General features: G+C 38.8%; 3 protein-coding genes and 1 non-coding gene across 5 annotated transcripts in view; 3 read left to right on the forward strand and 1 right to left on the reverse strand.

Annotated features, from left to right (window-relative positions):
- Positions 1-17,045: 17,045 nt before the first annotated feature.
- LOC135469127 (DNA-directed RNA polymerase II subunit RPB2) lies at positions 17,046-35,718 on the forward strand. Of its 2 annotated transcripts, XR_010444290.1 has the most exons (25): positions 17,046-17,151; positions 18,563-18,789; positions 19,141-19,253; positions 19,622-19,878; positions 20,201-20,322; positions 20,719-20,883; positions 22,828-23,024; positions 23,668-23,787; positions 24,005-24,191; positions 25,194-25,337; positions 27,454-27,593; positions 28,102-28,213; positions 28,461-28,615; positions 29,131-29,329; positions 29,880-30,048; positions 30,423-30,519; positions 31,014-31,108; positions 31,370-31,491; positions 31,799-31,879; positions 32,381-32,518; positions 32,818-33,039; positions 33,542-33,702; positions 33,927-34,122; positions 34,473-35,499; positions 35,535-35,718. XR_010444290.1 is itself a non-coding variant. In XM_064747658.1 (24 exons), the coding sequence occupies exons 1-24, from the start codon at positions 17,133-17,135 to the stop codon at positions 34,560-34,562; spliced, it is 3,528 nt and encodes a 1,175-aa protein (XP_064603728.1). In that variant the 5' UTR covers positions 17,046-17,132; the 3' UTR covers positions 34,563-35,718. The 2 variants fall into 2 exon arrangements, 1 of the variants encoding a protein (XP_064603728.1); XM_064747658.1 differs by having other exon boundaries at positions 34,473-35,718.
- An 11,204-nt stretch (positions 35,719-46,922) lies between these two features.
- On the forward strand, positions 46,923-58,634 carry LOC135467963 (ras-related and estrogen-regulated growth inhibitor-like). The gene is made up of 5 exons (XM_064745916.1): positions 46,923-47,829; positions 48,479-48,570; positions 55,758-55,814; positions 56,433-56,506; positions 57,199-58,634. The coding sequence occupies exons 2-5, from the start codon at positions 48,498-48,500 to the stop codon at positions 57,607-57,609; spliced, it is 615 nt and encodes a 204-aa protein (XP_064601986.1). The 5' UTR covers positions 46,923-47,829; positions 48,479-48,497; the 3' UTR covers positions 57,610-58,634.
- A 2,998-nt stretch (positions 58,635-61,632) lies between these two features.
- Trnaq-uug (transfer RNA glutamine (anticodon UUG)) lies at positions 61,633-61,704 on the reverse strand. The gene has a single exon. It is a non-coding gene; the product is annotated as a tRNA-Gln (tRNA).
- Positions 61,705-61,793: 89 nt separating this feature from the next.
- The window catches only part of LOC135467389 (uncharacterized), a 44,981-nt gene continuing 34,685 nt past the window's right edge, over positions 61,794-72,089 (forward strand). The window contains exons 1-2 of the mRNA XM_064745163.1: positions 61,794-61,927; positions 67,552-67,892. Of these exons, the coding sequence (XP_064601233.1) occupies positions 67,700-67,892 (193 nt within the window). The 5' untranslated portion in view covers positions 61,794-61,927; positions 67,552-67,699. The remainder of the gene's footprint in view (positions 61,928-67,551; positions 67,893-72,089) is intronic.

Raw genomic sequence — 72,089 nt, forward strand, 5'->3', positions numbered from 1 at the left:
GCTTAATGCCACTTCAGCAATATTCCAGTCATATCCTGGTGGCAATGTCTTGGGAGGTTCCACTGGTAAGCCAGGTAATCATATCGCCCTTCATTCAATGCGCCAAATGAAATGTTGCGTCAAATCGTATTATGCGATGTTTATACAGTCATACACCTTCTGCATGTTACTCTGGCTCAAACTGACGTTTCGCTAATCTAAACAGGGCAGATTTCTATTTACAGCAAATGATTTGCCTTCTTGGTGGGGACTCGTTGTCACCAAAGAGTAGACGGTGGTTAAATTCGGAAACTTTTGGTGTTTAAAGTGAAGTTTTACGATGGTAAGCCATATTGCAAGTATATGCGAAAATTCTCTTTGTGATCTGCAAGCTGACTAATTGACTTCTCAAATATTAAGCGTAAAAATCTTTAGTTTCTCAAAATGTTCGATAGGTAGCTCTAGGTAAGTCTGAAATAGTTCCGCTGATGATCTATCAAGTATTCTGGGTAATCCGTCAGTTGCAGGCCGTGGACAAATATGTATATTAAATAACCCTTCAAACCACATCGCGTGTGTCAAGCAACATACCGGCTGCTACGTTAGCCTCTTCGAATAATATACCATCTTGCTGTTTATTTCTGCAAGTAAAAGGATTTGAACTTGTTAACGTGTTAGACTTATTCTTATGATTTATATATGGGTGGAATACCAGGATTCCCTTCATTGAGAAAAGAGCTATCTCAATAGTTCATAGATATTAGTTTTGTTATTACAAATTGTTTGCCTTCCTACAGGTGAGACAATGAGACACGACTTTATTCATAGGCCGGGTTGAAATATCTGGGTGATCTGCTCTGCTGGCCGTTGATTGGTGTAAAATTCATGAAGTCTGCGGAATGGGTGAAAGAGAACGGCAGTATGAAATAAGCCATTTCCCCCCCACTTTTTCTTCATTTCTGGGGTTGGGGTTGGAGCTAGAATAGACAACAGCTTCGTCTGGATGCTTGTCGTGTAATCCGATACCGCTGAATCTTGTTTTCGTCCCGAGAATGCTGCTGCACATTCTCGGAAATTGACACAAGGTTCAGATTACACAACAAACACCACTGCGGCGGTGTTAAACCCTTAATCGAAATTGGGAGGGGGGCGGTGGGGGGAATGGTGACGCTGGATCGTGAATCTTACCACCGCTTTTGTACGTAACATATCACCACGTGTTAACATCGATTCTGTTATCGCTCGACGATGTTTAATTTCTTTTGTTTTTACGAATATTACACACACATAAAAGCCGCTTCTTTTCTTGTGTCTAAGACACACCTCTTAACTTACCGCATCTTTAACATCGCAAGTGGGTGAAGGGTATCAAGTGGCTAATAAAACGGAAGTGCCTCTAGGATGTCACAGATATGCAACAACGTGCATACCACAGTAAGATTTATATTCGCAAGACATACAACTGTGCAATACCAAGACGCCTCCTAAGCTGGCTCTCTTGAAAAAATGAAAATGTCGACGAAATCCTCAAGACTCAAAACTGACATAAAGCTAATCATGATATCTGTGGAACGAAGGCAAAACGACAGTCTGGAATTGTGGGTAACACTACAAAACTGCCCGAGCAGTTTGGTGCTGAACAGAATCGTTGCATGAATGAGAATCCACCTGCGTTACAGCCTGTAGCCAGTTGAAAAAGGCCGTTACCACAATATAATTAGTCAATTGTAGAAGGCCATGTTATCACAATATAATTAGTCAATTGTAGAAGGCCATGTTACCACAATATAATTAGTCAATTGTAGAAGGCCGTGTTACCACAATATAATTAGTCAGTTGTAGAAGGCCATGTTACCACAATATAATTAGTCAATTGTAGAAGGCCATGTTAACAATATATAATTAGTCAATTGTTGAAAGCCATGTTACCACAATATAATTAGCCAATTGTAGAACGCCATGTTACCACAATGTACTTAGTCAATAAAAAACTGAATTAAACTAAACTGGCGACGAAATATGCATTCCCGGAAGCATGGGGATGTGGAGGAATTTATTTGGTCACTAATCTGCCGGAAGACAAACTGTTAATTACATGAACATTGCGCCTTCATGTGTCAAATAAGAAAGAGGCCCTCATGCAGTGGCTCAAAAAACTTTGAGCCATGTATTCACACTGCTATCATATATATATCATATATGCTATCATATATATATATATATATATATATATATATATATATATATATATATATATATATATATATATATATATATATATATATATATGGCCCTTGACTAATGAATCGCAGATTTTGATCCAGTTTGTATCGACTGGGCAGTGGCTGCAAGTCATTAGGTTAGTCCAAACCTTTGGGGTTGCATTAGTACACAAATCAGAGGCCTCCGTGGCCGAGGTGATTAGCGTGCAAGCGAGGCGCAATGGCCAACGAGCCTCTCACCAATGGGTTTCCACTGCCCTTCCCTCTTTCCTCCCACCATAATGTTGCCCGCCACCAATCAAATACATAAATCGAATAAATAGCACACAAATCTAACCAATGTCGTATAAATATGCGCTAATAAATAATTTAAACAAAGCTTATTATTGAGAAGAAGAAATTGGTTGGCTGTTCACGTCAGGGTGACAGACTACCGTCGCTGTTCGTTGACTCGTCCAAGACATACTGACCTACTGGCCAGTGCTTCAGCCGTTTTGAAGTGGTATCACTCCACTCTCCTAGGTCCGATTCCAGACTACTAATGACCATCAGTCGAAGACACATGTTGTTTCAGTCGCGACCTTTGGGTTGTCTCCAGGTCTTCCGCCAATAATGCTATATCGTTGTTATTACCCGCGCAGTCATTTGATAAAGTTCTATGTGTGAGATGCAGCCCATGCAGTTCACTGTGGAAAATGGTCTCGGTGGATAATTTCGCTGACACACGGAGAGAGCACTAGGTTTGACAAAAATGTCAGAATGTGGAATTTTACACCCTATCGTGATAGCTACCAGCAGTGTGAATACATTAAATACGTAAAATAAAATTAATTTGCAAATTCCTCCATTCCTTTCAAGAAGATCCAAAAATTATGAAAAAAATGCATATAATCCTGTTAAAAAGACTGCGTTTCCTTAATGTAAAACTCTTTATCGTCTAGCATTAGGGTAATTATAATGTGGCAACATGATCTTCTATACAGGCCACATGACAAAGAATTAGTTGACAAAGAATTTAGTTTTCCTTTCAACATATCCGACTAAAGGTGCAATGACGTTAGGCTACTGGCGTACTTTGGACCATGAATGGGAAGACATCCACAAGTTTGACTGTGTGCAGAGGAGAGCTCGGAGAAAAGGCGCTGACATTTCTCTCACGGACTAAAAACTTCATTCCAAACAAAACCAATTTCCTTTCGTCTGTAAGCAGATTAAGCCGACTCACTTGCTCAAGTCTGTTTGTACGTCAGAATAACTGGGTTGCATTGCATACCAAATAGCTGGCATGGTTCCCTATAGTTCACATCCCTGTCCTGATCAATGGGGGGGCGGCTCCCACGTTGCTGAGGAGCATGTTACAGGATCCAGTCTCATCTCTGACAATGGGTTGTACTATTCACGATCAACTCGCCGAAACATTCGACCAGTCTTGTTTAATTCCACTTCATTTCCGTGATACAGTTTCTCCAAAGCTGCTCTTTTGTTAAACGCACCAGTCAATTCAAACTGGCTTTGTATGCCGTTTATGTTCAGGAGACTCGGATTCAATTCTGCGGACAGAATAATCGAGTATTACCCTACTTCAACATCTTTTCGGAATGCATAGCGTTCTAGGTTAGTTAACGGATAAATGACCAAGATTTCGAAGATTACCAAGATGACAAAGAAAATTAATCAGGTGTTCGTCAGAACTACCAACAATAGTTATTGGTGGAAATGAGCACGTAAACTGTGAATTCTCTCCGACTGCCTTTGTGCCATTTACGACGTTGCAAACTAACCAGTCGATCAATGTATTACGAGGGAAATTCCTGTGGAAACTGCGTTTTTGATCTGGAGAAAACTATGATGGAACAATAACTTAACAGTTCGTAAGTCCAGGTGTGTTTCTTAGAAACTCCAAGTAAGACATTGGTTTAATAACCCATAAATATGAAAACGGTTGAAAACTCTGAACTTTAATATAAGATATTTTGTGTGGGCGGATTTGACACTTATATTAAGACTGAAATTCGCCTGATACGAAACGTCAGATTTTATTAAAAGGTTAGAATGATATCTGTAGAACGAAGGCAAAACATTCTAAAGTACATATATTGCAATCACCTTAATGGGTTTACATGTGAGGTTACATTAGCTTTAAGGACATATAATACGTTGTGCACAAATCCTTGGGAGATACAAGGATTCCCTTAAACAAGTCAGCGTGTACTGAGTAAACGTAAGTTGTTATGTCTTGTTTAAAAAGTGGGCAGATTATGGGATTATGGATATGTACTCATATATAGCTTTTACGTTCGGTGGAAGCACTATATGGAATCAACAAGCTCGGACCTTGCCCTGCATATTGTTAACCAGGAGAGATTTTGTCTTTCTGGGCCAGCAAACATGTCACATGCATATTTCTCACTAACAAATTTCATACCGCATACCTTTAACGCACTCAGAACTTGTCTTTGTTTCATCATGCCCCGGGATTCCCTGACGCAAGTTTCCGTTCCTGTCGACATTAACGGGAAGAGTATCGCGTGTGCTGTTTGCTCTCTAGCAAAGATCCCCCTACACTTCAGAGGAAAGGCCCATGGTTTTGTCAACACCAAAAATGTTGAGAAAAAAAGGGTTATCTAAATTGATTTCTGACATGTTTGCCCTAGAAAGATTGATAGGTTACTTATTGCACAATTAAGAACGAACAGATGGATTTATTAAACTGTAGCGCGAATTCCGAGAAAAAACTTCAGATTTAAAACAAACAAAAGCTGTTTTTCGATATAGTTTGCTTAACCTACATCAAACATTCTAGTGTAAATATCGAAAAATAAATCTGAGTTCTTAACCATCTGCATTTGTTTACAAAACGCAGATTGAGGTGAATGAAGTGTATATATTACGTCGTCTGTATCCGGTAAAGTATGATGTATACGCCTGATTGTGCTTCACCCGCTACGTTCTTGGATTGAGCCAAAAGATTACAGCCTCAAACATTCAAATAAACCGAGACCATTGTCCTAGTTTTGTCTTCTTTTTGTCGTTCAAACTTCGCTCTTGTTGAAACAGAAAGTAGGTTGAATTAAGGCGATTTGCTGGCAGTAATCTCTACGATTGTCTGAGAAAGAATGATAAGAACTAATCAATGTGTTTACAAGATCCTTGGATCTGGAAGGACCCGATGAAGCTGTCTCGGTGACCCTGATTGCTGCCCACACGACCGACCTATTTCGTTAATTTTTGGATAATAGACTTCAATTATTGAGAAAAGATATCAAAAGTATAGTGTTGTCCAGGAAACTGGGACAGATGTCGCCTGAAATCTCCACATGAAAATCAATAGCATAATGCTGGCAGAATGAACCAGCTGACGAGCCCCAGATCGGCCTCGAGGCTATGACTGTCATAATCACAGAACTTGTTCATTTGTCCATATGAATTAACTCACGCATTTTTCTACTTCAAACAGTACGAACATGAACACTGAAGTTGATATGTAACAACCTTGAAGAGCGCACAATCCGCTGTGAGCATGTAATTTGTACATGTGCTAGAATAGCTGCCTGAGGACATAGATAAAGTGAGACTTAAACGTGTGCGATACACTGATCACGTATTACTTAATTAGGGCAGTGCAGCAGAACGGTTTCGAGATATAGGATGTTCAGCCCGAGACTTGTACAATGTACATATACATGGTGTATAATCAAATAGAATTGTCAGCTGTATCGACAAAGGAGATTAAAATAAAAGATTTAAGACAAAGTAACATTTTTTTACAAGAAACTGAAAGAGTGCAGTATATTTTGTGAACCAAAATCTGGATGCATGTGACCATGACAAGATAATACCTGAAATGCCGCACATAGTCTGTTTTGCGCAGCGTGAGTAGTATAACGCAAGCACAATTGTCATTGTAGCTTAGTGGATGGCTACAGTACTGGGGTGTGTTTTGCGAAGCGCGCTTTGCGTCACGCACGCGTAACTCCCATGCCACCGTACATGTCTTGAGTGGTGGGGCCTTTTTTGGCCAAACATACATAGTGTCACTGACACTGCACTAACTTCGCTTCTGGGACAATTTTACAAAGCGTGCGTACAAAGTATAATCATCTTCCATGACAGAGAGAGATGTCTACAATACTGTCGCCTATACGCCTGCCTATAGCAAAATAGACGTAACGCTACCCATTAGGCTCGTACAACGCGACCTTAGCTTCTGTGGTAGTCACGAGCAAGCGCTTTTGTTAAATTGAACCTTGCATTCTATCCTAATTACTTACATGTAACGCAATAAGGCCCTTTCTAAAAAAAGAAGCCATGAGGTTTCATTTTAGTTGTACGCATGTAAGTTCGCTTTGGCTGTGTTTCGTAAACTGAAACCTACCATTATTTGTAGTAACATCGCATAAACTGTTCGCCAAAATATTTGTCTAATTGTGTACCTAGAGGGATGTAGAATCTTCCAGGTATGTAGAATCAGAAGCTAGGGGCGAAGTTATAGCACAAGGAATGAATATTTTTTGGTATGATACAACAGTTATTTAATGTTAGGTTTCTAAGACAAGATTAAAAAGTAATTTATTTGGTGAAACACTCATGCTTTTTGAGTTTGATGAAATCTGAACTTTGCTCACAAAAACGTAAAACTGGTACTGGATATGTTTCTTTGCAAATATGTAATGATGTAATTTTGATGAGACCAGGGATTATGCATAATTAGGAAAAAGTTATTCGTCCATATTTTGTCATCTGAGACAAAAACTCTATACTTTATGCGAAGCATAGAGCACCACAAACTAGCACGCGTATCCTCACCAGACCTCCTTCCTACCTCCTTACTTTCTATATTTTCTTATAGTTCTTGAGCGGTTTGTGTTAAAATTTTTGTGGGAAATGTCCTTGTGATTATTGACGTGGAACGTCTATTATGGTTATTATATACGAATGTTTCTATGCCAAAGCCTAAATATAAAACTGGTGACGGAAAGATTTGGATTGCCTGTGCATGTGCTTTCTTATATAATCTATAGCAGTTGTAAGCCAATCAATGAACTTTTTGCTACGACACAAAACGCGAAGAAACAGTATGACGATAAATAAAGCAAACGGATGAACACTAACTGAGGTAAATCGACAAGCTTTACAAAATTTCAAGGATTACGTCTGACCATTTGCCAGCTATCACACTGCCGTCATTGCGGTTTTACTTTCTATGCTGTATTTTTTTTATATCTGTATCTACCTTACCTTGATTAGTAGGGTCTACTTCGTTGCTAACACGAAACATTTACAGCATAATACAAAATACTCACACATGGAGCTAAAGGGAATTTCTACGACAAGCAATGACAAGTCAGGGTACACGAAACACAACACCAATGTGGACCGTGTATTTACACTGTGATCCAAGCAGACATTTGTGATGGTTGTGAAGTTAGAAAAAAACATTCATTCCAGGAATTCAGATTCTAAATGCAATTTAAATGGATGTGAAATTGTTTGGCGACTGAAAGGCTGTCTGCTATGGAATCTATATCTAGTTTCAAATGTGTGTGGAAATACAATTGTGAAGATTTCAAAAGGGTAATCGAATGTTGGATGAAATGTTCAAAGGGTTTTGTGTGTTCCTCTACACATCGCAAAAAACTTAAAATGGTAGGGATGGCTTCTTCAAAGATTAATGGCCAAGTTCAGGCATAATGGACGAGAAGGAAAGCCCTAGAAGAGTTGCAGGGAATCTGTCCGTCAGGACAATGTTACACCTTAACATTGGTAAGGAATCATTTCATTCCACAAACGTACCAATGACGTCAATACAACCAATGATTCATTAATGTGGTGTCTTTCTGTACTGGCTGGAAGCGTCATTCGTGCTAGATCAGGTCGATAAAACCCTCAGTCCAGAGGTAAATCTTTCGGGTACATACAGCCACATACTTTGTAAAGTTTTTGTCGAAAAAGTTCCTACAGTATTTAATTCAAATAGACTCAGAAAGTAATTAAATATGAACTACAATGAATCTCTTCATTCCACTAATAGTTAGCAATAAACATTCATTTTGGGGGGTGGGGGAGGAGTGGATGGGGGGTGTTAGTGTATAGACGTTCTGCCAATGTGGTACGCGATGTTGAGGACAACGGACTTAAATGCCGATGTATTCCAACACCCTGAGTGCCATTTTGGCAGATGCTAAATGCTCTCAGAGTCGGCCATACCGGTTTCGTCTAAGTAGTGCCTCTAAACTTTGTGTGGGCATCTTGTTTTCGCAAATAAATTGTTCCGTGCGTTGTCAAGATGTAAAGACAACTTATCTAATATGATGGATTTAACAATGACCCTTTATTACTCATGTTCCATAGCATGATAGGATTTATTTATTTATTTCTTTGATTGGTGTTTTACGCCGTACAGCCCTACAGCCGGAGGGGAAACCAGTATGAGTTGGACTTGAACCCACAGCGACCGCAATGGTGATAGACTGCTGGGTCAGCACGCTGCGCTAGCGCGCTATCCATCTGAGCCACGGAGGCCCCGCATGATAGGACAAAGTTGTTTTATTCCTTTGTGGCATACGAATGACAAGACATCTTACACGATAGGTTTAAGGATTTCATTTCCAGCCTTTAAAAACTTGTTTGAACAATGTCATGTAGATGACTACCAAAAGAACAGAATTCCACACAGCCATGTACATTGATTTGGCACCGGAAGATAAGACATTTTGTGTTTTTGTTGGCGGTTTGTCCTTTTGACCCTAACGCTTTACACAGTTTAATGTTATTTATTTTTGCATATACGTACGTCCCGTTTGAACACTTCAGTGTTTGTTGATTGCATCTTTGATATTATATAGATTACCAGTATTGCGTGAGATTTTCTTGCTTATCTAAGTAATATGAGAAGTTCAGTTTAATTTCTCGTTAAAAGTAAATCCGAGAAATTTAAACTTAGTCACCTATTCGATCACGTTCAATTTGCTAAGGACGGGTAACATAGAAGGTGTGCCTTTAGAAGAGAGTAGAAACAACATGTACTTAGTTTTAAGAAAGTCTATTGAAACAAACCATTCGTGCACTTTTTCTAACTCAGTAGTTACAGTGTTCAGCGCGTCAGTCGGGCTATTGAACGAAAAGGTAGTACTAGTAAAATCAATAAAATGAAATGTAGCAAATCAGAAACTTTGGTCATATCATTGATATATAGAAGAAAGAAAATTGGTCCCAATATGGAGCCCTGAGGCACAGGACAGTTCACAGAAATCGAATTTGAAAGTGTATTATTGAAGACGTTACACTGCGTTCGGTTAGAGAGATAACTGCGTAGCCAGTCGTTCGCCAAACCACGAATACCATAATATTTCAATTTTTTGTAACAGTATGTGAAACGCTTTTGACGGAGCAAGGAACGTTACCACGCTGTGCTCTTTGTTTTCCTTTACATTAATCAGTGTTTGGTAGAGTTAACAAAGCTGCAAATATTGCGGAGTGATTAGATCTAAAACCATACTGATTGAGGTCTAACATATTATTTGTTTTTAGGTAGTCAGCGATTGAGTTTGTAGATATTTGTTCAATTATTTTGCTGAAGCATGGCAATACGTATATTGGTCGATAGTTTCCGAAAACGCCAGCTTTGCCAATTTTGTAAATTAGAGAAACTTTAGCTGCTTTAAGGTAAACTGGGGACAGATCCAGATCTAAAAAAGATTAATTATGTGTGCTATTGGTAAAGATATGAGAGGAGAAACTAGATTTAATATTAATGTACAGATGGCATCTAATCCAGCAGCGGAGGAAGACTTAAGATTAGATATAGTCGTCTCCACAATATTATTAGTGATAAAAGGAAATTTAAAGATGGTCCCATAGGGAGTAATGAAATAGTCTGCAAACATTTTGTTAACATGAGGTATTCTTGATTCCAGTTTGGATGCAACAGTACTTAAATAGTCGTTGAACCTATTTGCAATTACATTTTTATCTTCAGTAATAATACCATCAATGTTGAAACTAGGCGGTACTTCTTGTTTTTTGTTCCGTTTTTCCACGTTTTGTGTATGTCTGCATAGTATTTGTTGAGTTTGTTGCCAAAATAGGTCTTGCGAGCATTGCATAAAAGTGAGTTGAGTTTGTTACCATATATCCTGTATTGTTTCCTTGTTTCTAGGTCTTTATTTTATAGTTCTAATCGATAAAGCCTGTTCTTTTCGTGGATAGATATAAGCATACGGGTCAGAACCCATGGTTTAATATTGCGAGTTTTAATATGAGTGGCAGTGGTGACTCGGAGGCATCTGTTATGAATGTCTAAAAACTTATCACAGAAAGTATCAATAGCGACATTGACATCTGAAGTATCTGCTAGGATCGTATCCCAATTAGTTTCTTGTATGTGTTGTTTGAATAATTCCTGTTCGGTTTTAGTAAACTTTCTGATATTTACAGGTTTTTTTGGTGGTTTGAGTAGGAATGAGGTTTTAAGAATATTAAATATTGGAAAGTGGTCAGTGATATCAGTTAACAGAATTCCAGAGAGAAGATTATGAAAGTTTCTAAAGATATTATAAATTAAGATGGCAGAGCGAGACTGGGCTCTTGTTGGTTTAATGATCTGGGGGAAGAAATAATATGAGGCCATGGTTTGAATGAAAGTCTTTGTTGGCTGATGGTGATCTGTTTTAAGCAGGTCGATATTAAAATCTCCCGTGATCACACACTTTTTCACGCTGACACTTTCGTAAATTAAATGATAGGTGCTCATTAAACACAATAACGTCTTTGTCAGGTGGCCGATGTAAAATTCCAACAAGATAAACTTCACTACAGGATTCAGCCTCAACGAAAAGACTTCCACAGCAACTATTATCTTCGTATTAAGAAATGTCTTCTCTCTTTTACAATTCTTAATTGTGTCATTAATATACACGGCTAAACCCCTACTTCGTCGTTCAGACCGTAACAGCGAATAACATTTGTATCCCGGTATGTCATAAAGTCCTTAAGTAGATGGGTAAAGCCAGCACAATCCTATCACCGAAAATGGATAACACAGGCCGTTGATAAATCCAAGACTCTTAGCGTGAAGATGAAAAAAAGAAAGATGCGTGCCTGAACTATTAATGTGTTGTTCAACTGTAAACGATGACTGGGGGGGGGGGATAATTAGACTGGTGAGAGTTTATGTTGTTCCAGTGTGATATTTCATATTCGTTATCATCAATACTTGTTGAACATTTGTCTATGTCATTGAGTTCAACTGGATTGAAGCACATGTTATCAAGGATCTCAAGATGGAAATGCAGTGTTGACGGACTTTGGTGATTTGCTGTAATATCATCATTATAAAACGGTAATTCTGATTCTAGCCTAGAGATTGGAATACTAGAATTGTAGTGGGTCATTTGGTAAATTGAAAAAAAGTTCGCACAGTAGCTGAACATAATATGGATGTGGGAGATGCACAGATAACGATGTATAAACTAAGGAAACAGCATGTTTACTAACATAAATAGAATAACTGAGTGAGTGCTTGGGGTTTAACGTCGTACTTAACAATTTTTCAGTCATGTGACGACGAAGGAATCCTTACAGAGCATGTAATGTGCCTCCTTGTTGCAGGACGGATTTCCATCGCTCCTTTATCTAGTGCTGCTTCGCTAAGACGCCTTACCGAAGGCAAGTAAGCCACACCGCCCGAGCCATTATACTGATACGGGTCAACCAGTCGTTGCACGTAATATCCTCTTCATGCTGAACGCCAAGCGAGAAAGTTACAACTTCCTCTTTTAAAGTCTTAGATGTGACTCGACTTAGGGGTGAGTCGTGTATCTACTGCTTCCGAAGTAGACGCTCTACCATGTGCACCTGTGCTATCGGGGCCGATAACACAAATTGAAAGACAGCATATGTTTACAACATTCTGACAGACCATAAAGAAGTTAACAGTTAAAGGTTAATACAAACTCATGTTCACAGTTACATACATTACGACAGATGTGTGTGCGTGGGGCCTTTTAGGCCGCTGTATGAACTGTGATTGTAATGGGTGCAAATATATGGGAAATTAAATTTGACTGGTAGAGTTTTTTTTTTTTAAAGATATTCTTAAAGGAGGAAGTCGAGAAGTAAACCTGACTACATCCGTAGATTACCAGCAGACCTTCCCACGTGCATATTTTAAAGTAAGCAGAAATATCTTCCAGGGATACACAATAGATACTGGATAAATAACAATGTTTTAGAACACAGGTTGACATAACAGTTTATCTACACATCAGTCTGGTGTAGTTAAGTCTTCCAAGTGCACATAGCTGTGGGTAATCATAGGTGAAGTATAGTCCGTACAAAAGCATTGCAATTTCATATTTCTAGATTTTTATCCACTTCTGTTCGCTGTTCTCCTGGATGTTCCAGAATGTCAACATAAACTGTTCCATACTAGCATTTGATCTCACACACAGATATAGCCTTTTAACGAAACCAATGAGTTTTATGGTACTTCATTTCTCATATGTGTTACATGAAGTTCTGTGTTTGCCAAATGTTGTCAGTTAACTGCATATTGATATTGAGATCGTTAATATTATTCCCCATCCTAGCGGCCAATATAAGGATCGCCAGCAGGGGGTCACGGATATTGTGTCCACTTACTTAGACTTGAGGATCACGAAAGGGGGGTCCCGAATGTACTGTACTTTGGTGTTGGATTGTTCGTCCTTAGACATTGCATTTATTCTTCTGGACAAGTTCGTAACGTCTCTGGGTCAGGGAGTAGAGGTCTGAAACTGCACTAAACCCAGAGGCACGAGAAAGTCCGCAGGCAGCCGCGAGCAGCTGTGGTGCAGCTGAACAAAGCGAACTATTATATTGTTCTTAACCTGTGGGCCCCCGGGCAAACAATGGATAGCTTGGAATAGCATTGCTGTTACGGTGTTCTCTGATAGTTCGAGTTTTTCAATGAATGCTGCACGAACTAGCTCTTCTGATTTGCGAGTATTCTCATATTGTTTACCTGGAATTCTTTGACAATTAAATTCCATTTTCGTCCCATATGTCCAATCTCAACCGCTCGTTTCTTCCCTTCATTAAGGCCTTTTTTAATTCTAGTATGTCGTGTTCCTGAATTTCTACAATGTCTTGATTTGGTGCCTTGACAGAGATCTCAACATTGTTTACACGACGTGGGACTTCATGAACAGTGTGGGTGAGTGACTTCATCTCGGAGCTAAATGACGAGTGCAGTTTGGCAAAACACTTACTTAGGTCAGACTTTTCCAATACTTGGTACAATTCCTCCAGGAAATTATAGCTCGATGGTGTGTTGTCCGTGCCACGACTCGTGAATGCTGCCATGTTGGTGTTGGAGGTGGAAATTTCTTCGGATAATGGATCCATGCATGCTTTTCGTTTGTAGTTGGTCAGATTGTACTATGGCCATTCACGTGGAACTGGATGTCCAAAGTAGGCGTGGATTTGCACCAGATTACCCAGACACACACATACCTATCTAGGCGCCATTATCGGAGTTATAGCTATGTAGCAACTGAAGCTTGTATTCAGCTAAACTATATAGAAACAATGACGTTAGCGAAGAACTGTAAATTTATTGTCTGTCCAATGAAGTGTGATCAAGGTTGTGCCTTAACCCAGAATCTCCCATTTCCACTGTAAGTCAATCAGGGCAGAGTTGACCTGGTGGTCGACCATGGGGCTGGGGTGTGTGTAAGCTTCAAAGAAGTGTGACCAAGGTTGTGCCTTAACCCAGAATCTCCCATTTACACTGAAAGCCAATCGGGGAAGACCATGGGGTTGGATGTGTGTATTTGCTACTATTACGTAAACAATTACTCGAAGATTTAGAATAAAACCCTAGCTGCGTGAGGTAAACTGACAAGAGGCCTGATCTTACCGGTTACTTTTGACCATTTGCCCACTATCACATTGTGTCGCTGCTCTGGCTTTACTCTCTGTGCTGTTGTCTTTTGTATTCTTTCACATGTGTTATATAATATAAATGCTTAAGGATAAAGCTCGTATGTAGGTGTACATCTACGTGTATATGTACGTGTATATGTTTGTGTATATGTACGTGTTTATGTATATGACTTCCTGAAGCATACGTTCAGATCTCAATGGAAGCCGAGAGTGACCAGGTTGTTCATGAGTTATGGCCGCCGCCTCTGGCCAGGATCTAACTCTCTAACACATTGTATCACTTCCAGTCTCCACGTCATCGGTCACTGCTCTTATGATATATTTACCTCGTGGATGTTACTTTATCAACTTACTCTAGCTCATTGACGTCATCAGGCTAAATAATTAAATTGGAAGGAAATTGTCCTGCGAGGGTGGTTTCTTCCTTTTAGCTCGATCAACGTACAGCATAAGACTTTTACCATAGATAGAATGTCTCCCGGATTAGAGCGTGTAGAGCATTTTCCGCTTGTCACATGTAATAACTATGTAATTATGATTTGTCATATGTCATTATTTTGCTTTTCAGTCGGTAATTACATTACTATATATATATAACTTACAACAGGCAACTGACAGCTTAACTTGTTATTCATGTGTAGAATGAATTAAGTTGCAAGCCCTATACTAAAAGGAACAACCATAAAATATAATTATCGGTATCTACATGTAGATGTATTGCAATCTTGATATTTATTTATTTATTTATTTGATTGGAATTTTACGCCGTACTCAGGAAATTTCATTTATACGACGGCGGCCAGCATTATGGTGGGAGGAAACCTTCATATAAAACATATGTGTTCGTGCTTCGAGTTGTAAGTATGATGGTTGGAATTCTGAGCATTTACACTTTCATTTTCGGTCATATTGGGCGTTTAAAGAGGCATGGTGTTTCTCTAAGGCGTCATGATACATTTTTATGGAGCCCATGCAGCTACTATCCATTCATACAGAAGGGGCCACAAGGGGCCACTTTGATTGATAAAACATGGTAAAGCAATTATTTTTTCCCTAAAATCTCGTTCCCGTTTGGTATTATGATTAGTGCTGTGAACATCATTTTCTGGACGAAAAAGAACGGATTTTTGATGCAGCGTTTGCATCTATATATATTGTGAGCATGCAATTAAGGTAGAGCTTTCCAAAAACAGTGTTTTACGTTCATGTCGAAAACATGTTAAGGCCATGAATACACGTAGGTCTATGTTGCGGCATGGTATATTCACATAGTTAATTTCAATTTACTCCATGACGTACACGTATATGTAGCTTAATTCGTGGCAGTATGTTCTGTGGGATATGTGTACTTTTGACGATGGCTTGAAACGTCGACACTATGTTAGCTGAAATTTTGACAACAAAATATCACAGAAAACTACGTCCCTAAAGCTGAATGCATAGTACAGGTACCTCACTATCATACAACGTACGATGTGATCTTAGATGCATCTAGGCTACAGGATAAAACGTCTATAACATTATTCCATCAAATTAAATTCTCCTTGGTGAATTAAATGCCCCCCCCCCCCCCAAAAAAAAAAAAAAACTCAGTGTCCACTAATAAATAAACAGCATATTGGTAAATAGGTGGATGAAAAGAGTGTTGGTTGCATATGACTAGGTGCATATAACTGGGTGCATATGACTGGGTGCATATGACTAGGTATATACGACTAGGTGCATCTGACTGGGTGCATATGACTAGGTGCATATGACTGGGTGCATATGAATTAAGGGATTTTCTAAGATAGGGGCAGATCGAGGACAGGCATATATAGGTACATGAGGCAATGTCTGTTGGAAAACTTAATTTCTACTGCGATCATCTTCCACCTTTATTTGAAACATGTATCATCCATATATCAACAATGAGATTTTTTTATAAAATAGATATAAGGGGCGTAGGAAGCAAATGAAAAGTTGAGAGATCGGGGTGCAATGTCCCAGTCATGGTCTCGGAAGCTCGTGGACTCTATATAGCCGTACGCGCCGTTTGAGTGTGCTTCAAGAGAAGAAAAATACCCATCATAGGTTGAGATGAAGAAGGCTTATACTGCACATTTTGGCACACATTTAGTTTTGGGATCGCTTTCATACTTTACATGTATATACTTACTATCCGTTGAAATACCGATACGCGCTATGTGAGGTATGAAATATTTACTCTAACAGCACATACGGATAAAGTGAACAATATTTATTATACATTGACAAGAGTAATCAGGCCTGCAGCGGTGTAGCGGTGATAGAAAACATCCAGACATGGCTTCATAAAACATTAGCATCGTTTGTAAGTATTATCGCTTTGTTGAAAATATGCTATAAAATAGGGCAAATACTGCAATGAGTTTTGCTGGGTGGTGGAAGATAAGAGGCCTTTTGGAGGAATTAAAAGACGGGAGTTTTCAGTCCGTTTTGAATGCTGCGTTACATTGTCAAATTACATAATTTCAGGATCGAAAAGTAGGAGGGTTTATATGCTGCCCCTCCCCCACACACTCACTCCACAGGCCACCTTGCGTTCTACGTCCCTGGATATGCTGGGATATTTAGCTCCTAGAATGTTCGTATATATGCGTGCATTGGTCTTACTGTCGAGTAGACATCACAGCAGAGCCTAACACTTCATGGGAGATAACATCATGCCGGATACCATTTGGTGGATGTTGTTGAGTTATTCCCCTTGATAAAATTATCTACATGCGTGAATACAATTTTTCCTCATTTTCAACTGAATTGTGAGTTTTAAACTTCATATAACGCGCACCCTTGTTATTAATGTTTCATATCAAAAAAGCCGATACTAAAAAAAAAGCTAGTGCAAACCAAAATCCTCCCCCTCCAACCGATGAGCAGCCAAAGACGCACTTCCGGTGACTTGAAAGTTGTCGCCGCACACTGGCGCCTCTTACTCCCGGTTATTTACTCTTTACTGGGTGGAGTGAAGATTGGTAGGCCGCCGCAATGTACGGGGAAGAAGAAGGTACGGTTTATTTAGTCAGTGAAAGAGATGGCTACGGTGTGTTTGGTTCAAGGCGGAATAAATTTTAAATTGTTTTGCAAGGATGTCGAAAACTGGACATCGTGTGATACATGTGGAAAGGATGGCATTGTTTACATCACATCATCCACAGTGCCACTCATCCTCTAGTAACTTCTTTTAACACATTCTGTGAGACATATAGTGTGTGTTGAGAGACCTTTTTGGAGTTCGAGTATATGAGAGCTTCTGAGGTTATATCGAGGTGAAATCATAAGTAATAAGTGTCTCTCTCTACAGTTTGACCAAAGTCACAAAAATAGTTACTTGTTGCTGCCTTACATTTTGCTCAGCACGGAGATCTTAAAGCAGGAAAACAGTAATGATTGTCCTGGTGTCCCTATAATGTAACTGGATCAGGTGTCATGTCGAATGTTTTTGGCATGCTGCTTCAGTGGTGGCTGCAATTTGGTGGCTTGGACACGTTACATGTACAAATACATAATCACTCCTTTGTATCATATGTCTGAAAAATTGTCAACTGTGACATAAAAGCTTGCGCATACATGCACAGTTTGCCTTAAACATTGCAACTGAAAAAATTTAAAATGTTTCGAGAAGGAACAATATCTACATAAGCTGCAATTCCTTTTCAAAGCATCTCAGCATTCATTGTTACAGAAATTAGATAAGAATGCCTAAAGGTGAAAGAATACTAGGTAAATAATTTATATCCTTATGTGTTTGAGTTGCTCATCAAACATACCAGCATGACTAAACTTCAGTATTTGAAAGTTGTTTATGCAGATACAGCAAACATACTAGCTGAAATAGTCCTGTAAATGCAAATTCCATTTTAGAGATTATAGAGACACAGTACAAGTGCAAGTGTGTCGCTGTTTTAATTTCTTCTAGTAAAAGGGAAGACTATCCACAGCTGTCATAGTTAGTTCTCAACATCTCATCGGAGTACTTACTAAGAAATACCTCGCCAAAGATCTCACTTTGGGAAACATGTAATACAAATGACCTCCCACGTGTTTCCAGACATGTCCTCTATGTGTTCGGCTTTCAGTTCTTCAAATTTTGTGTTATTACTTGCATTTCTTCAAAAAAAAAAACAAAGATAGATGGCCTTCCTCAATTTGAAATTGTATTAAACTTATTCATCCTTTGCCTAACTCGCAAGAAATGTGGGTCAGCATTTTCAACATTTGTGTTAACATGGTATAAATTGATTTATGCATCATTGTTTTTGTGGTATTGATACATTTTTTCTCAATTGTATTGTTAATTGGTGGTTTTGTGAGAAAAAAAAGTCACCTATCACTCATGAACATGAAATTAAACCTGCCCTGGTATTGATTGAAGTTTTGAAAAGTTTTTGTAATTTTGCTTATTGCTGTTATGACAGAGATGATGTATGGGGATGAGGAGGGGGATGAGATAACCCCTGATCTGTGGCAGGAGGCGTGCTGGATTGTCATTAGCTCATACTTTGACGAAAAGGGCTTGGTGAGACAACAGCTTGATTCATTTGACGAATTCATTCAGATGTCTGTACAGAGGATTGTGGAGGATTCACCTCAGATTGACCTTCAGGCTGAGGCTCAACATACTTCTGGCATTGTGGAAACACCAGTGAGTAGCCATTCATGATGGGTATTGAAGTTTATGTAAAGAGTTTGTGCCTGCCAAGAAGAAATCTGTTTCCCCAGTCTGTTGTGACCAATGACTTTCCACCAGTATGGTTTCCATGTGCTGATATCATGGGAAAGTTCATCAGTGACATTCCAACAGTGGGTGGTTTACCACAGGCACACCAGTTTCCTGCACCCATGATACTGACCACCATTGTAAAAGAGAAAAATTCTAGAACATACAGTTAAACAGGTCAGATAAATAAATTATGTTTGCTAATTACCAACAGTGAATTAAAAAAAAAGAAGGTATTGACTTAAATACATGCATATACATTCTTTTTCTTTAAAGCCGAGATATCTACTGAAGTTTGAGCAGATTTATCTGTCAAAACCTACACATTGGGAGAAGGATGGTGCTCCTAGTCCTATGATGCCAAATGAAGCCAGGCTAAGAAATTTGACGTAAGACTTGTGTGAAATTTTGTGTTGATCTTCTGTATTATTTTCCTCCCTACATAAGAATGCTTTCGAATAGATTACTATGGAAACAAAAACAAAACATGTGTTTTAATTAATTTAAGTTATTTTTGATAGTATACAGTGAAATACATATTCATGCACATCATAATAATTTATTAACATGAATTCTAATCAGCGATTAGTAACTACATTTGTGTGTGACAAATCATCTATTGAAATTAATCTGACTAGTCTGAGTAAATATTTGTTGGCAGTTATTTTACTACAGTTCTAGGAGTCCTTTTGCATTGCTGCATTCACACAAATTAATTTTGGTACATAATAAACTTTTGTGATCCTGTTTCCTTCAGATACTCTGCCCCACTGTATGTGGATATTACAAAGACTGTAGTCAAAGAGGGGGAGGACCCAGTAGAGACGCAGCATCATAAAACATTCATCGGGAAGATTCCCATCATGCTTCGCTCCACATATTGTCTGCTGAATGGCCTGACAGATCGTGATTTGACAGAGTTGAACGAGTGTCCCCTAGACCCAGGGGGATACTTCATCATTAATGGGTCAGAGAAGGTTCTTATTGCTCAGGAAAAAATGGCCACAAATACAGGTATGACTATGTGCTCCAGATCCAGATCTATTGACTATCAGCGTTAAGATTGGAGTAGTGAAATTACTATAGATACTAGCATCAAGAATAGTTTACAATCTTAACTTGAGATTCATGCGGATTTGTCTTCATACTGTATAATGAGAAAGCCTGTTTCTGTTAAACACAGTGTATAAGTAAATATTCTTACAATTACTTTACTCTCGTTTGATATTAGTAATCCCTAAATCTGTGTAGTACTGAACATTTCCCCCCTTTGTCAAACACCTCATGACTTTTGATGCTTTGACTGATTTATGTCCGTGTTCTGTGTATTCTCCAGTGTATGTGTTCCAGCAGAAAGACTCTAAGTATGCATATAAGACAGAGATCCGATCATGCCTGGAACACTCCTCTCGCCCCACCAGTACACTATGGGTGAATATGATGGCCAGAGGAGGTTCGGTAAGTAACTCTGTGTGATACAAGAACTTATCTTAACTGCCAGTGAATGAGTTATTATATAAATAATTCTGCTGTAGTAACATTATATGATTTTCTGTTTTAAATGAGAGTTTTTGCATTGCTTGGAACTTGGAACTCATTTGTAATTATTATTATAGATGTGGCATGTTTTTTTTTTTTTTAATGAGAAAAGAATGTTCTAAAAAGATCTTTTTTTTTTTTGGTTATTTCATTGGATATCATTTTTTTGCCAGTTAATATTTCTCACTTGTGAAGATGTATTGGGTGTCGTGCAGGGTTCCAGATTAAGGGTGCGTAGATATCTCCACAAAATGTTTCTCTAATTTTCCCCCTGCTATGTCAGGATTGTACCACATTACCTTTGACCACATGCAGGGTGCCAAGAAGAGTGCTATTGGTCAGAGAATCATCGCCATTCTACCATACATTCGACAAGAGATTCCCATCATCATTGTGTTCAGAGCCTTGGGTTTTGTGTCTGACAGAGATATCCTCGAGCACATCATCTATGATTTTGATGACCCTGAGATGATGGAAATGGTGTGTATCATTTGTCAGATGTCTATCATATTTACCTACAAAAATGGTGTCTGCATTTGTCAGATGTCTATCATATTTACCTACAAAAATGGTGTGTCATTTGTCAGATGTCTATCGTATTTACCTACAAAAATGGTGTGTCATTTGTCAGATGTCTATCGTATTTACCTACAAAAATGGTGTGTGTCATTTGTCAGATGTCTATTGTATTTACCTACAGGGGGCCTCCGTGGCTCAGTCGGTTAGCGCGCTAGCGCAGCGTAGTGACCCAGAAGCCTCTCACCAATGCGGTCGCTGTGAGTTCAAGACCAGCTCATGCTGGCTTCCTCTCCGGCCGTACGTGGGAAGGTCTGACAGCAACCTGCGGATGGTCGTGGGTTTCCGCCGGGCTCTGCCCGGTTTCCACCCAGCATAATGCTGGCCGCCGTCGTATAAGTGAAATATTCTTGTAATCTCCTACAAAAATGGTGCAGCGTATGATGGCAGTGAAATAAGTTGTTATTTATTGAAAAGACTGACTTTTTACCCTTTCCTGTGTCATGTTCCACATAGAGGAGTACATTTTTATAGGAAGAAGTCATACACACACATGCATACAGCAGCAAAATGGGGCTGATAGATTTGCTTTGATTTGAGTGTAACTCTACTGGTACAGTGTTGTTCCTTTTACTCAGATTCTCTGTGTCATGCTTTGTATTTATACATGTACTTAGATCTTTCAACCTTTTCGCATCTTTCATTCTTTTCGCATCTATCAACCTTATCGCAACTAGCAAGGTGTTTATTCAAGCATATTATGACGGTATTACTCTGTTGATCACTATTACTCTACTTTTTGTAAAGCCCTGAAACTGGCCAATCCAAAAAATGTAGTGTTGTCTCCAAAATCAAATTAATTTATAAATTCATTGAATCAAATTTTCAGGTAGCACTGAAAGTTGCTCTTTCATTAGATCTGAAATCTGTTTCATTTTTCCCAACTTAAATTTCAGAAATACAGATCATTTACTAACCTGGAACTTGGTCCTTCTGCATATGCTGTCCTCACCATGTCAAAGCTATACGCAACAAAGACATGTTTCTGTAATCCTCCAGTAATTCTTATGTCATATCGCTTAGTTATTCATGAATAATAAAGACCATAACGTCACAATTAACATAAATGTACATCAGCAGCAAGCCAAAATTCACTAACTGCCATTTTCAATATGAGTCGGGCGTACATGGCATCATCTGGAAAAAGATTAACTCGTGGACTGATTTGATTGACACCAATGAGATGTACACCATCTAAAGAGCGATTGTTTGAGAGTCATAACTTTGATTTGTGTGTTAGTAATGAACAGAAGTGTCCTGTAATCAGTTATATTGTGAAAAAAGATGATCTGAGGAAGAATTTCGGGAAGAGCAGCCGACTCACCGGATTTGAAAATCGCGGCTTGCGAAGTTCTGATGTTGTCCAAGTGGTTGCATCGGTTACATTTGTGTTATTTGCAATGTTATGATAATGGTCTTTGTTATTCTTGCATAATGAGGTGATATGAATGCTAAATTACTTTAAGATCACGGGATACCTCTTTGTGTCGCACAGCATTGATACTTTAAAAACAGTGCAGGTGACAGAACTGAGTTCCAGGTTAGTGAATGTAATGGTTCTTAGTGGTTAATGTGGAAACTATAAGTTGGAAACCTGGCCAACAGATCTCAGACCTACTCTTTCATGTGTGAAAGGGGGTAGGGTTTTGAGTCTGGGTAAGCGTATGACCCTTCATCTACATGTTTATGTACATTCATTTTATTGGTGTTAAATAACATGATGGTGATGTTAAATAACATGATGGTGATATACAGAAGGATATCACTTCATTTTACAATTTGTGAAGAAATTTAATTAATATATGGAAGACTGGTAATTATAAGGTAATTGTACATTTTGATTCCCAGGTAAAACCCTCATTGGACGAGGCTTTTGTCATCCAGGAGCAGAATGTTGCTCTTAACTTCATCGGTGCTCGGGGTGCTAAGCCAGGTGTCACTAAAGAAAAACGTATCAAATACGCCAGAGAAATCCTACAGAAGGAAATGTTGCCCCATGTGGGCGTCAGTGATTTCTGCGAGACCAAGAAAGCTTACTTTTTGGGGTGAGGCTTGTTTTAATTGGTTTACTTATGTGATATGTGTGTCGACTCGAGAACCAAGCACAAGTACTGTGTAAAATAATTGGCTGCCATTATTTTCTTTGTTGTACGTACACATATACACAAGTACATACAGACTTTCAGCCAGTTACAATAGTTTTCTAATTTGCTGCACTGCAAGGCCTCTGTGGACTTGTTTATGTTGTTTGAAGACTTTCAACAGTTTGGTTGCCCTGGCCAAGCACAGAATTTACCTACTGTATGTTCATTGATTACACAACTTGAAATTTTTAATTTAAAGGAGGTTAAGCAATGATTTGACCTGAAACAGTTCACTTTTGTAATTTCAATGTTGTCCCATGCAAGCATACCAAAGTAGACCACTTTTTTCCATCCAAATTAGTTGTGTTTAACATACTGTAATTGATTTAGATTTGGTTTTGTTCATATTTGACAAAATTCTGACAGTTTTGGTTTTGTTTTTTATCATCTCAAACAATACTTGCATAGTGCTTATTTATAGTATATGTGCCATCACTAGATGACGATGAATAATGTATCATACAGTGTTATACCTGACATTTAGTGTTATACCCAACTTTCATATCTCAGCGGATTATTACAGTGAGATTATCTTTGTTCTCAGGTACATGGTTCACCGTCTGCTTCTGGCAGCCCTGGGGAGACGGGAAGTAGACGACAGGGATCACTATGGCAACAAGAGGCTGGACTTGGCTGGACCTTTGCTGGCCTTCCTCTTCAGAGGGTAAAGTTTTGCTAACATTTGTATACTTTTGATTTTAGTTAATAAAAGATATTAGGTTGAAAGTTAGTTGGAATATAAGGACATATATGTGAATTATTCAAAAATATATTGTTGGAATTATAGGATCATGTATGAATTATTTGAAGATAACCTGCTGAAACTTTGTTGGAATATGAGGATATATGTGTTGACGTCTTCACACATCAATGTTTGTCAGGCTGTTCCGTAACCTGATGAAGGAGGTCAGGATTTACGCTCAGAAGTTTATTGACCGTGGGAAAGACTTTAATCTGGAGCTGGCTATCAAGACAAGGATAATTACAGATGGGTTAAAGTATTCACTGGCTACTGGGAACTGGGGCGATCAGAAGAAGGCTCACCAGGCTAGAGCAGGAGTATCACAGGTGAGGAGAATGTTAAAGTGACAGTTCTCAGTCAAGAAGAAGAATAGAGCTGCACTGAGTTAACTCTTATGGTGACTTTCCCGTTAAAAGGTTCATAAAAGGAGTATTGGTTAATGGCAAGTTTCGGAATTAAAGCGGCATAAGGTAGTTGAGGACCTAGCTGTAAGACAGATTTTAATTTTGTAAGTTATTTGTGTTTTTTTAATCCATTCGGGGTGATTTTAAAAATCCTGGCCCTAATTAAATATAATAAACACCTTCAGCGAACTTGTTCAGAAACATTTACTTCATTTAAAATCTCGAGATATTTCTGCGATGTGCAAAAGCTGATATTATGCTTTTTCACATTCTGTTATCCAGAAATATTTGTCATTGTCCTGATATAATCTACGTACTGCATGCTTTAATAATCGAGGCCCTACTTCTCGTAGTTTCACACCTCAAAAACTGATCTCACCTTTTATACCTAGGACATTTCAATATATAAAAGTGATCACCTTCATAAACATGTAAGAGAAAATTGTTGAGTTAAACAACATCCAGTCAAATAAATAGGACGTGTTAGAATGAGAAGATAGTCACTGAACATGTAACCTGTTATATTTACACTTACATTTACCAAATATTCTGTCCTTATCGGACTACATTAAAGTGATGTGATGTAACATCATTTCTTCATAAGAATTTCCATTATTTTCATATGGAACGTTTTGAAAATAGTTACTTCCTGTAAAATTGCCTCTGATGAGCTATCTTAATATCATTCCAGTAAGTCTTAATTCATCTGTGGTTGCTCACAGTAATGTGAAAAAGCTTTGGAGATTATGGTCTCACACACCTACCGTAGGTAAGTAATTGATTTTCTGTGGAATGTCTTGGTAAGAAAATATGTAAAAAAAAAAAATAAATTGAAGTATTTATGGACGCAGATGACTGTAACCTTGCACACTTTAATCAGAAACTTAAGGGAGAATTTCTTTGTTACTTTATATGCTTGATTAGGTGTTGAACAGACTGACTTTTGCCTCAACACTTTCCCATCTGAGGCGGTTAAATTCTCCTATTGGACGCGATGGTAAACTTGCCCGTCCTCGACAACTTCACAACTCTCATTGGGGAATGATCTGTCCTGCCGAGACACCAGAGGTGAGATGTTTGACTACACTGACAGTAATTTTCTGGTCAATTCAATAATTAAAAGTGTTTGATCTTGCAGTTCATCTCCATTGTGTTACATGAATGGTAAATGGAAAAATGGAATGTAGGTGTAAAGCATTGTAGTTTACTACACAATTTTGGGAAAAATAATTCACAGGATCTTTTAAAATCGTGGTCCATGTCCTTGGAGAAGCTATGGACAGGGTTGTCAGTGTGGATAGCTGGCCCCGTCTACAAGGCAATCGAAACACGTCCTGTACCTCATCATCACATACTGCAAGCAACATTAGAACATGGTTAAAAATGTGTCCTATCAAAGTTTTCAGCAAGTTGTTCTGGCGCACATCTGTGCATACTCTTATATTTTTAATGAGGCAAACCGTCAGATTTTTAGCTTGCCTGTACGAAGTAAGGTGAGTTATTGTGAGAGGGGGGGAAAGTGGCTGTGTTGGTCTCAGTGTCAGTGTCTGCTAAAGCTTTTTTTTTGGCCGCTGTATAGTGGGCTCATTTGTGGATTGAAGTTGTTTTTTTTTTAGCCCCTGTACATGTATAATGGGCTATTATATGTGGATTGACGATTAGACATTTTTTTTTTTTGCTATCTATTCTATAAATGCACATTCTAGATTGGCAAGTTAAGCTTGTTTTTTTTTTAGCTCTTGTATATTGGGCTATCACACATGAATTGAAGGTTAGGTTGTCTTTTTTGCTCCCTAGTTTAAGGTATGGTGTTTAAATGCACATTCCCCGATTTCAGGCTAAACATTTTTTCAGCTCCTGTTTAATGGCAGTGATACGTGAATCTCCAACACACAGCGATAGAAAGTTGTTTTCTTTGTGTTTTTTATATTTCTTCTGACCAGTGTTTGTGTACAAAGAGCCTACTGATGGAAGGTTGAACTGTTTTATTGGTTTTAGTTTTATAGTCTTTCTGAATGTTTTCTAATGATTTTAATTGATAGACTTTCAATTCAAAAATTTACCAGTTATATAAACTTCAGTTTGTTTTCTGTAGTAAACACGTTCTCTAGACATTAAACCTCCATGCAGGGCAACAATTTCTTGTACCAGGGTTTCTGTGACTATTGCTTATGTGATTTATGAACTTTGCCAGATTTACCATTTTTTTAATCAAGAAAAGTTTCATGTAGGGCTACAATTTTTATGCGCTTGCCTACCTACGTGTAGGAGAACAAGAAAGGGATTGGGTTCCTCTGGGGATTTTACCATTTTCCTGTTTGGTGGACATCATGCACACATTCAGATTAACTTCATTGTGTTCTCCTGATTTCTACAAGCTTTTCTTGTATGTCTACAGTTTCTTATGCATTGACTAATGTTGATAAGCTTTTTGTCTCTCTAGCTACTTTATTAGATTTGTAGAGTGTAAGAATTTACCTTGGTGTATACCAATTTATCTGGTATACAGAATCTGTAGAAAGATTTTCACATCTGTATTAGTACTAAGAGCCTATGACACTGGCCGATGCATGTGCCTTCCTGTACAGTGACGAAATGTTTAAACCATCCACGCAGACAGTGACCGTTGTCAGCTGAATATTTGCTCAGCCAATCAGAAGGCTGCAGTGGCCACCCATAGTACACGTATAGCTAATCATGGCAAGCGATTTGCATATCAAAGAGCACTCAAGTAATTTGGTACTCGAACACCCCACCATGAAGTTTCTTTACTACCATAGCTCAACATTTGCTCAGCTATTCACAGCGTTGGAATGTTGGTGGGATTCTCTGAATGCCATGCTTAATTTTCTTTCCACCTGGTTATCATGTAAATTTGAAAGTCATGACATTAAGCTTACTAGACTTACAATTAACATTTCATTCTGTCTTTTCCTGTATTACTTACTGTACTTGTATTTCATTGGTTATCTGTGGCTTGAGAACATTATGCATCATGCATTACTTGTAATACCGTAGGCACATTTGTACCCCATCAACGATGTTGTTGTAATTTAGAGGCGTATCGTTGTCCCGAGATACCTTTGTGTCAGCTGTCAACTCCTCTCACGTGTTCTGACCACCCTGCTCTGTGTTGTGGCTGTCTGTGGTACATGTTCTAACTGTTCAACTGTACACATTCCAGGGTGCTGCTGTGGGCCTAGTAAAGAACCTAGCTCTGATGGCGTACATCTCTGTGGGCTCACAACCCTCCCCCATCCTGGAGTTCTTGGAGGAATGGAGTATGGAGAACCTTGAGGAGGTCGCTCCGTCATCCATCATGGAGTGAGAATTTATCTTGTATAAAATGCTAATTTGCCAAATATAGTCTTACATTCCCAGCTTATTTGAATTTGCGATTGTACATAGGAAAGTCTCCCAGCAACTTGCAGATGATGATGGGTTTCAAATCAAATAAATAAATGTTACTTGAAGAACTGCTGAAAGTTGCATAAGGGCTTTTGTGAATGAGTACTTTAGATTGCTTCAGAACAGTCAACCGGCCTTTCACTAATGTGAGATGAATTCAGCTCTCATAGGCTTCTTTGCAGCCATGCTATAGAAAGTCTGCCAGTTGCAATGTCTTTGAATACTTAAACAACAGTAAAATAAAAATTAATGTATATAATGAGTTTTGATATGTTTTTCAATGTAGCCCATAGGAGAGATAATTTATGGGGGTTTTTTTTGTGTTGTTTTTTGTGCACGTTTGAATTTAATAGAAATTTGTACTGTTATCACACTTAATATTTTGTATGAATTAGAATAATTTTCCCTCTGGTGTGTTTGACAGTGCGACAAAGATCTTTGTGAATGGCTGCTGGGTGGGGATCCATCGTGACCCAGAGCAGCTGATGAACACTCTGAGGAAACTGCGACGTGAAATGGACGTCATTGTGTCTGAAGTAAGTCTCCGTTATAGTGAAAGAATATGGATATTTTCAACATATAGATATACATACCTTTTTCTGAAACATCTTATCCGAAACATTTTGGATTTAGGTGGGTAATGTCTTTTGGCATGATTATAGTCAAGTTTTGGTGATGATCTTGTCTGGGCTATTTCTGTACATGTTTAAGTGTGTGAAAATATTCTAATTGAAAAACATTGACATTTTCTCATTATCTAATGTTATGTGGTTTTGTCATCAGGTTTCCATGGTGAGAGATATCCAGGACAGGGAGATTCGTATCTATACAGATGCAGGCCGAATCTGTCGACCTCTGCTCATTGTAGAGAACCAGAAACTACTGCTGAAGAAAAGTCACGTGGATAAACTGAAACAACGAGAGTACAACAATTACAGGTATGACAACACATGCATCTGGCTTTATCTTTGTGAAATTATGTTAATCACTTTCCAAGTCTTAAAGTGAGTAGTGTTACCAAAGTCATATATGTGAAATATTTTAGTGGTTTGGAGTAAAACACCAATCAAATAAATTAATCACTTGCATTATAATTACATGTCCGGTACTTCTGCAGGTCAGGGCTTGAGTAGAAACTTTTCACATCCTACATATGGACTCTTTATAGCTATCCCCTGACTGGTTTAACAGGACTTTCCCTGTGCAGGGTTTGTACAAGGCAACCCAAGCTACTGTGCAACTTCAAAATTGCTTAATGCGCTGCAGTGTATGTATGAAAGGCTGAAAGTTCAACTAATTCAGGTTATTTTACATTGCTTTGGGCCTGTATAAGTATAGAATGTTTTTTCCACGTAACTTGGAAAATGTGAATTTTATGCCTGGAAAGCAGTGATAAAATGTTGAAATTTGAAATCTTCAAATTACTGTATATGAATCCTGCTGTGGTTTTCAGTTGGCAGGAGCTGGTAGCCAGTGGGGTTGTGGAGTACATTGACCCCCTGGAGGAGGAGACCATCATGTTGGCCATGACCCCAGATGACCTTCAGGATAAGGAGGTGGCCTACTGTTCTACCTATACACATTGTGAGATTCACCCCGCCATGATCCTGGGTGTCTGTGCCTCTATTATACCATTCCCAGATCACAACCAGGTAAATCTGTTAATGGTGACAACAGGGCATGTAGGTCCTAATGAAATTAGTACAGTGTAGACTATTACACCATTCCGACAACTTAAAATCCCAGGCACATACAATTATACCATTCCCATGACATAAAACCCCAAGCACATACAATGATATCATTCCCATGACATGGAACCCCAAGCACATACTCTTATACCATTCCCATGAACTGAAACTCCAAGCACATGCTATTATGCCATTCCTACGATGTAGAACGTCAAGCACATACTATACCATTCCCACGACATGAAACCCCAGGCACATACTATTATACCATTCCCACAATGTTAAACCCCTGGCACATTTTATTATACTGTTCCCATGATGTAAAACTCCAAGCATATACTATTCCACCATTCCCAGATCGTGACCCAATAATTCTGATAATCATGCCACATGCATTTGAAGTAAAAGCAAACAGTAGTTCTGCATACAACTATGCATGTGAAGAAATTTTTTTTTTTCTACAATTTATGCAGAGAAAGTGAAATTCTGTCTGTTACATCTCTGTTGACAGTCTCCCCGTAACACATACCAATCTGCTATGGGGAAACAGGCCATGGGCATCTACATCACGAACTACCATGTGAGGATGGACACCCTGGCTCATGGCCTGTACTACCCCCAGAAGCCCCTAGTCACCACTCGCTCTATGGAGTACCTCCGCTTCAGGGAATTACCCGCAGGTCAGTGTGTTGATTGTGTTTAAATGTGGTCATTTGTTCATTTCTCAGGTATTTCATTCGAAATGGCAAAAGGATGTGTATTCTTGTTCCTGAAAATAAGGTTTGCTAAATTCTGGTGGAATCCAATGAAATTTTACCTCCTGACATTAAGTTTTGATTGTTTGAATCCAGAGATCGATTTCCTCTTAAAGAACCCATTTGTATGTAAATTTCACATTTTTTGTTCTTTATGAATCCATTGAACTGAGCACAGTCACCTACTGTTAAAACTACTATTCATTTCTTGATTGTTATTTTCTATATTTAGAATGTTTTGTAATAGACAAGGCTAAAACGATTCAGAGTTGTAAGAAGTGATCATTTTTGTGTTTTAGGTATCAACTCCATAGTAGCGATCATGTCCTACACTGGATACAATCAGGAAGATTCTGTCATCCTGAATGCTTCTGCCATTGAGAGGGGCTATTTCAGGTAGCATCTGATTAATTATTCTGTTTTATCATCTCAGTCCTAGTGTTTCTTACAAATCAGATTCATGCCAAAAATCCATCCTGGTTTAGTTTCATGCACTGTAGTGTTACTACATACTTCGTCTAACATTACCATGCCATAGGGGATGATGGGGTACAATTTTATTTGAATAAACAAACAACGCGGGAAGGTCTGCCAGCAACCTGCAGATGTTCGTGGGTTTCCTCAGGGGTCTACCCGGTTTCCTCCCACCATAATGCTGGCTGTCATGGTATAAGTGAAATATTCTTGAGTACATCGTAAAACACCAGTTAAATAAATCATATATTCGAATAAATAGAATTACTTCGTGTACAGTGCATGTTGTGTTTGTGCAGCAGAAACACAGGCATATGTTTTAGAGCTCTATGTAAGTTTGATGTAAACCTATTTGAACAATTTCAGCTTAACAATTTTTCCAGACACTCACTTTACAAGAATCCTTTTTGTTTCAGGTCATTTTTCTACCGATCTTACAAAGACTCTGAGTCTAAGAAAGGTTTAGATCAAGAGGAGATCTTTGAAAAGCCAACAAGAGAAACTGTTCAAGGTTAGTGTTTCAAAGACTCAAAAAACAGGATAGAATCAGTAAGTAATGCTGTTCAGAACAACAAATGTCTCTTAAATATTAAAATGACAAAATATTAGTAAAGTTTATATTCATAATTCATGTATGATAACATGGTTTATGTGAATTGTAGAACGGCTATATGAGAATATTTCTGAAGGAGTTTTGGAGACAGATTATGTGATGTATCTTCTTTCCAATAGACATCATTGTGGTAAAAGATGCCATGATTTGTTGTTAAAGGTATGAGACATGCCATCTATGACAAGTTGGATGATGATGGTATAATCGCCCCAGGGACCCGAGTGTCCGGTGATGATGTGCTGATTGGGAAAACCATCACTCTGCCAGCCTCTGAGGATGAGGTAGGACACATTTGATACATTTAACAAACACTTAACAGCATTTAGCATGTCGTGAAGAACAGTTATACATTGGTCTTCGTTTTACACATTTTACACAAGCTGAATAACCAGACCAAATATGATGAACAGTCTTGTGATATTTTAAGGTGTTATAAAGTATCATATATTTTTGACGAGTTCAACAAAATTAATTACTTAATAAACAGTTTTTTTGTAGTACGAGGAAATATGGTAGAGGTAAGCAGATGTAAGGACAGTGCCTATTGAAATATTATGCACATGTTTTAATGAATGTGTTATATTGCAGTTGGAAGGTGAGACTAAGCGGTTCACAAAGAGAGACTCCAGTGTGTTCATGAGGAGAAGTGAGACTGGTATTGTAGACCAGGTTTGTACATTGAAATTTATGGGTAGAAAAAAGATTTAAAAGATCATGTTTATGTTAAACCTGTTAAATTTATCACATTATGAATCAGTTTACCTTTCTTTACCACGAAAATTATTGAAATAATGCAGTACCTCACATGCTAATAGCTGCAGTGGACAAAACCATCAAGAAGGCATGGGTTATCCCCCCTGAGGAACATTTTCAAATTAGTGTCTATAAGTTGTCACATATCCCTGGTTGATTTACAAGAAGGTAAAGGACTATGTTTTATTAATGTATGTGAATTTCACATGTATCACAAAGGATTTGTTGTTAGTTAGTAATTTGTTGAAGTTATTTAATTTTTTTGAAGGTTTTAGAAATGTTCGTCAGTAAAATATATTAAGTTGGAAAATATCTGAAGCATTTGTTAAAATATTTTGTACTCGTCCATAGCTCTTTCAATTAGCTGTTGGTTCCTGTCCTAAAATACATTACTAATGGCTTTGATTTGATTCTTAGGTTATGGTGACGATAAACCAGGAAGGGTACAAGTTCTGTAAGATCCGTGTTAGGACGGTGAAGAGTCCTCAGATTGGGGACAAGTTTGCCAGTCGTCATGGACAGAAGGGTACCTGTGGGATCACTTACAGGCAGGAGGTGAGACAGGGTGGCACGATGCCTGCATATAGAACATACATACACCAAAGATAAATACCCTGAATTAATGGCAGGTGGTTTTTAGAGGACATAACATGGGCTGCTTGAGCAAAAATGGGACAGAAGTTGGTGTGGTGCAGTTTGTGTGATCCTTGTAAGTGTCTGTTAATGTGTTTGTGTGCTAATGTGTTATTTATGCGAAGAAAAACTTGATCAAAAGAGAATATGCAATAAAAAAGTTAAAATAAACAGAACACTAGCATTTAGCACGTACCATATGTGTTTTTTTCTTCTCACAGGACATGCCGTTTACATGTGAAGGTATCAGCCCAGACATTATCATCAACCCCCACGCCGTACCCAGTCGAATGACAATTGGCCATTTAATCGAGTGTCTCCAGGGTAAGGTGTCGGCTAATAAGGGGGAAATCGGTGATGCCACGCCCTTCAACGATGCTGTCAACGTGCAGAAAGTCTCCCAGCTGTTACATCTCTACGGCTATCATCTCCGAGGGAATGAGGTCAGTCATACCAGAGTAAACACTGATTGATGTCTCAATATATAGTTGATTTAGATCATAGCATTTATAATATTTATTATGGAACTATGTGTGTTCATGATAAATGTATTTTTTTTTTTACATTTTATAATCACATTGAAATACAATCATTTACTTCAGGCCACATAATAAAATTACTTGTTTACCATCATGAACCTCCTTTTTGTTTTTATAATATTTACTTTTTATTTTGACAAATTTACCATTTACATCATTTTTATTATCATATATACTTATTAGTATTATATATTTTAAAAATCTAGAAAGCTGATAAAAGCTGAAATGGGCAGTGGTGAGAAAAACATGTGTAATGTGGCCTGTTAACAGGTTTGACTTGTAAGCCTGTGACAAATAGGTGTACGTCGCATAATTATTCCTGAATGACCGCACTATTGATTTGTTGAAAATTATGAATAATTTATATGTACACATACATGTATGTAAGTTGTGTTTTTTGGGCTAGGTTCTCTTCAATGGCTTCACTGGCAGGAAGGTGAATGCTCAGATATTCTTGGGGCCCACATATTACCAGCGTCTGAAGCATATGGTGGATGATAAGATCCATTCTAGGGCGAGAGGCCCCCTCCAGATCCTCAACAGGCAACCTATGGAAGGTCGATCAAGGTCAGTAAAAACAAAATTGCTAGTAAAGAATTCATCCTGATTGCTGTTAGCTGAAATAAATTTTTCTCCAGTATTCATCAACCTTTATCTAGCCATTGACACATGTAAAACTTGCTTTAATTACCTTTTAACTAAGTTCCGATTATTTTCTATGATAAAAAGACGTATATTGTTCTACATCCAATCTAAGGACTTACAATGTTGAGTTGTATTTGTGCCACCAGGGATGGAGGTTTGCGTTTTGGTGAGATGGAGCGTGATTGTCAGATCGCTCACGGAGCTGCCCAGTTCCTCAGAGAGAGGCTGTTTGAAGCATCCGACCCTTACAGAGTGCACGTCTGTAATATCTGTGGACTCATTGCTATTGCTAACTTGAGGAACCAGACGTTTGAATGTCGTGGATGTAAAAACAAAACTCAGGTAGGTCAGAAAGTTGTGTCCACTTTGAATGTGCAAACATCTGACAGAGGAACTCACTGCTAGAGTTGTATATGGAGAATACATTTAATGGGTAGTCATTGCAGTAGGAGTGCTTGTTGATGATTCTGGTCAGACAATGATGTGTTTAAGGCTTGTCTTGAATGTCGACTTAAATTACTGTTAGTCTCACAGGAGTTTGAAAGCTGATACTCATGTAGCACTATGAATTTTGTCTTGGCCTAAAATGGGAAAGGTATTACATTGTTATGGGTTATTATCGAATTTCAACACAAAATCTCAGAGCTGTCCTACCGGTTCACATTCTTCAATTTGTAAACTCTTGTTTGCAGATCTCCCAGGTGCGTATGCCATATGCCTGTAAGCTGCTCTTCCAAGAGTTGATGTCAATGAGCATTGCCCCCAGGATGATGGTCAGCTGAAAGGCGTTTATGTACCTGGAGCAGAGAAGACTGTTCATTGTCAATGCTGGTTGCTATCTGAAGTCTTAAAGCATGGATATGACTCATTCAAGGTTTACAGGTGGCTTTGGTATGTGTGGGTACCAAACTACATGTATATGTGATGCTGCCTGGAATGTATAAGGAAGATATCAGTGTCAGGAAGGTGGACAAGGCGTTGTTTCGGAGGACCGCTGAATCTTTGACCTTTTGACCCTCGTTTGGCAATGTGGGGATTATCATACTTGGATTCTGCGTAAACGAAGGGAGCATGAATACTGCTGTACAAAACACTTTGTGTACAGGGTATTGCTTGTGTATCATGAATAGATGTTGGCCACACCTTGTTCGTTCTAGTTTACATCAGTTAAGTTTACATGAAACACACTGTAAAAAGAGATTCCACCGAAGTTGGATAAAATGAGAAGTAATTTCAGTTTGGTTAGGTGCATTTTGATCAAGGCCATATCTGGAAACATGCTGAAGTAATGATGATCATCATGATCAACACCTATAAAAGCTTAAAGTCTTGCTTTTGAGAACAGTCATGGAAAATTAATTTGCTTAATACTTCTTGGAAATTGAAGTAACACATATGTATACATGTGTTATGTTTTTGGAATAACATGCCTTTGAACAGAGTAGAAGCTTTTAGGTTGTTAACTTTGTTCTATAGGGCTTTGAGACAGAGAGAGAGAGTGAGAACGAGAGAGCGTCATTGAGTTGAAAAAGAAAATGTGAAAAATATGAACATCATAAATGATCCTGTGCATCATTATGGACTTGTTCCTGTATATTTTTGTCCAAAAGGTTCCAAAATTTATTTCTTGAACCATTGTGTAAATAGTGCTGAGTTCATTTTCATTATATTCCTTGTAAAAATTGCAGGAAGCAGTGTAATTCCCTGTATTTCACTAAGGTGAAATGCAGTGTATTTCCCTGTATTTCACTAAGGTGAAATCATTGTGCTTGGATAGTATCACTTGCCATGCATCATTTTCCATTGCCATTGGAAATAAAAATCATGATCATCCCAGTTGAACTTTGTTGTTTGCTGTTATTACACATCCATGTGCAAAGACCATAGAGGGGCTTCTGTGGCTCAGTTGGTTAGCGCGCTAGCGCAGCGCAATGACCCAGGAGTCTCTCACCAATGCGGTCGCTGTGAGTTCAAGTCCAGCTCATGCTGGCTTCCTCTATGGCCGTACGTGGGAAGGTCTGTCATCAACCTGCGGATGGCCGTGGGTTTTCCCCTGGGCTCTGCCCGGTTTCCTCGTATAAGTGAAATATTCTTGAGTACGGCGTAAAACACCAATAAGTAAATAAATAAATAAAGACCATAGATGTCGCCAGCATTATGTACATCTACCCAACTATTCATGATTAAAAGAGATTTGACGCTTGCCAAAATGTGTCGTTGACTGATTATGGCTGGGTACAGTCTAAGAGATACAATTCGAGTAAAATGAGCCAATCATCATATTTCGAGATTTTTGCTCATGGGCGTACACAGAAAGCAAGGCATACTACATACGAAGCCTAGAGACATCGGGATCAAACCTGGGTTGGATCATACCAAGGCTTTAAAAATGGTGCGGCTGTAGTTTCGGTTGACTCCTTGCACTAAGAGGTTAGATCAAAGAAACCTGACCGGTTGACCTATTGTCAGTATAATGTGACTGGTTTGGGGTGTCATGTCTGGTGTCTTTGGCATGATATTTCAGTGACGGTAGCACTTTGGTGGCATGGACTCAACCTGCGACAAGAAGACAATATATGGCCAAACACCTAATGACTCCTCCTCGTCATATGACTGAAAAATTGTTAAGTACAACAAACCCCAAGCACACAGACATACACACAAGTAACACAAATTAAAGAAGAAATCACATTGAAAGCATGCCTGTAAGTTGACACTGATGTAAATCTGATGGAAATTGGGAGTGATGACCATCCGTTTTTTTAGAACCAGTTGTACCTCCATGGGGGAAAGTAAAGTTACGAACAGGAAGAAACATTTCTATCCTGAACAGAATATATTAGTTTTGGCCGTAAAGAAACTATTCTCGCAATATCCCGTTTCTTCCGCCTTTTTGATGTCCTGTCTATGTCACATGGGGAGATTTTTATGTAACCAACTTCAAATCCCACAGCTCTGGACAAAATTTTTTTTCTTGTTTGCATGTTGTTAATCTCACACCCTGACTAGCAGCAGAATCAAGGTAATTGGTGCTCATATAACTGTTCCCTTTACCGTCATCAAAGCTCAAGACATACATTTAATAGCTAAAATATTGTTCCCGGTAACCTAGGCTTAATTCAGTACTATAGTCGAACAATACAGTGAGCCGAAGATGTGCAGCCCATTATGCGTGCCGAACATTTTGTAAACAAGTGAAAAAATAGCTGTGGCCGCTGTCCATTTGTCGCACAGCGTAATATTGTAGGCCAACTGGGCCTAACCTACTCGTCAGCCTGATGTCCCAATACCGTGATTGGGTGGGCCGTAATGCATTACATCAGTGCATTAGCTGTATAAATGTACTATTCGAAAAAATATATAGGGGATATAACAGTGGACGTTGATATTCTCGAAAATGCGATTGTATAACTGTGAAAGAATAAGAAATACACTTAAAGAGTAAAACGACGCACCACGATGATCATCGCAACAGCACAAAACCGTGCAGCTTGACGTGAAACTGGCTAGGGTGCATTTTGAAATTTCCATTTTGGTTTGTCATCGAATTGTTATGTGTTATTGACAAAATGTCTATCAAAATACATAGAATAAATGTTAACAGCTGTGGCCTATTTATATATAATATACCTTATACGTTTTATATGTTGCTACAAGGCAAGACGCATACTGTTGAAAATGTCGATGAAATATCCCATAAATCATGTAAACAAACATGAAGGAGTCCAGGTATTTCCAGGGGAAATAGTCAAGATATTATTTGTTAAGCTGCCACACATGGACGCAGAGGGACGAAAATATGAGTGGATGAATTGCCAAAATGGTTTTATCGTTGCTGTTTTTTTTTAGCTCGCCTGTAGTAGCTTATGTCGTACCCTGGTCGTCGGCGCTCAACAACAGGGAAAGCAAGGTTAAACAAAATGTTAGGGTGGTATCTTAAAAAGTACTGCAGGTACAGGGTTTGAACACATGTAGAGCACAATAACATGAGAGGAATATTCCATCGTTGATTCCGTGTGTACTTATTAAATACCGTAAATTACTGAATTTATGACTTAGTGTATTGTGTATTAGAATCTATGTTAAACAAAATGTAAGACCTGGTATCTCAAAAAAGTACTGCATTTATTGAGCTCAGGGTTTGTACATATGTAGAGCACAATAGCACGAAGTGGATATTCCATCGTTGATTGGGTGTATACATATTAAATACCATAAATTACTGAATTCCTGACTCTTTGTATTGTGTATTCAAATCAATGTTAAGCAAAATGTAATGGCTGGTATCTCAAAAAAGTACTGCATTTATTGAGCTCAGGATTTGCACACATGAAGAGCACACTAACACGAGGGGTATATTCCATTGTTGATACGGCTTGTGCATAATAAATACCGTAAATTACCAAATTACTGACTTAGTGTATTGTGTATTAGAATCAAAGTTGAATGAAGTGTTAGGCGTAGTATCTCAAGTACAGATATGTATTGACCTGATATTATACATGCATCATCGAATACGCTCTGTGTGCATATTAATTACCGTTAATTACCAAATTCACAAGTTTAGCACTTTATGTATTGAGGTGAAGTTTTGCATTAATGTGTCTCAAACAGGCGAGCTCTTTGGTAGCCTTGCTTCCAAATCTACATTCCTCTCCACGCTAAACGCCTTACGGGAACAGCAAGAATATACGGATTTCACTGGCTGTACGTGTGACATTTTGCAAACTGTCACCTGGGGCTAATATGACACTATAGTTATATTAGTTCCATTTGTCACGTAATCGTCGCTGCTCTGATTTTACTCTCCATGCTGCATGTCGTTGTATAAATGTATAGCATTTTCAAATATAAATCTGTTACGACCGTCCTCTCTCTCGATTACTCTTAACGCAAGTATTGCAGCGTTTCCAAAACGTTTTCGGATTCTACTTTCTGCAGTTTTCACCCTTTTCAAAATTTGGCTTGGGGGGAGTGTTTTTTTTATGTAACACATTGATGCAAGTAAAGAGAATTTATTACATAGGCCTACATTGCGGTGTTCGCTGGAAGTGAAAGAAACCCATATGATGAAATGACCGCGGTTTCATGGTATTGCAACATTGGGCACACGTGAAGGAATGGGGAAAATTTCCTTTTTTGTTTGTTCGACCGAATTCAGAAGAAGGCTAGCAGGTGCTCTGACATGTCGGGTCTCCTTTACCCCTCATTAACGACTAAGTGTTTATTTATAGGTAAATATAGGAACACTTATATGCGTCGTTTAACTTACCACTGATCAATGAATAGAGCGGATGAAGTATGTTACGGAATGTTAATGCCGGCGACTTTGGTTCATGCAAGTAAGGAAATAGCCGATGCTCCTGCTCTTTGCCAGAGCTGTCGATTTGATTGGCGTCTTGTGCTCCTGAATTTCTAATTTCATCGACGGCGATCATCGTTTTGTTTGGATGAACCAGGAGTAAATAAACCAACAGCCTTTGGAATATAAGTAACGGAGTTTTTCGCGAAGATTTTCACCTGCAGTTTAAGGCGAGCTCAATTAAGGTGTGAGCTCAAACCTAGGAACGTCGTGTACGCAGGTTAGAGCGTGAGTGCATTAATTCTGGCTGGTTATTGTGGTGAAAGCTTCAGAGACCTGTTGAGGCTGGGATTGAAGCAACACGTGATGTGACCTAACGATAGGTAAAAGACCGCTCGGCACCTTAGCAACTCTGCCATGTTACCCCCCACCCCCCGCTCCCATCTCCCCACACTGTTGGCCACGTCTGCTTGCATGTATCTGTATGACAAATAAATACAAGATGCAAGGAGCATGCGTGTATTTTCAGTACAGGTGACCATAAACCAGCTAGTGTGTCACGTAAAGAGGTGACTGCAGACAGTAGAACGCGCTTATATAATCCGTGTTCTGTACAGTGGTAATGTTCCCCGTATAGTTCTGCACCGCGATCCGGTCTTTATATTTGTCTGCATTGTGACCACAAAACTAAATCTGGAGACACTAAGACACTGTTGAGGTGCCCTGGAGATAATATTCTCTAAGCTTAGAGATAACACTGGTCTCTGTTTACCTCCTTCCCCCCATTTAAACAGTTTACAGTCAGAATACGACTTGACTTGGAGACGGTATTCCGTGGCCGAGAGGATTAGCACGCAACCGCGGAGTAATTACCCGGGGGCCTCCCACCAGTGCGGTCTATGTGAGTTTAAATCCTCTCCGATTGATGTGGAAAGGTCTAGCTAGCTGGAAAGCCTGGTATCGTCATAGACATATTTTTTGAAGACAAATCTGATGTTATGTTTTTCCACGATGTATAGGTTTCCTGTAAACTCCTGGTAAAATCCGGATAAGTGCGTTTGTACTTCTGATAGCTAAAGTGTCCGTAAACCAGTGCTAATGTAAATCTAAACATTGCATGGTGACAGTAAAGGTATATATGGGATGATACTTTCTGCCGAAAATATATTGTACTTCTTGTAATAAACAGAACACGCAGCGGGTCAAAATTAAGTATGTGGTCTTACTTTCAGTAGAAAAAGATACATCTTTCATAGGAAGATCATATAGTGACCCAAAGATGACATAAACTATATATATTGTGATAAATGGATGTAAGACGCTACTTGGGCAAAGATGAACGGACGTCACTTGTATGTCACACAGTAAGTAACCTGAGACACCCTATACCGCTTTCATTCTGCAAGACTTAAGTGCGCAGTGGCTAAACTGTATAGTCATTTTTGTAGTATGTCAATAGCAGTACGTGTCTATATGGGGAGAGGGGACATGGAATTTGATTAAATTAGTCCTTGGTCGTCAAATAGACAAGACTTCAAAGGCTGTGAATCTTAAAAATAACAATACCTCTGTGCCGCTGTGTGTGTGTGTATGTAGCTGGAAACTACAACATGTACATGTGTATTTATTAGGTATATATGCGTGTACTAATCTACATTAACGCTGGTCTTCACCACATCTTACACTATATAAATAGGCCCATATGCCATGAGCGGACTGTTTCATATTCATCAGATCTCATAGCGTCTCAGATTATTGCAACTGCTATTATCCGTAATAATGCAGGGTATTTGTGTATAAACATTATATATATAGATATAACATGCGCCCCAAATTAATTTCGTCAGCCGTCACCTCCCGTGGGTTGTTCCCTTACAATCTCTCGTCATGTCCAGGTGAATTAAGAAAAAAACACGATATACCGCCTGGATTAAAACTGGATACGCTCATATGCAGCGATTTGTCAGCGGTCGACATACTGTGAAAGAGGAAATGCCACAATAATGGTGTCTGGCGACAGGAGATTGAGTATGCACGCCTCTTTTTGTTATATGCGTCATATCGGTTTACTTCTGAAGTGACACTAAGCCTTAAGCAAGCAAATACCAATTTTGCCTAAGTTATGTAGAAAATCTTAATTTTTCTTATAGTTGTTTATTTTGTACGTGTTACGTATATACACAGACCTATATATACATGCTGGCTGATGGTTTAAGCCCTGGCTCGTTGCGATCTTCAGGCCCTTCACCAGTGAAGTTGTGTGTTCGAATCCAGCTTTTACTGTGGAGGTTTGACAAACACCATCACACCTGACACCAGATACACCAGTACGTACACGACACATTTACTGGCGTAAAACTGAAGCCGAATCAGCGACCTCAATGCTCAAATAACTCAACTGTAGAGACAACCTGGAGAACACCATCACACCTGACACCAGATATACGAGTGCATACCAGACGCACCTGCTGATGTAAAACTGATGCTGGACCAGAGGCCTAAATGCTCAGGTAACTCAGCTGTAGAGGTAACCTACAGAACACCATCACACCTGACACCAGATACACAAGTACTTACCCCACACACCTACTGATGTAAAACTGGTGATGAACCAGAGACCTCAATGCTCAGGTAACTCAACTGTAGTGATATCCTGGAGAACGCCATCACACTGGTACTTACCTGACACGTCCCCTACTGATGTAAAACTGATGCTGAACAAGGGACCTCAATACCCAGGTAACTCAGATGTAGAGGTAACCTGGAGAGCGCGATCATACTTAACACACCTGCTGATGTAAAACTGATGCTGAACCGGCGACCTCAATGATCGGGCTACCTGGAGAATCTAGGCGTCGTATACCAGACGTCAAACAAAATGGACCTTATAATAAACGCAAGGCCAATTTCCAAAAGGACGTATAACACAAACCACCAAATAACTAAGAAATTATATAAAGTACGAAATTAGGGCGGAATCATGCAAAGAGAAGCAGTCAACCGGTTTCAATAATGTTGGAAAGACACAAGGAATGTTTTGGGCGAATGAGTGTAACTGACAGACACCTACTGATGTAAAACTGAGGTCAAACTATCAACTTCGTTTTTACTTTTGCATGCCATCGAATTAACCTAAGAAGGTCAGTTTCTGTTCCACTTTGTTTGCATTCTACTGAAATGAAACCAATAGGCTGATGAATCTACGTACAAGCTAATAACACTACATCTTCGCTACATCCAGGTTCATGAATTTATGATATTACGGATGCGTGACACTTAAATCTGAGGACACAGCTAGTTTCTTACTTTCATTCTTTTGCTGTGGATGTTAAAAATGTTAAAAACAATCTACACACCAGAACATTTCATGTACATTTTGTAAAAAAAAAAAAAAAAGAAATTCCTTTTCGGTACGGTTCTATCGGTTAAGATATTTTACATCTTATCTATATATTGCCTTCAATTTCAGGTTGTGTTTGGCAAGAATTCCGCAAGACTTCAGAGCCCAGGTTAGCTGGGGAATTGAGGAATGTAAATTAAATAATGCGCTTGTAAGTAAATGAGACACAAATAGTCGGTACTTATGTCTAGATACTTCACTGAAAAATTGACACTGACAGATGGTTATATCAAACGATAACAGAATGGAAGAAGTGTTCTTTTTTACATTGGAGCATTGATATCAATAAAAACGATGGCTTTCATCCACAACGCGCAGATGCCAAATCCCCGTGTATACTATGGTTAGGCTAATTGAACTATTTTATCAACAGCAGTAAAATTCAAATGAGGATTTTCAATAATTAGTTAGATAAATAACTGGTGACTGACTTAAACGTTTTAAACGCACTTTTACGTAGAGGCCTTCCAAAACATGCATGTTTTCCCATGAGGTTCTAAGATTCGAAATTATTGTAAATATTTGTGTCCCTAGGTGTTGCCATCCTATAACTCTATACCATTTTCTGTTCAGATAGAGAGTCCATATTACATTTTACTGAACTCACTTCTGAACCTTTGGTATCCGCAGATAAAGGAGGTAGACATACGCTGCGATAAGGCAGACATTTTAGCGCTTCTGGGTTTCGATGCTCTGTTGTTTTACGGGGGAACTATGGGGTGCTTTGACATTTACAACAGCGATAGCTTATAGAAAGAGGGTAAGCCTAGACAGAAGTCACACCCGGGCTGAGAGACTGAGGTCTCGGCTTGTCACGTTCTAATGCCACTGCTCACTCCCGTCGGGTTTTTTACACCTTGTTAGGACGAAGGTCTGGTATCTGCAAGGCCTTCATTGCTGAGGTTATCCCAGTATTGGCGGTCTCACGTAGGGGTGCAGCCAAGGCGCAGACGTCTCTGACGAATGGGTCGCTGGAGGCCGCACACATCGGCGCCGACACCGCCAGGTACCCCATCAAAGCTGATGTTAACAGCCTGTTTGACTTGTCCTTGTTCAACTCATAGTGTCCGGTGGACAGCCATATGCACCATGACCCCGCAATCCATTTACCTGACAATAAGCAGCTGCATGAGTGCCGACAGTTATATACAGGTAAGTATAGTATGCCTACAGCTTAACACTTGAGTTGCAAATACTAACACACCCGAAACGTGTTTTCTAGGTTAGGTCAGGAGTCTATCGTTTGCAAAGTTGTCCAAGACGTCCGTCTCGCTGTAAACTATAAGCGCTTGACCAATGACGTCAGATGTTTGAATGCAGCTCTAGCTTGTTCAAGGAAAGGTACAAGTGAAATATTCTTAACTGTACAACGAAAAAACACCAATCAAATAAGTTAATAAATAAACATATCACACAGTATCAAACAAAAAGATTGAGAAGAATAAAATGAGGTGTCATGTGTATATGTACGTCTCATCATAACACAAATTCATAATGATCAAGGGTGTGCTGACTGAAGGTTCATGTAACCGGCCATGCTGACAAACCGTTTCTGTGTGAAATTTTTGCTATGATCTAATATTAGGGCTATAAATTCTGGGAATTGGCGAAGGTTTGTCGTTCGAACGGTATAGTACAGTTGTTGCATAATGATCGTTCATGTACTCAAAGATAGATATGTGGCTGAGCCATACATCACTATATAGGCGAAAGGATGCCCTAGCTGGTATTAATGGTTAGTTAGATTATAGTCCGGCGGCCCCACATTCCTGCATTATTCTCACACATTTATGATACCTATCATAAAAAGATCACAGCACAGAGAAAAACAGATCAACGGCGACAGCATGATTGTTATCAAAATGGTACAAATAGGTGATCGGTGAAATACGGTCTTAGCCGCACCACGCTGTCTGAAGAGATGCTGAAGTACTATTGTTAAGTATGGAGTATAGTCCGGCAGGCCCATGTTCGGGCATCATTCTCACACGTCTAATGTCTAAGCCACACAGTGAAAGATGAGCTATACTGTCCACAGAGGCACACCGCTGCATTATTCTCAGACCAGTAATGTCGTATACATGCAATTCTAAGTGAATGGATGTCATGGCGTCAATGTTCAGTAAGAGTGCACTCCAACAACGGCACATTTCTGTATTATTCTCAAATGAGAGAAGCCAACATCCACACATATACATTCCTGTATTATTGTTGAGTAACATCCAGTTTCATATGAAATGGCGTTCAGTGGGTGACATGCTGAAAAACTGTCATACATTACTAAGATTATATAGTTTCTGTTGCGACGGTTTGTCGGGTACGTGGAGAAGGTGCACTCCTGTTTCATACATATACATGTACATTATGAATGAAAAAAAATCACTGAGTACGACGTTAAACTCAAAATGTAACATATAAGTATGTCAATAAATCAATAAATAAATAAATGTTTTGCCACACAAACGCGTTCGCCTCGTTCCCGAATTCTGTCGACCAAAGTGTGCTTGTAAACAAAGGTATAAAGCCAAATATAATGACCGCTCCCTACACAGAAGCCAGTATCATCTATTCCCAGTTCTGTATACTTGCTTCCATATTTTGGTTAATGAATTGTTCTTCCGCTCTATCCATACACATATGGACTACTGGACGTGAGAAAAGCAGCTGTTAATTCCGATCTAATAATGGACAGGCCTGCATATTAGGAGCGGCTATACTGCATCTGACTTCAGTGCAAGATATTGGGGTAATGCTGGTACTGCGCCTTGGGGCAAAGCATCAAGGAACACGTCAAGTAGGCACTATCGGATTATAGTATAGCTAAGTACCTTTGTCACGGTGAAATTTCCATTTGGTATATTATTTCAAAATTAAACGCAAAATAACAGATGTGATAATTAAAAACAGAAGCACCAAACCTTTTTGAACCCATAAATAACTAACCACTGACAGCGTAGGACACTATAACGACTGAGTTTCTCGTCTGAAAACCATTGCCTGGAAGTTGGAGTGGCAAAATTATTGGTAAATTTCAAAGCATGGTAACATGTGTACGTTCGACTTTTCCAGACAAAATATTATACCATACATTCAACCCACAGTGCCCCATCCCCACATGGCATTAAAGCGAGTGCCTGGGGCATGTGTTGGTGTAGTTTTCGCCTTCAAATCTGAGCTATGACTTTGATCTCTGCCTTCAAAGTCGCTCTTCCTCTATCCTGGACCCCCTGCTGAGTATCCTCTCTGTGTGACTGTCGTACATTATCTACAGCAGGTGTGAGTCGCACCTTTAATTAGCCTGATTTAAATCCTGAAGTTGCAGAGTTTGGCTCATACAATTACGCAGGTAGGACCCCAGGATTTAATACACGGACTTCGCCTTTCATAAGTGCTGATTCTGAGCTCTTGTTTTGGATTAAAACGGTGGTACTTTTCATAAAGTAAGTAAATGTAAAATGCTCACTTAGTCAAGCAGAGGCCTTTGCATTCCTATACAACCCAAGATTTTGCTGGTAGACCAATATTGTCACCGAGTATTGGTTCCTCCGATTGTTTTTGTGTAAGTCTGTACTGAATGTGATGACAACACAGCATTTTGAGCAATTCTAAACCAGTGACGTCTAATAAATTGTTATTAAGATCGCTGCATTTTCTTTACCGTACCTAATTCTGAGTAAGCCAGGGTGCTAGAGGCTGTACAAGTTGCTACTATTTAAGCGTTTAAATGAACAGTCAAAATAAAACCCCAACTGCATGCGGTAGATTGACATGAGCCCGGATCCATCGGTTAGAACACCATTTGTGACCATTTGTCAACTATCAGACTGCTGTCGTTACTGTATGTTTTATTATCTGTGCTTCGGTCTCTTGTACTTAAAATGTATTGATTCTGGAATAATTCTGATTCCATTAAGTTGGCTCATTTCGTACAGGATGCCTTTAATGTAAGTACCTTACATGTATAGCTTGCAAGCTGAAGGCTGAAGTTTATGACGATAGCATCAGATCCAGCTCAGGGGCATGAGTGCAGAGTAGAGTTTTAATTGAGCCTCAGTGCCTTTGTGCGTCATAGCTGTAGAAAACATCAAAACTAATAGAACGGACCACGATGACCGATGCGCTTCTGTAAGAATTGTTTGACAGGAAAGTGGCTGGTAAGTACTTGAACAGGTCATTTAATATTGTAAACATGAATGGTTTAGCCGGGAAAGTGCACGAGCCACGTGGCTGACATATGCTCTTGTTTTTGTACACTACAGTTATTGCGGTTGTGGCGATTGGACACGGGAAGCTTTAGTGAAGCATGACGCCCTCCAGACACCAATGCAGATAGATCCGCCCTGCGGCTTGCGGTGATGTCATTGAAACTCAAAGACCTGAGCATATGCTAAGACCTGACAACCGCCCTCAGGGTGTATTTCAGCGAACTATTCTCATGAGTCCATGCATCCTATTTGTTAACAGCGCATTGAAAAGTCAACGCCCTTACCAACGGGCTGGTAGACAAACCCTGTGGCTCAAGCCGGAAAAATCAGGGCGGCGTTTTCTACGGAGACGCTACAGAACGTAACACTATGGAGGAAGAATTAATGAATTACAATGAAAGTTAGCGCTCCATATAGACCGATTCACAGTCGAGCCAAAGTCCTAGTTGCTTTTAAGTCTTCCAGGAGAACAGTCTATCGTATCTGGAGCGTGATTGGATCAACAGGAAAGAAGTTGACACTTTTTTGCATGAATAGGTTTGATCAGCCGTCAGAAATCGGCCTTCTGGAGGCGCCATTGTCAGTGACACCGATACGGGAATAAAACGGACATTGTATGTGGACAGTTTTGTAATGTTGACTGAGTGTCAGCACATTGTGCACGGGTGAAATCAAAGCAGGGCGAGCAAATACCTGACCAGGAGCTGACACTTTAGCGAGTATCATCAGCTGTTCTGCCAAAACTGCCTGCACCGCAAAGAGTCTTCTTCTGATTGGAAGTTTTTTCCGCCGCCGTCCTGACTTGCAAACTTGTGCGGGTTATCAGAACGTCGACAGCGCAAAGTGGAGCCGGCAGAGTAAAGGCGGAGGGTGAGAGACAGTTTGGTCCGATCGAGTGGATAAGGGAAAGCGCCTGCGGGGAATCGGGGCAAAACTTCGACATACATCCTCAACTGGTGGATGAGTGTTACTGCATCACTCCTGCCCGATAATCCCCTGATGTAGGTCACTAAAGAGGTTCCTGTGTTAAGACTTGTCCCTCTTGAGCAGTACTTGAAATTCTACCAACTATGATGAATGTTCCTAGCTGTAGGAAGTAGACGTTAGACAGACACAGGTGGAGATACAATACAGACACAACGGTTCGTATGCCAATGTTGTTATCTGAATATGCTTGAATATGATGAGAATGACCATCTTCATTCTTCGTTGACTTATGGATCAAGTTTGATTAATTATTCAGTTTTGCTAAGTCCATTCTGTTTAGCTGAACTACTTAATCAGATTACGTGCTCACAAATATCACATTCATAAGCGTTATAACTGTATAATTGATGAATGCCATTTAGATACCATGTATCTTAAGCTCTATTTTGTCCGTTTTTTTCTTTCTCAAGGAGTATAATTTATTGTAACTGTTACAATGTCTTAATACGAAAGGAGGATTTTGTCTTAGTACAATTATTGATTGCAGTGAATAGTAAGTTGCCTGTTGTTGAAGCTCATACAATATGTGACCTCATGGGCAAATAAGGTGCAAATAAACTTTAGCTGCCTCCGAATACTGAACGTGGGCGTAACTGAGTGGTACATCTGACAAGGACGGTCTGTTTGGGCATGAAGACATGTTGAAGCAATACATGGTGTGGCCTGACTTGTGCGGTATGACGCAGTGACACAAACACACTGGGCTATACAGTCGTGCAGTTTTGTGCAGAAACAGAATGTCAGCAGTTGTGTGCTTACAGTATTGTTTTGATCTTAATTGCACATGAACTCTGTCTTCTTCAGAAATATACAAACAAAGACAATGTCAAACGGGAAGACCAAGAATACAGACCCTAGGCTTGTAGTGCTGGGGGCTGCTGGTGTGGGCAAGTCGGGTAAGTTTTCTATAGGCATAGACTAACACACCTTAAATGACCTAAAATTTCGCCCTCAAAAGTGCAATTTTAGAGGCAAATAAATGTCACAAATTTTTGTTTTTCGTGCTGAAATTTACCATTATCTGGTAGAATATCATGCCATGTTCCAAGAAAACTCCAAAACAGATCTCTAAAATCAATAGAAATCTCAAAAACAGGGGAAAATGGGCAAGTTAGTCATGGAAGAAATTTATGGTCGTTTAGGGTAATTAAAGACGTAAAGAGCCGAGAGTAGAACCAGAGCAGCGACGACAGTGTGGTCGTTGGCAAATGGTCACACGTAACTGGTGAAATACGATTCAAAATGCTGTGTTGGCATCACATTTACCATAGTTTTACTTAATGTTTGATTGATAACAACTAGGTGCGATACTTGGACCAAGAGATTTGTGTACATATTCGCCAAATGTATCAATAAATGTCACTGATGTCTGTGTGAAAATGATATGATATTACTCTGAGATGCAAAAGATTATTTAAATGTATGCATTTGTATACATTCTTTTCCTGAAACGAATACGTTCTGTTCTGAAACACTGTCCGCCTTAGACATCTTGCACGACTTAATTTATCGTGAACTGATCGCATTATACTGATAGTGCTTTTTTAGCATTGGTTATGAGACTGGTGTTTGAGCATTTCGGGTTGTGGAACTTCGTCCATATGTCTGTGATGAATCGCACTGAAGGTGTTTTATTCCACAACCTAGTTAAAGCAGAACGCATAGCTCATCAGTTAACAAGCCACAGCAGCCTGTATATGACACACTAGGGTATTCTCCTAGTTTACTGTTTTGGCGGAGGCAATGACCACGAAGGATTGTGTATCAAGTGGTCAAATTGATAGGCTGTCTCGGTCAGCAGAATTCATTTTCCGGTCAGTTCTCTGGAGGATCAGAAAAACTTCACGGCTGACCTCTCTGGAATAAAGGCCTCGTCCGGGAAATCACTGTTTACGTTCACTGGACAGTTAATCACTGTGTGTATCTTTTGTGTATCTTCCATACATATTTCTAAAAGTCTTATACACCTATCTCCAGATGAAATGTAAACTTATATGCCTATTTCAGAAATTGATCACTTCAGCGTGAAATTCACATTTTTTCACTCATCACTCATTGTGACGTTTTTCTACTCCACTGCCAGGTCCACTCAAAAGGTTTTGGCTGAACTCAATTATATTCGACAGGTGGTGATCTCAGTAGATAAATAGACATGACAAACGGTAAAACTGCTGGAAATGGGAATAGGCATGCGATGTATAACACATTAAAATTAATATTCTCTACAGAATCTAAATTATGGTTGTCACAAGATACCCAACGCATACGTGACCCAAAAGTAAATTTAAATAGACACATATAAGTCTGTTCCAGCGTAGCTCTGTGATTGTTACACCGAAAGATTGCTCTTCTGCATGCACGCATAAACACAAAAACAAGCCCTGTCTATAAATATACATGCCATTCTATCAACGCTCCAAAATTTACTTCTTCCACAATTATTTAGAAAAGAGAGAAATTGGAGCGCGATAATTTAATGGTATCGAATCAAGGTAGTAAATATTCCGGCGGACTAAACCTTTGAAGATATCTCGGGTACTCGAAAGATGTATACATTGGGATTTGGGGCGTGTTATCTGAACTATATATCTTGTATATTTTGACGCCTTCCTCTTGGAAGCCATGATAAATGTTCCACATAGAGGAGGTTGTGTAAGGCGTCTCGGATAAACTTGCGTAGGAACTATGTTGCTTAAGTACCACTTGATTTCTGCTACGAAGATTGCAACGCAATTTTTGAGCATGAAATCGGATATGGTTAAACAGTTGACGCACGTCCAGCTACCCCGCCACCATGAAACCCCCATAACCGAATGTTTCTTTATCTGAACAGTCTTTATTTATGTAAAAGGCGTTTAACAGCGTTCTTCCGGGAAGTTTGACCTCTGTGACAACGGTGTGGTTTGCTCCACCCACAAACGTCTTTTCTGTGGTAACATTCACACATGCTTGATTGGTGGAGGAAACTTGAGGAAATATCTGACGAAATCCGATGTCGTGTAATCTGAGAAGAATTCATTCTGGGTTCGTACAGGTGTATCTTCATGGTGCAGCAGCGCAAACTTACATCCTTTTCCCCGGGAAGATTCCTGCTGTATCTAATTGTGTTGTATACATGTTTTTTGCAAAGAGTAATTTCTGTTTGATTACGTGTGACTTCCACTCGTGTTTCATTGTTTGCTGTGACACACAGGCTAATGACATTAATTTCGGTTATACCTAATTCTTCATTCTTGATACAATATATGTGTACATGTATTTTTGTTTTACACTTGCGCATAGTACATCTGCATCAACTACCAGATGTCCGTCCGATTCAAATCTCATTCCACCTCTCATATATGGGAGTAAGAATGCCAGTCTTTGTGTACTCCCGGTGTGCCCGTTGTCCGAGTGATGGAAACAGAATCGGGTTTAACAGGTTATTATTGTGATAGCACGACCATAACCTGATCACCCTGTATGAAGGTAAACACTGCCCCTGTCTCCTCAAGACTGTCTCGTTAAACAGCAGTGGGTAGGGGTCAGAACCCCACAGAACTTCACAGATCTTGACCCTCAGATAAATAGTCTGACAGCTGCTCGAACCAAAAGTTAATGTGAGTTGTTCATAACGGACTGCCTTAGAGTGTTTACCCACTGACCTCCTCGCCTTCCACTTACCGAAATACTGCACGGAAAAGTTTGATATAGAGGTAAAAACGGATGCGCGAAGCTAACCACAACTGTTTACTCAGCTGAGAATAATTCTATCTAATTTGGCTATTTCGTGTCCCAACGCGACCTTAGCGGGTTGAACTCTTCTCTGGCGCCCCGTGTTTTGCTCTCATGTAGTTACTCAGGGCGCCGGGAAACGATGAAGTGGGCAAGGTTGATAAAGGCCAATAACTCAGGAATATCGCACGTCCTGACAAATCGGTGTACATGATGTATTTGTCATGGAAACCATAGAGCCCAGTTGTTATCGCCAGAAAGGGTGTGATTACACGCCTCCTGGGCGTTGTATTTGTATACAGCCTGACATACATCCGGGCTGTTACAAAACTTAATCGGATGAAAAATACTTATACATGTACGTAGCATTCCCTACGAGTGTATCATTAAAAACAGACAAAACAGAAACACAGACAAAACAGACAAAACAAAACAGGAGTAGTTAGTTAGTCGGGATCTATTAGACCAGATCGTGTGTGACTCTAATACATATTCATATACTTCCCATATGGATGATATACTTATACGAATCTGGATTATTCCCAAACATATGAATTAATGCGATAATAAATCAGGTTCTTCCTGAAAACGCGATGCATGACCTCGGAAACGTCGGAAAGCTTATATACACCATATATATAGCGTTCCTGGAGCCATTTGGTCTGTCGTACGTACAAACGTATTGCGTTTTAATACTTGTCATAGTATATGGACAAATATACCTATACATGTCACAAACCGGACCAGAACCTATAGGCCTTAAATTGTGTTATCATGAAGTATTGACTTGAACCAGATTCTAGTATACAACTTAAGCAGTAGCATGCGACTGTATACGCATTCTTACAATGCTTGTTTTTTGACGCACAACAGCTTCCGCTTGCTTTTACGCCGTTCGTTGTAATATCTTGTGTGGTCCAAACTACCATATAATCAGCAGTTGTTAAAAAACAGGTCTCTGCCCTGCATTATATCCTGTCTGCCATTGTCAAAACCTGCAAGACATTTACCCATCTTTCGTGCATGTTGGAAATATGAAAGATAATTAGAACTGGGTTGCTGGGTAGCTTCGGCCATCCTTAGTTTAGATAGAGAGTGAAGCAAAGCCATAATGTCCTCTCCATATAGAGTGTGATTGACACCAGATGGAGAGCGCAGAATTACCTCGATTTTCATGTGTTCACCATGTGCCTGTGGGATGTGCACAACTCCAGTAACCGTACGGAAATATGATAGCGCACTCCATTACCGTTCTCATCCGGGCACTAAGCGGATTGAATATGAATGACAGGTGTTACGTGTCAGTTTTGCCAGAGTTCGACCGTACGGTTTTATGAAACTGACCATGCAGACACCCAGTTATAGAAAGAATGAATGAAGCTAACGTCAACTTATTCCTTTATCAAAGGGGGCTATCTTTGCCCCCTTGGATATATATAACTGGTCATTTTGATTGACAAGAGCACGAAGTGCGCCTTTTTGAATGATTTGGTTATAATCACTATATGGATGAAAATACCCCCATTTCATTATCTTCTTTAAAGGTTGTACAGGATATGCTATATACTCTTTAAATAGAACAGTTAATGTACTGCAGGACGTGACAGGAAGGATTTGGGGTCAAATTAAAAAAATGTTTTTTTAATGGCAGAATGCTGCAGATGTAAGGATCAACTCCGCACCAGTATTTTTGGGGGGCATGGCAACTCTTTTTAAGAAAATTAGGTACCTGAAGAAAACGTTTCAACATTTGGTGGACATCTTTTTAGCCTTAAGAGTTTTTTTGTGTGATTACATGCATGTGTGATGTACCAGCATTAAGTTTGCAAACTGCAGTCATTTTCAACACAGACTGTTTGTAAAGCATGACACAAAACTTTTATCAAGAATCAATTTATTAGTGTTAATGTCTTGATGTGTTCGTCTTTGATCAAAATGTCATGCAGCGGAAGTTAATAAATTGCTTTTTACGTGGGTTCTTTTGAACGAAATTTAAATTGGCAACGTCTGTCCTGACACCTGGGAGCCTGTATTAAGATTGCGCATGCAAATTGTAGTCCTTTTCACACAAGCTATACTTACTTGTAAAGTCTTGATGTATTTATCAAGAACAGTCTCTTTGAGTTAATGGTGCTGTAATCCGAATGTCATAGGTGAAGCAAGTAAATAACACTTGTTTTTTTTTGACCTGGGTGCATTCTGGACAAGACTGAAATTGGCAGTGTCTATCACGTCAGCGAACGAGCCTGTAGAATGTGCAAATAACGGCTGTGTTGTGACCGGAGGTTAATCGAGCTGGACAGCCCACGTGACAGGTAGAGTGCGATAGCCCGCGTGTGTCCGCATACCCAGCCTGATGGTTATCTCTGTCTCAGATTCTTAGATCCTTATCATTAGTCAGACTTGCCAGATCGGAACAGCGGGTAGTTACAGACTATATTAAATCCCATGCACATAGCGACATTTTTGGTTTGTTGCCGCATCACGGCAAAAACCATTAGCGATATGTTTTGGTTAGAAAAAAAAACTATGCCGAGTGCAAAAAGAGGTTCTTTTGAGCTAAAACAAATTAGGCCTACGCCATTCGCAGCACTAGATAAAAGAGCGGTGGAAATCCGTCCTGCAAGGAGGTACATTACATACAGCCTAAGGATTTCTTCGTCGTCCATATGACTGAAAAATTGTTGAGCACGACGTTAAACCCCAAGCACTCACTCACTCACTCTATGTTATACGACTTGTACATCTCAACTATAGCCAATTCAAAGATCACACGTTTCGATTTTATCGAATATTTTGAAGTCAGTACGACAATTCGCACTTTACGCCTGTGAACCCCGTTGGAGTTTGGGCGTATTCCAAACTTCTGCTGAAATCCTTTAGTCTCTTCCACATATGATCTCATGATTTCATATTAGTACCTTGATATATATTTGAGTTGCAAACTTTCCTGTTCATGGAAGTCAAAATTACGTGTATGGATAAATGCATTAAGCCTAAGAACCAGGAATATTTCACGTGTGTGGGGTTTGGTATGAAGCAGTCTCGTAGAACGTCATGATGTCTCGCGTTACCTGAAATTCAGCGGACAATCTGAAGGATGGAACAGTAATATCTTTATTGACCTGTGATAACTTTGTGATAATCCACTGCATAAACAAAGTCTGCCAATCAGATTTCTCTAAAATCAGCATACGGAAGTACTGCATTGGATTTTTTAATGATTTCGCAGTCATGATATTCAGAAGACAGTACATGCACATATATATATAGGTGTGTTTATATGAATGGTGTAATGTATATCGAAGTCTACAGCTCGTGTCACGACGAACACCATATACGTCGGTTTAACTACAGTATTGGATATACATATCTCGAAACTGAATACACAGAGAGTTTTGTATGGGGTGGAGAAATGCTGTTTTGTTGGCGTAACTCGTTAAAGTTAATTGGAAGGCACTGACAGCTGGGATTCATGTTGGCATTAGGCCACATAACCCATTTCATATGCACAGAAACCAGTCCCGTATCTTTGACACCAAATCTATCGTAATAATTACCTGTCCGTCTCATTTGCAGTTGACCTCTTTTAACCCGGACATGAACATGTACGTGAATAGCACCTCCCTAGTATAAGGTCTTGTGTATATCTTGAGAAAACGTTATTACCTGTTTAATGTTCGGCTTCATTAATTTATTCTTCACACAGTCACATCTATATGTGAGATGTAAACTACGCAGAAAACGACGTTGTTTATTCCCAGATGCTAAATCTGCGATACCCAAGATTGGATATGTATTTATAGCATATCTGCTATACATCAAATGACATGGAGACCTCAAATGCCCATGTAGGAGTCATCAACACGTTTTTGGTTCAGTTTGGCTAAGATTACGGACATCGGAACACTAGATGACTTTCCTTCTTCACTGGCCATATGGTTGGCTCCTCTACCCTCCTTTATTGTCGTGTTGTATAGATAATGATTATTTTGATTCAAAGACATGTTTGGGCAAATTGTTCCAAATAAGCACGTGGTCAAAGATAAAAGTTTTTGGGAAGGCTTCATTAAGATTCGTCCAGTTCTTTGCGAATACGATAACCTCAATAACCTTGACTTTGCATGGTTATTTGCTAATAGTAGATTAAGTGATACAAAAAGTCCTGGGTTTACAGATATGACATGCATCTGGCGGTGTTGCCCTCCAGGCTCCTCGCCAGTGTGATTACAAACTCATTAAAAGAATAACTGTAACTGTATGTAGAGGTCTGTAGAAGGAAAGTCTTTTTCCCAACATAATCTGCATAGATTTATCACTTTTTTTTATCACGTTTTGCTATATATTGTCTATTTGTGTTTTTTCACAGCTGTCGTTGTTCGATTCATGACCCGTCGATTCATTTGGGAGTATGACCCCACACTTGGTAAGCATGATATATGTAGTGTGGTGCTAATGAATAATTATAGTGAAATTCAGGAAGAAATCAAAATGTATTGTTATCCTTACTCTGTATCTTAGTACTTTATTTAAGTGATCATATTGAAGTGCCGCTAAACATCGTGATTCTTAATCCACCATTTACGTTGAATTCTCTGCGCCATGTTATTAATGTAATTTGACTGTAATGAATGTAGAAATCACAATGGCGCACCTTATTAGATGGAGCTGCGTGCATGCGCAATCTCCTGACCGTGAGGTGTAACCCATTTTCCCGTTCATCTTAATACTGTAACAGACACGATGTCGTCGATGGTTTGTCCATATGTTATTGATTGTTGACTGCCCTCTCATCGTCAGCATTCATATCTATCGTCAGCATTCATATCTCAATATTGTAACAGTCGTGTCGTCTTTGTCTCTTCTCTTCAAGAGTGACATGCCTCTATTGTGTAACAGACATGTTGTTATCGATTGTATATCTTTCTGAATGTAAGTTGAATATTTGTGGTCTTCTGATCACCATCTTCATGTCTGAATGTTGCAACATACCATGGCTTTGTTCTTTCAATACATTAATTGTCTGTTGTCCTCTCATCACCAGAATATACCTATAAGCACCAGACGACAGTTGATGACGAAATGGTTACCATGGAAATCCTGGATACAGCTGGAGATGTATGTCAATCACAATATTCTTCGAATTCAGATTATTTTAATTTTCAACCCATGGAATAAACGACTTTAATCAAGATAATGTCGTAAAGATGTTAGGTTTCTTAACCATAGACCACTTGACTGACGATCATTTAGGCGTCGTATATGCGTTTTGTTGAATAATGTAGCCATACTGGATATATGACCATTTCCAATCAACACGCAGCTGAGATACATAATTTTGATTACAAATTAACAATTACAGCATATTGACACTGATTTACGCGCCTAGAAAAAAAATCCTGGCGTCTTTGTGGCATCATTGAAAACTGGTGACTGCTTATCTTTAAAGGACAACGTTTTGATGTGTTACTCCATACATTTTTTTTAGTTCTTAGTTTTTAGTGGGTGGGGGGTGAGTTTGTGTTAAACGTTGTTTTGGAAATTGGTCCAGCGAATATAGCTGACGATTGGTGAATGAATGTTTATTACGACGCCTAGATTTAAAACATGAATATTCATACATAAAACACATTCTGATGCTGTGGTGAATGTGATTTGTTTCTGTTGATCCAAGAAAACTTGCAATGTATGATTTATAACCTACCCTACATCATGATGGCCAATGTGCGTTAAGGTTTCAGTTTCCTGTAGATTTATAGCCTCATAGTGAGTTACATATTATCATGACATGTATGCATTTTGTTTGGCAGGATTTCTCAAACCAAAGAGAAGGTCAAATTCGTTGGGGTGATGGATTTGTGCTGGTGTATTCCGTGAACAGCAGAGACAGTTTTGAAAAAGTTCAGCATATAAAGAGACACTTAGACGAAGTGAAGAAAACTAATGTACAGTGTATTCTAATTGGAAATAAAACAGACTTACACCACGAGAGAAATGTGACAACATCTGAAGGTGAACATTTAGCCGCTGAAATGGCTTGTGCTTTCTACGAAACGTCGGCCAGCGACGGAAGCCCGGAAATCGTCGAAGCCTTCCACGAACTTTATCGAGAGGTTAAGCGTCGGAAAGCCCTTGCTGGTAAACCCCGACGGAGAAGTTCGGCCCAGCAAGTGAAGCAAGTGATCAGCAAAGTACTCCGCGGGATACAGAGTGGGTCTTAGTGGAACCAGCTGAAATCCACGTCATCCCCGACCACAAGGTTCTAAAGTGCTCTGTGATTTTCACCAACGACGTAATAATAAACATTTCGGACGATGTAAAGTATATATGCAACGCCATGCATATTCCGCATACTTGTATGTGCATATAACAGGCTTAGTTTTAGCTATCGATTGTACACGTGCCAAACATGATTTACATTCGTTATGCCTTGAAAGTGTGTAATAACGTTATCCATGTACGTTATCACAACGGCCAGTTCTTAAACAGCGAATCAAGCTCATTGCCATCAACGTAGTATATAGAATTATAGATCATTTCAGATGAATACATTGATGCATGTACATGTTATGACGTGTTAAATTCTTAAAAATAACATTCGTGAATGATTCCATATTCTAAACTTCGGACAGTACGGACATTCATTTCTGAAACTTGCAGTTTTGCTTTTGAAGAGCGCCAATTTTGTGTTACTTGTGTATACAGAGTGCCGTGATCAGTCCACAATGGGTGTCTTCAACATACAGTCGTACAATAGCAGACACCAAAATGGCAATTCGTTTATCATCCATCTAAGCTGAAACACGTGCTGTACATAGTGTGCGTTTTCACGCAATGTAATTCAGTGGTTTACGAAAAAAATGTAGAAATACTATGTCACTTATTGCGAACGCGGGTCTGGTGTGATCGAAGCGAAACAAATTAAATTTTACAGGTATAGAATTAACAACACATATATTTGTTTATTTGATTGGTATTCAACACCGTATTCTCTTATACGACGACGGTCTGGTTCTTTGGTGACAGAAAGCGGAATGTCTTAAACCACCACCCATCACCACCCAGGTATATGACTAATCTCCTGACTAGTGAGATTCCTGATTTAGTGAGAGCTGGATTCGAGCCAGTGACCTCAGTGATCACTATATGTAATCGTTAGGTCTATTCATTGCTTAATTGCTTTAAGCGTTAATTATTTCATCAATTAAAACTGGTATGTATGTATATATGTTGGTACAGTTAATATAAAGCCAAACAAGCCTATGCATTAAAACGAGTCTTTGAGTCTATATATTGATCTGTTAATCTTTATATGCTATATATTCATGCAGATCTTTGGTGACTTCGTTGCATCCCTCGTCGTGGAGGGAATGTTGCAGAATACTTGAACTCTTCAAAATTGCGTTGCATATATATATATATATATATATATATATATTTTAATATTTGGGTGGTGTTTTCTGCCGTACTCAAGAATATTTCACGTATACGTCGGCGGCGCATTACGACGGACGACAACCGGATAGAGCAATGGTAATACCCACGACTATCAATAGGTTGCTCGCAGACCTTCCCACGTACGACTCGAGAGGAAACCAACATCAGCTGGAACTGAACTCACAGTGACCGCATTGTTTACAGGATCCTTAGTCATTGTGCTGCGCTAGCACCCTAAACACTTCGCCCCAGCAGTCTCTTGAATATACATGTGTACATACGCACATGCTCCGATCCGCTGCCACGCCAGTTGCAGGCTCAAACCAAGCCTTGGGCAGGGAATTTGTAGAGGGGTATATAAGTGCAGATATATGCTCTCCGTACTGCCTGCTGACCCTTTAATCTCCTCCTTATACGCGTTTCTATCGCCTAAATGAACAGTATAGAAAAAATGTATGAGTTTGCAAGGCCGCAAAAGGCTTCCAAACATGCTCTTAAATTTTTCTGAACGTCTTTTCTTTTCTTCAACCACAAAATGCAAAACTTTTTTTTTTGTTTGAACGTACAACCTTGGCTACCAATTTGCACGGCTAGAATGGGAATGCCGAAATAATGAGAAACCGTATTGCACGCAACAAGGAAAGACGCGGTAATAAACAATCGGAATGAATCCTCAACCAACCACAGGGAATTTGTTATTTGAATTGTGTCTTGAAATTAACATTTTAAGTAGACGTATTAAAACTTTGCATTCGATGCCTAATGTATTATATGCAAAAGCTACATGTCTTTTACTTTTTCCGCAAACTTGCCATATTTACAAGTTGTTCTGTCGTCATGTAGATAAACTAAAATATGTTGGGATAAAATGATGTTGTTGGTCTCAATTATACATCCTTTATTTGGTTATGTTTGTCCATTCACGGGGCATGTTTATGTTATATGTGTGTCTGGCTAGGCTGCGACAGAGCTTCTCGCTTCTGTACGAGGAAATATTTAAGAAGGAAGTCAGGATCTACAGCTTCAAAAGACTAGAGTCAGCATCGCAAATTAAAGATTAGCCCAATGAGACAGGGATCTTACCTACACAAGCATGCGTGAAGTCCTGCGTGGATGCATGGCTGCATGGCTGCCATCTATCTAGATTTCACGCGGGAAATTTCATTGACCTTTGCAAATGAAACCTGCATCCTGTATTTGGTTATGTTTGTTATTTGCCTTTTTTCCCCTTTCAAATTTGAGTTTACTCTATATATTCATTGGATTTGTTGTCCAAAATTCACCTTTCAAACAGCCTTGCGTGACATTCGGGCATGAAGCGTACATGGTGAATGTCAACTTGATTTCTCGGTTCAAAATTTTCTACAACCGGATTATTGTTAAAAGAATTAGATGGTTTGCCGTACTAAGTTAGCAGTTGTAGCACGGCTCGATGGGCTATATGCACATCAGGCAATTGTCCAGTAAATGTGGGAAAATTACTCATCTCGTCTCTTCACTCATCCGTTCGCCTTGACTTTGTGCAGTTATTTCTCACCCAAATAGCCAGCCATCAGAAAAGCTTTTCAAAAAAAAAAAAAAAAAAAAAATTCACGAGAATGGGATTCGAACCAAAGCGGGAATATAGCTCTCAGCCCATGGATTTAAAACAACTCGGTCACCTCGTCGGCGCCGATATAGGCTGCAATATTATTTTTCGAAACAATTTTTGTGTTGTTCTGAAACACGTGGTTATCCTTTCACACGTTCATGTTTATACGCGTGTGCGTGTGGCAAAATGAATAAAGAAGATGCAAAGAACGGTAATTCCATAATTTATTTGGCGAGGCGTATAAAAGCGTTATCATTTGACAAAATCAATATGAGTTATGTCACTATTTGGCCCAGGAGCAAAACCATGTATGTATGACTCAAGTCAGAACAGTCTTATTGTCTAGGACTAGACACACAATAAATGAACAGGCTATGGTTCAGAGTTTACTGAGCAAACACTTTAGGAGAAAAACGTTCAACTTTATATAACTGTCCATATTTAAATTAACTATACACATGCACATATATAGGCAAAAATAGACAGGCATGCAGTTTTTTGATTCAAGTTGGTACACAAATATATATATATATATATATATATATATATATATATATATATATATATATATATATATATATATATATACTGCAATTCTGAGCACCCCAGCTCGCTGATCAAGCTGTCTATATGGCTAATGTGCATACGTGTGGGTTAGACCTACGCTAATGAGTGAGTGAGTGAGTGCTTTATGGGGTTTAACGTGTTACTTAACAATTTTTTCAATCATATGACGACGAAGGAATCCTTAGAGTGCATGTTATGTGCCTCCTTTTTGCAGGACGGATCTCCACCGTTCTTTTATCTAGTGCTGTTTCACTGAGACGCCTTACCGAAGGCAAGTAAGCGGCCCCGCTCCAGGCCATTATACTGATACGGGTCAACTGGGCGTTGCACTACCCCCTTCATGCGGAACGCCAAGCGAGGAACTTCCCTACGCTAATGAGGATGTGAACTCGCTCTTCAACCTGCTGTCTGATGAGCAAGGAAGGTTTGCCAGACACCTTCAACTTGGTCATATATGTCGGTTTCATCCCTCCCATCCCACCCCCAAAAAGAAAAAAAGTGTTTTTTTTTATGTGCATTTATTCTTCATGTTGGTTCTGAGGGATTGTATTGTATGGTCTAGTCTGGTTTCAGGATCTGTCAGTGCGGCCTGAGACTTTCTTTTGGTGATAAAATGTTTATAACAATTGCAAAAGTGAGCCGTAGCCCGAGGTCCCACCGAGATTTGAACTCGGATCGCTGGATTCAAAGTCCAGAGTGCTAACCATTACACCATGGGACCTTCATATGAGCGCCTTCGTTTTTACGGTCTATAATCTCGGGAGGTAGGCCGATGGTTCTGATTGGTTGTCGTATTCTCGATCGAATCTCATGATGGCGGGTTGCTGATGACGGCTGATGTTGGTGAATCTGTCAAATTACCAGCCCATAGCAAATGTAGATGACAGAGACTTCGCTCCGACCCTCAATAATGCAACAGGGTGAGATGGGATACCATATATTAGGTAATTTTGTTATGCTTTGTTATACGCCCTTTGCGCGCCAATCGTTTTCTTCCCCGCGACTTTGTGTTGTTGTTGTATAATGTCATTCGATTCTTGAATGCTTAACTTTGGGTTTTGTCTGACATGAATCATCAGATATTGCTAATTTAACATGACGCATCTTAAACAAAGCGGCTGTTCTTCGAATTACCAGTTAAGCATCCATGTTTCTGCCTTATTTATGATAATTTACACAGTACCCAGTGAACTAAACTGTAAAATAAAAAATATATATGATAAAAAAAACCCTTTAGTTTACACACCGATTTGTAAATGTAGCGAGCAATAATGTAGGGATTTGAAAAAAATTGAGTTATTATTAGACAACCGCAGGAATATTTTCGTTTCTATCATTTGCAAATGTGGAGACCTTATAATATTGAATTGACGAAATCTGAAGCCAGTCATGATCTTCCTAAACTAAAGTCAAGGTAACAAAAACACACAAGTTAACACTCGTGTAATTGTATCATCAAGTAGAGGTTAAAGTCAATAAGTCAAATTAGAGTCACATGTATGCTAATATTTGATACTATAAATACATGTGATGGATGATTAGATCTATCAGAGTGATATTGTGTGACTACGGATGGTGAAATGAGGGACGGAGGTTTAGTAAACTGAAGAAATTGGTATTTAGATACTCTGTGAAACACACGTTAATTTTCTGCCAGTGGGCAACTGTAGACTGGAGCACCTGAAAGTCAATAGAGATTTGTATTAAGGTAGGCTTAAATTTAGATTCTTTTGAGAACCTGTTTAAAGTATGAATGCCGATTCAATAGCAGTCAGACTATTGACAGGGTAACAGATCGCTCTAATGTTGATTACTGGCCAGCTACTACTGTTGGTACTTCACATTCTGTTATTGATCATTCCTTAGTGTATGTAGGCCATATGCAACAGCTGCAACTTACTGTGGACAAACAGAGTTAAGTAACGCGTAACTCGGTGTATTATATGAAAACCTTAGTTCTGACCAGAACTCGGTGTATTATATGAAAACCTTAGTTCTGACCAGAAAAAAAAAAATTTGCACGTGTATTGTGTGGATCAATGTGCAAAACTGTTGGTCTGCAATGCATACATGCATGTGATATTGATTCACTCACACTTTTGAGATTTTAGACATTTCATTTTGAATTGCATGTCAGCCTATTAAAACAGCTTGGTATTTAGCATTTTTAGCAATGATTTCTTTAATGCTGCCTGAAACATTATAGTAAATATGGTAATAAGGCATATGTGTTATGTGCATGTATTAATTGAAACTGAACCCCCCCCAAAAAAAAAAACAACAACAACAAAAGAACACATCTGACAGACGTTCATATTTTCAGTGAAATTAGTCATTATGCCTGAATAAAATCATCAGGGTTCAAGTTACTTGCACCTATGCTATGAATAAAATCATCACCTATGTCTTCAAAATGGATCATTTCTAGGTGTAGTACAAACATGATAAAAGTGGGAGTGTATGTAGCAAATATAATTCCCATTTCAAATCTGCTACGTCTTAAGAAAATTGTTTCTTTAGTAGTAGTAAACATGAAACACTATGATTTTTAACATTAAAGTTTTTTTATCATGGAAAATATGGGTTGAAATATTGAAGGGATGTGGGAGTGCATGAGGAAGAAAATTGCAGTGTATAAATACTGATGAATAGTAACCAGGCATCTACATGTTGTATATGTTTTGTATATTTACCCTGCTCCAACAGTGGAAAAAAACTTATTCTGCACATAAAACAACAATTTAAAATTGTGTGTCATTATTAGACATAATCAACATTAAATTTGGTGAAACTATGAACTTGTATTATTCCTCCACCCATAATTTACCTAACTGTCTTTTAAGTGAACAATTCTTGAACCAATGAAAACATTCAAATAAATAGATTTAAAGAAAGTATTAAGAGATTGAAATTAGTCGGTAAATTTTGTATTATTGAATGAACGTAGAAAATTTTACATGTCAGATCTATAAAATGATACGAGACAAAAGTTGTTATGATAAACTTTAATAATTCATTTGGACAATATATCTTGTTGAAAATTATCAGACAAACTGGTCCTTTAAATATGTAAACTATTACAATTGTAACAGTGAGAAATCTTCATTATATGTTTATACAAAATGTAAATAAAGCATGCATGTGAAGGTTGACATGTTTGATGGTTGAAGAACAGTGTTAGCACATTAGTGGCATGTACGAAAAGAAAATTTCAGGTTGAACTTACCTTCACCAGATTGACATCACCATTTTCTTTACTGCCACAAAAACAGAGGATAAGCTCTAATTTACATGCATAAGTAAACATTATTTGGACAAAATTTGTACTTCTTTTGAATGTGATGTTGTGGGTGAAAGTGTAAAGCTGTTAAACCTAATGGTTGACTGCTGTTAGCTCACTCAAAAACCAAACTAAACAAAAAGAAAAGTTGCATAATGAGTAATTGGACATGAAGTTATAGGTATTGGATAACACTTCCATACAAAACTATATGTGGTACAGGTGTAATGGATAAGACAGAATGTGTTATCATTCACTCATTTTAAGTCCTCAAAATAAGAATGATAACCATAAATTGGGTCCATAACTTGGGCCATAACAGAGATGATTTTGAATTTTGCAAATTATTCACTATGTCAGAAACATAAATCATTAAATGATTCTAATAATTTATCCACCTGTTCTAAAATGTTTTTTAGTGAATTCTAATACTTTTCACACCTTTAAATCACATTGGATGACCTTAATTTTTGTTATCTCCTGGAAGAGCTTGAGATGTCAGCTATTTTAACCTCTAAGATATGACTACATCTGTATAAAGTTCACTGAATATGCAAATAAAAAATTGTATACATGTGACTGCTAGTAATATAAAGGGAAATAATTTGTGAGTCATAAAGTATTAATTTGTCAAGAGTAGCTTCCCTTGATTCGAATCAACCGAAAAGAATTAGTCCCAGTCATATGTTTTTTTTTTCTCTTATAGTTTTGTGTGATATGAACTAAATATAAAAATTGAATAAGTACAAAGTAGAAATAACTCCTTGTGACACTTTGTCAGTAGAGCTGATGTCAGACATTATGTAATTGTCTTCAGTAATTGGGAAAAGTCAATCAATAACGTACATATTCTAGCACAAGATCAGCTTCCTTCCCTTGCCTTGTCAAAATTTAGACGACCTTTATAATGCATATTATAGCATAGAAAACTGTCACACTTATAAACTCAAGTTCTGACTGTTCTGACTGTAAGTCTGGTGGGTTATGTACCTTGCCAACAGTGGTTTTCAACTTGGTTTCTGCTACCATTGTGCAAATGAAAAATTCCTGTGTATGGTGAAAGACACCAGTCCAATGAATGTAATTATTTATGCTTTTGCATGTGTGATCATTGCTTGCCCTCTCTCTGAGGTTAATATGTTAAGCTCCTTGACAAATGCTTAAATCAGTTGCACATGTGTGTTTCAGCTTCAAAATGAAGTGGCTATGTAAATACTAATATTGCTATTACCCTCAACATCTGCATGCTATAGTTTTTATCATGTCACATTGTACTTTTCACACACATGTATGATAGTTTATGCATTGTTATTAGATTTCATATTACGCAATTTTGTAAACAATTAAATTTTATATCAACTTGTTTGAAAACTTTGCTTGTTTCAGTCTTTTGCAGAGTAGCATGGATTGCAGTAAAGTTGTAGAATACATGAATGTATGTGTATGTCAGATGGAAATCTGAGTTGTGTGAACATGCTTCATGTTTTCTTGTTTGTGTTTTTTAAAATTTATTTAAGATTGTTTAAAAAGTTGTTTTGACACTTCAGTTCATAGTGACAAAGAAAGCACTTTGTTTAATTCTTGTTTTGAACAATTTTACATTTGCATATTCATATGCATAAAATAAAAAATATAATATAAGAAGTGTAATGTAAATTGAATGTAAATGATTTTGTCTCTCAGGATGCTAAATTTGTGCTACAGAGACGACTGTACACCGTGCGTGTATATTTACATGTGTCCATTAACAGGCTTTGCTTATTGTTGCTAACATGTCTCTGTATCTGGTTTATACAGTGTTGATACACTGAATCTGTTATACAGTACTTGCTGTTTTTCTTGTGAATATGTGTCTGCATGTATTCTGTGTATTTGTACTTCCTGTTACATTATTGATGCAAATCATAATGCCCTGTGGAATAGATTTCCTAATTCTTCTGATTTTGGGGACCGATATTAGTAGTGTTAATAGTAGAATATTACATTTTTTTACCAGCCTTTTGGAAAAGTAAAAGCACCAGTGTGCTGTTGTGAGAAGCCATGTGAGAAAAGAGAAACTCAATATTCCTGCTGCAATTACATATATGTTGGCTAAAATCAGCAGACCACGGTCCCAGAAATTAGAAGAATCCTGTCATGTTTTACAAACATGACAAAAATTTTTTCAGCATTTATTTAAGTTGTCCCCGCATTAAGCATGCATGTACATGCATGTAGTTTATCAGATAGATCTATGTTGTCTTGTGGCGCTAACTAATAAATTGTGTAAGCTGTAACTTATATTATTTTCTTCACGTCATATTTTTTGTGTGTAACTCTCAGCATGCAATTGTTGTATGATGTAGACTGTGTGATGTGTTGTGGGCATTCAGCATGCTTATGTTGCATAATGAAGTATGGTTTATAAACGTCCATTTTAATTTAAAAGTTGTGTAAAGTATTTATCCAATGTGCAGATTTCAAGATACGATATTTGACAACAGAGAGTCGTCCCATTTCAAAAGTGGTATTGTATCTCTATGGCACAGGTGGGTGAGGGTGAAGGGTATAGAAAACAGGGGTAGATAAATCTGAATTATGTTGCAAGTGGGTTTGGGTGTCAAATATCTCAGATCACAAATACTGCTTTATTGAAAGATTTGACAAGTAGCCCTTTTGTGCTCTTAAATTGTAGTGTCTTTTTAGGCTGGGTTGTCACTCTTGTTTTGTCATAATGACAACTCAAAACTGTGTATTCATGTCTTTGTACCACAGTGTCATATGTGCTTTCTCCTGGTATTGTAAAAATGTATTGTGTCAGCATTACTATATACTGTGTATGGATGCCTTTGGTAAACTTGTAGTTGTATGTAGTATCAACACTGAATTTTTTTGTCTCTGAACTTTCTTTATACAAGTATATGCGTTGAATGTTTTTGTTTGTGCCTTGCTCTATATTTCTTTTTGACATATCTTTTAACCTCAGCATGCATGCATGTTTGTTTAGAATTAAGATATACTGGGCTGCCTGAATTTTGCCTGCTTCAGCTTTCCTCTCCCTCTCCCTTGCTCCTCTACATTGTACAGTATATATTCTAACTGGGTGCATGGATTTCTGGTCCAAGTCTGCTTCATGTGCAAAATTCTGCTGACTGCTTTCTTTTCCTTCTTCAATGGTTTGATGTTGCCTGTCTTGGACTTACATTCTCTAGGCCCAGTAGCATGCTGACTGGGGTTGTTATGGTGATACGTTATTTTGGCTGGCTGACTGGTTATTTATTCTGCCCCTCTCTCTGATTTCTGGGACAGGTTTGGATGAACCCCCTCCCTCGGCACCCTCCTCATGGCTGATATCCACCCTTGTTGTACGGTGAGGGTCACCTTGGTATAATGTCTGAAGGAATCAATATGAAAGGCTAGTGGCTTCATCAATCCGTAGGTTGGTAAAGTCGCTGCCATGGAGTGGCATAACTGGTATGTGAGGCAGCGACACAAGAGGGAGGGGCTTATCCCTCCCAGTGTCACATGGGACAGGCTGCCCAGTTTCTACGACAGACTTACGGAACTTGCCCAACACATCCCCTGGAAACGCCGGCTTGTTCTTCACCTGTGTTTTCGTGGTATCCGAATTAAAATTGATTTGGGAGACGGTAAGTGCGTGGGAGTTCACCAGTTTTACATGATTTCAGCGTTGTCATTGTGTTTGAATACTGACGCCTGCAGCTGTTTATTGTAGTTTTGTAGCTACAAAATCCATATGCTGCCTCTGTATCTGTGTTGATACATGTATGTTGATGGTGTGGAGGTATTTTGTGTTATCACAGCTGGAGGTCTACTGCTACACATACCTAGTCATTGATTAGTGTTCTAATTCTGGCATCCCAGGCCAGTGCAGCATGAGTGTGTCTGTAAGCAGTGCTACTCTGCATGACTGATTGTCTGTACAATGACTCCAGTTGTCAGAGGAAACAGTTTATGAGAAAACGTTGGTCTTTGGTGTTGCATAAATTTATTTCTCAGGAAGTAAGAACATCCCATCCCTGCTTATATTTACATATGTATGTGTTGATTAAAGCTTGTAAATCATTGTGCATATCTACATCATCCATATGTACTTGTAATCTTTATATAAATGGCATGGGATATAATTAAATGTGTAACAGTTAACCCTGAATGCTAAAATGTAAAAGTTTGTCCAAACAACTCGTGGAAAAAAAAACAAGCATCATGTATTTATAGATGGCAGGCAGTAGACCTGGACGAATTACATGAAGCCATATGGTTGTTAATTGTTTTTTAGAAGACAACATATATGCAGGGCCTACAGTGTGAACATACACAGTTCCGTGTAATTATATTTTGAAATGTGCATGTGTATTCTACGTAGTTGGAGATGCATCTTCGTTATCTGCATGGAGGGCCTAGAAGAGGGTAATCTTGCAAATATCAGGTTCTGACTCAATCATACTTAAAAAAGAATTACTGCATGGGCTTATATGTATGTGCGCTGAACTGTATATTTTGTGTACAACATATGACTTGGTTTCAGTTATCGTTCTGACACATCTGTGTCTTAGAAAAATGCAGTGCATGCTATTGTATAAAGATATGTGCTTCTGTTACTGAAATACTTGTAGGTTTAAAAATAAGCAAAGTCGAAAATGAACGAAAACTATTACATTATATTTCGTTGATCAGTTGATTTGCTTTGGTTGTAGAAAGTTTTGGAATATGTTTAAATGTGTGTATAGTGGCGTACATGTTAATCAGTCAGATTGTCTAATGTACATACAGGTATACTTTACTATATGTACATGTACATGGTTTGCGTCGGGTATGTATTTATTGTATTTTCACAGATATGTCCTTGTTGTATAACCAATCATGTTATGCCATTTTGAATAAGCTGAATCAGCATTTTAGAACTTTTGCAAGTTCACATAGGTTTAGGCGAGATAAAGTGAGCGCTCTCGCAAACTAATACGGCTAATAGATGTGATTTGACGGTAGCAATCAATGTCACCATTGAGCCAACAGGCCAGAGTATGTAAGATTAGCAACTGAAACCATGCATTAGTGTACAAGAGCCGGCACCTTGTCTCACCAAAATCTGTGGGATACTGCTGAAATGCTGATGGGCTTGTTGGAAAAGAAGCGATTTGTACATTTTGTTAACCTACTCATTCTGAGATGAACTAAAGGAATTTATACAAGATGTGTAAATGTTCACTGTTTAATGCATATGTAAAATGATTCAAAATTCTAGAGGTAAGGAAATGTCATAGAATACTTTATTTGGTGCTGAACTGTACTTAAACCATGCATGTTCCCAGGAGGATATAATCTTACCTTTCAAAGAAATCTAAAAAAAAAAACCTTCTGTGATCAGCTAAACTCTCAGCCAAAATAGACAACTTATTCATGATTAATCTTTATATACAACTGTAGCATCCTTCCTGGCCATGACATTGTGAGATCAGGCACTTTCACCGTAGTGTGTCGCCCAGTGACTACTGAGGTTACACCTGTGAATTCATTTGTTTCTTTCTAAGGTGTGCCAGTGTAGAGAAGGAAGATAAAAAGAGGAGGTTTAGACTATCTTGAGTAAAGTAATTAAGATAAAACACTGAGAATAGTAACTAGTAAATTTACTCTCAGAATTATTCGCCTTCCAGTTACATCATCTAAGCATTATCATGCACATAATATGAGCGCCATATTACCATGATCACAGGTAAAGTAGCCAAATGCAAACTTTGAATATGTGTATTTAAGAAATAATAATGTTTTTACTATGGGTGTCTAGTGGCATCCTCATCCACCTTATTGACTATAAAACTGCCTCTAGATACTCATAGCAGGGGGATTATTTCTATTCTGTAACAGACCGTTCCCAGTAGCACAGTTGGTAGAGCATCCGCTTCAAAGCGGTAGATCCAGGGTCCATCTTGGGTCGAGTCACACCTAAGACCTTAAAAGAGGAATTTGTAACTTCTCATTTACCATGAAAGGGGTAGTGCAATGACTGGTTGACGCATATCAGTGTAGTGGCTTGGGCGGGGCAGCTTACTTGCCTTCATCTCAGTGAAGCAGCACTAGATAAAAGAGGGTGGAAAACCTGTCCTGCAACAAGGAGGCACATTACATGCGCTCTAAGGATTCCTTCGTCGTTATATGACTGAAAAATTGTAAAGTACCAAGTTAAACCCAAAGCACTCACTCACTCTGTTCGGTAACATGTTAAATAAGAATAAGTCAAGTCATGTCACGTCAACATTTTCACACTTGTACAAAGTAGCATTGGAAGATGCCAGTATAGTTATTCTAAATAGTATCTGACCTCTTAACGCCATACACATTACAGTAGGTGAAACCATTGCTTCTAAACAAAAGTAAGACAAGCCTAGAAGGTCACTGATTTCACTGGTACTGGTGGGCTTGTAATCTTCGATAAAACAGTGCTTCCAGATGTTGTTTACATATTGTCTGCCACACACTGTTTAGTACATATGTTCGATGTTGCTGTCATGTTATTTACCGTCACAGGGAATTAAATACAAAGTTGCAAATCGTCCGCCATACTCTGGTTTTGTATGTTTAACCTTTCTATGTTGTCACAAAAGGATGCCGAGGATGGAATGAAATTAACGATGTCAAGTGAAGTTGTTCTGTTACACATAGCATGTGATATCTATCCATTCATTTTTATCGATGAAAAGCACATCCTATTTTATAATAAGACTTGGCCATTCTATGTATGTCATCAGATGAGCGTTTAGCATGCACACCAAAGGGAGTAAAACATGAAATTTATACTCCTTTGATTGCCCCTCTTTTTATGTAATACCAAAACGGTAATTTTTAAATTACTCCTTCTTTGGAAACTGTTTTACAGACTGTTTTGAAAGAACAATACAAAAGGTAGTAGACTGCTGAAGTTTACCCTTGAGCGATTAATTAGTACGGAGGCTCTATGATCTAAAGGGATCCTTGCTACATGTGTATGGATTGTGTTGTTGTTGTACTGTCACTCATTTACTGATTTCCTTTAAATGCCACCCTACCCCCCCCCCCCCCCCCCCCCTTCAAACTCATTCTCTGTATGTGTGTTCTCAGTCACATGCTAAGCTACATGTATTCATAAACACCTCCAAGCAGAGGTTTAGACATGATTTACTATTAAGGATGTCCTACAGGTGGTAGATGGGGCCTCCGTGGCTCAGTCGGTTAGCGCGCTAGCGCAGCGTAGTGACCCAGAAGCCTCTCACCAATGCAGTCGCTGTGAGTTCAAGACCAGCTCATGCTGGCTTCCTCTCCGGCCGTACGTGGGAAGGTCTGACAGCAGCCTGCAGATGGTCATGGGTTTCCCCTGGGCTGTGCCCGGTTTCCTCCCACCATAATGCTGGCCGCCGTCGTATAAGTGAAATATTCTCGAGTACGGCGTAAAACACCAATCAAATAAATAAATAAATAAATACAGGTGGTAGATTGTAAATTTTTAATATGTTTTTTGGATGAGTTTAAAAAAACATGATGAAGGCGAAATTCCCTATGGTAATTTTTGGATTCTTTTGCAGAAACAAAACAATAAAATGTTGGTCAGGCCTTTCTCAGAGTACTGGTTAACCTTCACAAGAGGCATAGTGCCAATATGTCAGCCTATGTGAATCAGTCAATAGCTAGCTAACATCCTCCACTAACTGTGTAAACAGAAGGAAGAATTGTTTTGTAAAGGCCTCGATTTGTTACTCAGCAGCTGCTTGCCTACATGTAGTTTGTGAAACTGCCTGTCAGTTTTGTAATCGTGAGTATCACATTAAAATGTGATGGATTACAGTTATCTGAAA

This window comes from Liolophura sinensis, chromosome 6 (genome assembly GCF_032854445.1).
Source record: "Liolophura sinensis isolate JHLJ2023 chromosome 6, CUHK_Ljap_v2, whole genome shotgun sequence".
NCBI classification, from domain to species: Eukaryota; Metazoa; Mollusca; class Polyplacophora; order Chitonida; family Chitonidae; genus Liolophura; species Liolophura sinensis.

What these genes read in the sequence shown, in the direction of transcription:
- LOC135469127 (XM_064747658.1), top strand. An exon ending in ACCCTGAGATGATGGAAATG is followed by an intron (nt 20,884 to 22,827) that starts GTGTGTATCATT and finishes TTTGATTCCCAG; the next exon opens with GTAAAACCCTCATTGGACGA. An exon ending in GGATCACTTACAGGCAGGAG is followed by an intron (nt 32,519 to 32,817) that starts GTGAGACAGGGT and finishes TTCTTCTCACAG; the next exon opens with GACATGCCGTTTACATGTGA.
- LOC135467963 (XM_064745916.1), top strand. Translation starts at nt 48,498, where the DNA reads ATGTCAAACGGGAAGACCAAGAATACAGACCCTAGGCTTGTAGTGCTG. An exon ending in TGCTGGTGTGGGCAAGTCGG is followed by an intron (nt 48,571 to 55,757) that starts GTAAGTTTTCTA and finishes GTTTTTTCACAG; the next exon opens with CTGTCGTTGTTCGATTCATG. An exon ending in TCCTGGATACAGCTGGAGAT is followed by an intron (nt 56,507 to 57,198) that starts GTATGTCAATCA and finishes TTTGTTTGGCAG; the next exon opens with GATTTCTCAAACCAAAGAGA.